Source organism: Narcine bancroftii, chromosome 1 (assembly GCF_036971445.1).
Source record: "Narcine bancroftii isolate sNarBan1 chromosome 1, sNarBan1.hap1, whole genome shotgun sequence".
Lineage (NCBI taxonomy): Eukaryota > Metazoa > Chordata > Chondrichthyes > Torpediniformes > Narcinidae > Narcine > Narcine bancroftii.
In genome coordinates this window covers 459,758,494-459,830,582 of record NC_091469.1, presented here as the reverse complement: position 1 = coordinate 459,830,582, position 72,089 = coordinate 459,758,494, and the positions used below count along the sequence as shown (strand labels likewise).

At 43.1% G+C, this 72,089-nt stretch overlaps 1 long non-coding RNA gene across 1 annotated transcript; it reads right to left on the bottom strand.

Moving 5' to 3' along the window:
- Window positions 1-48,954: 48,954 nt before the first annotated feature.
- LOC138751834 (uncharacterized) lies at window positions 48,955-68,346 on the bottom strand. The gene is made up of 3 exons (XR_011350222.1): window positions 68,231-68,346; window positions 53,529-54,033; window positions 48,955-49,452 (listed from the first exon to the last, which is right to left on the bottom strand). It is a non-coding gene; the product is annotated as an uncharacterized lncRNA (long non-coding RNA).
- Window positions 68,347-72,089: the final 3,743 nt, after the last annotated feature.

Genomic DNA, 72,089 nt, shown 5'->3' with positions numbered 1-72,089 from the left:
GCACATAACTTTGACTGTCTGCTGTTGCCTTCCACGGATGCTGCCCGACCTATTGAGTTCCTCCTACGGTTTAGACATTGGGCCTGCTCACACACTGTACGACTCGGAGATCAAGTTGGAAAAAGCAGTCAGTGAACGTTTGAGCCAAAGTAAGACTGGACTCAAATGTCATCTGCTCTGCAGTCAAGCATCCTGTCATTATGTATTGTCTGGACCCACTCGGGTATTTGGGTGAGGTGCCAGATGACTACAGGCACCTTGGAAGCAGTCCACAGCAGCCATTGACACCTTCAGGGGTGAGAGGGAAAAGAAGGGGAGGCATTCGGCAAAACAATAATTGAGGAAAAAAAAACAAAGCATTTCTCATCTCTCTGAGAATGTGTCTGGAAAACCTAGTGTTCGGGAAGAGAAGAAAACCAAAGAAATTAAATGCTGTCACAAAAGCAGCAGGTATGTTTAGAAAAAGGAGCTCCAAACCTGCTGATCAAATCCCCGTGGAACACCACCAATACCTATCACAAACTAACCAGAATCCAGCCTGTATTGGCTGCCTGACAACCTCTCCCAGCTGTTGTTCAGACCCAAGTGACAAGATGTGCTTTGCTATGATTTATGCTGGATGTTTTGCGAGGAAATTGAGCAAGTGCAGCACAACAATCCGATTTTATTTGCAGAAAGCTGGTGCCTTTTAATTCAGCGCCTCCTGAATTTTGATCTCGAACATTACAAAGGTCCTCAAAGGGTTACAGAAAGGCAGCAGATGGAACATCCTGTGGCTGTGTTCTGCTCTGCATCTGTTTCATTCTATCATCACCAGTCATTAACAGTAATCCGGTAGGCTATTACTTTATTCTAAATCTTTTCCTATAACTCCAGGTCCCAAAGCAACAATTTCCTCTTGGAACTGGGGTTCAGATCATTGTCTGTCAAGCATATCCTTTAGCCATCAATGTTCGTTGACACAAACCTCTGGTGGAAAATGATTAACAAAACAAAAAGGTTTGAACATTCATTCCTAGGGCTTTATTTTTAGTGATACCATTTGGTGCTGCAGCCTGAAGTGACCAAAAAAGTTTTTGGCTGGTTGCTTGAGTTACACTCTTAATGCATTTACCTGAATGTCTTATACAACATGCATTTAGAGGCCTCTCTTCCATAGTCTGCTCCCACCATATTGATAAATGTTTCTGCATAGCTAGGAGTAAAGCATGAAAGTCTGTAGACACAGTGATTGAAGTAAAACACAATGCTGGAGAAGCTCAGCAGGTCAAACAGTGTACATAGCAAGGATAAAGATACAAAACCAACATCTCAGGCTTGAGCCTTTCATCAATGCATGACACAATATAGGAAGGTGCCCATACACAAAGTGTGTGTGGGGGGGGTGGGGTGAGGGGCAAGGGGGGGGGAGGAGCACCATCCGACAGGCAGGAGGTGATAGGTGATAAGGGAGGGAGGGCACACCACCAAACAAAGGGTGTTCAAGGTATGAGCAAAATGTAGGCCGGTGCCCGAACTCAATGGTGGGGGAGAGGCAGGGGAGAAGCCAAATACAGTGGAGGGAGGGGCAGGGGAGGGGCAGGGGAGGAGCACAGTCCCACAGGCTGGAGGTGATAGGTGGATAAGGGAGGGAGGGTACGTCAACAAATAAGGAGAGGTGGGATGGCTCTGTGAATGGAAAGGGGTGGAGAGCTGGAGTAAAGAATTCTAGGGATGGGTAAAGAGGGAGAATTGGGTGTAGGCTAGCAGAATCTGGAGAAGACGATATTAATGAAATCTGGCTGGAGAGTGGCAAGATGGAAAATCAGGTGTTGCTCCTCCAATTTACGAGTGGTCTTGGTTTGTCAGTACATAAGGGCATAGTCAGACACGCCATTATGGAATGGGGCGTAGAATTGAAATAGTTGGCCACTGGGAGATACCTGTCAATGATGCAGGCAAGACGAAGGTTCTCCATGAAGTGATCTCCCAGTCTGCGCCCAGTCCTTCCGATGTAGATGACTCCTGCAGATACAAAACTGAAGTATTCCTTTACCTTAAAGGACTGTTTGGGTTCCTGAATGATGGTGAAGGAGGAGATATTGGCCCTAGCGTAGCACTTTCCCATGACCAACGGGGAAAATGCCAAGGGGGTGATTAATGGGAAAGGATGAGTGGAGCAGGGAGTCACAGAGGGAGCGGCCCCTACGGAAGCTGAAGAAGGGAGGAGAGGGAAGATGTTTTTAGCGATTGGATCGCATTGTAGTTGGTAGAAAGCTATCTGCACAGGTATCCAGATCTCAGCTGGAACATGTGTAAAGAATTCTTAGATATTCTAGCTTCCTGTAAGGTGAATATATATATTTTTAAATTTAGACATACAGCATATTAACAGGCCATTTAGGCCCATGAGCTTGTGGTGCCCAATTACACACAAATGACCTTAAATCCTGGTACATATTTGAATGGTAGGAGAAAAACTGAACACCTGGAGGAAGCACACATAGACATAGGGAGAACATCCAACCTTCTTACAGACAGCATAGAATTTGTACCCCAACCTCGATTGCTGGCGCTGTAACAGTGTCGTGCTCACCGCTATGCTGACTGTTCCACCCTCTACTCCGACTGTGCTGCCTTCTACATGAACCATGCCACCCTTTTAACCTTACTTGTTCAGGTTATGATAGAATGTGAACAAGTACAGTTCAGTTTCTTTCCCACTATTATCAGCCAACGAAACAATCCTCACAGCTAATAAAATATCATTGCCCTTACTCCATCCACTGTAATGCTACTCTCTGCACTGTGTTTTAGTCTGCTGTGCTTGTGTAGATAGTCTTGCTGGATAGCGCAGAAAACAAACCATTGCACTGCACCTTGGCACACTGAAAACTGACAAACTTGAAACTGAAACTTGAGCATTTCTCTATCCCCAACCACTGGACATAATTGAATTGGATTGTTTATTATCATGTACTGCGATAGAGTGAAAAACCATTGTTTTGCCTGCTATCCAGGTCAGTCATCCCATACATACTACACCAGGTTGCGTAAACTAAAAACAGAAGTCCAAGGTGTCGTGTTGCGTCAAAGAGTGTAGAGGAAGTGCCATGTCTGGAAAAAAGTACACATGAAACCACGCAAGGTCCTTATCTTTCATCAAGGTACAGTCAATTTAAAAGTCTGATAACGGCAGGAAATGAACTGCCATTGCAGCTGGCGGTTTGTGTCTTCAAGATTAGCACATGATTGAGATATGGGGCAGATTTGATAGGCTGTATAGCCTAGTTCTGATCTTAATTCTCATGGTCAATGGACACTCCTTGGATGTATTTCGTTATGTCACTATGCCCTTGAGATTTTTTTTTTCTTAATCATGTAACTCACCTGTCACAAGTAAATTTCTCAAAGATATGATCTTCTGCATTCATGATAAAATATTCTGAAGATTTTGCTGTGCAGTAATTCCAAGGTATTCAATCATTTTTGCAGGGTGGTGAAGATTTCACATTGTCACATTATGATGTTACAGGAAAACTCAGCTCAAGCATCACCTCATAAAAATAGGGTTGGCAAACAATAAAATATTTCTGCTAGTAAATCTATCTTCCGTCTTTGCACTACAAATGCAGTGCCCATCTTTCATTTTTTAAATGTCTGTCAATTCGTTTCCTGGTTGCCTCGACGTGTATCAACTGCTGAATGCAGAATGGATGGGGGAACATAGTGGCTGGCCTTACTTATGGGGACATTACCTTACTCAGAGTGGAAGGAGTATGATGATAAGGGATATGAATCCATCAGGGCCAGTCAGCACATCAATAATATGGTAGAGTCAATAATTCTTACTCAACTTGCCCCTTTCCAGTAATAGCCCTGACTTCATCAGCCCATACATCAACAGGGAAATGCTTCTGCTGGGTACTCAACATCATGCCACTATTACAGAAAAAGATTTGGAGATGACTTAGTGAATGAAAAGAAGAGGGCCTGGATAGTTCAGTCATCAGACCTTTGACACAAAGATTGGAGTCATTGTGGGCAATGAAGATGGCTTTCCAAGCTGGCAGAGGGATCAGGATCAGCTGGAAAAATGATGGATGGAATCTAATTGTGGATAAGTGTGAGGTGTTCCATTTTTGGAAGGGCAAACCAACAAAGGACATACATGATAAATGGTAAGGCACTGAGGAGTGCAGTGGACAGAAGGATCTGGGAATACAGATAGATAATTCCTGGAAAGTGGCACCGCAGGTAGTTAGGGCAATAGCAGCTCCTATGGAATGTTGACATAATGGTGGCCGGTAGCCTTGGCTGCTTCAGAAAGTGCAGTCGCTGTTGTGTGCCTTCCTGACAAGTGAGGAGATAGGTCACGAATTAAGTGAACTTCAAGGAACTTGGTGGTCTCCAGTCTCCCCACCTCACAGTTGTTGATGTGCAGTGGAGGGTGGCCGCTCCTGTCCTCCTGAAATCCACGATCACCTGCTATATTAATTATCTAGATCAGGAATGGCCAAACCAACTGCAGCCCCATTGCCCATTTTTAAGTGGCCCGTGAGAAAAAAAGAAAGAATGGAGGCAGTGCCAGAGCTGCTGTAATGGCAGCGCTGCCACTAGAGGGGACCCACAGAGGGCAGGGAGCAGAGTCTCTGTTTTCCCTTCGGGGTCCAACCACCCAGTATGACTGGCAGGCTTTAAATGGCCTGATAAAGGAGGCACCAGTGGTTGAAAATTGACAGGTTTAATATTGTTTGTCCCGTGACTCCTTATATTTTTCTATATGTGGCTCACCACCAAAAGAATTTGGCCACCCTGATCTAGATGAAAAGTGATAAATTGGATCAGCAATTTTTCAGATAAAACAGAGATTGGAGGTGAAGTGGATAATGAGAAAGGATTTCGAATCTTGCAGAGGGATCTGGACCAGCTGGAAAAGTGACCTGCACAAGTGGCAGATGGAAATCAATGCAGACAAGTGTGAGGTGTTGCATTTTGGAAGGAAAAACATAATAAAGGTCATATACGGTAAATGATAGACTGAGGAGTACAGAAGAACAGAGGGGTCTGGGAATACAGATACATAATTCCCTGAAAGTAGCATCACAGGTAGATAGGGTAATGAGAGCTTTTGGCAAATTTGTCCTTCATAAATCAAAGTATTGAGGACTGGAGTTGGGATGCTAAAGTTGACTAAGAGCAAATTTGGAGTATTGTGTGCAGTTTTGTTCACAAAACTACAGGAGAGATATCAATAAGATGAAAAGAATGCAGAGAAGATTTGTAGGATGTTGCCCAGACATCAGGAACTGAGTTACAGGGAAGGATTAAACTGGTTAGAATATTATTCCCTCGAGTGTAGAAGTATGAGGGGAGATTTGAAAGATTATACAAAATTAAGGCAGGTATAGATAGAGTAAATGCAAGTAGGCTTTTTTTCCCACTGAGGTTAGGTGAGATCAAACCAGAGACATGGGTTAAGGGTGAAAGGGGTAAAGCTTAGGGAGAACATTCGTGGGAACTTCTTCTTGGGAGTGTGGAACAAATTGCTGACTGAAGTAGTAAATGTGGGCTCAATTTTCACATTTAAGAAAAATTTGGATGGGTACATGGATGAGAGGGGTATGGAGGACTCCGGAATGGATGCAGGTCAGTGGGACTTTGCACAGATTAAAGGGACGAAAGACCCTGTTGCTGTGCTGTAAATGTTCTATGGTTCTATGGCTCTAAGATTTGACGGGCATTGTTAACAACAATAATTTGTATCACTGCTAACAGTAGAATATACAAAACTAACAAGACTTTCTAGCGAAACTATCTCCGATCAATTATGTGTTGCCGGTGCAGAAGGTTACACATGTTTGAAAACAAATTTCCATTTGAGAAAGACAACATAAAAGTAATGCAAATCTGTAGTTTGGATATAATCCATTAACATTAACATGAGGTTTTGCCAGCATTTGTAGTTTTACATCAAAAATGTCCAAAGTAAATATTCAAAGTAAAACCTGCAAGGGCCTTTTTTTTTAATTGGATTGAGTGCATGGCATTTGACCACCTGCATCAGGCCAACTGCACTTAATTACCATTTCAACAATGACTTGTCCAGATCTCCATTTGAGAGTCTCAAGGATGAATAATGAAGTGCAGAGTGAGACCGAGAGCAACCCATCCAGAAATGGTCATGTTCAGGTGACACCTGACTACGACACCATGAAATATACCTGATATGATCAAAGCCATTGCCCAGTCTAGGACACACCTCAGTTTTAAGAGTTCTGTGATGTCATTCATGTCCAACTAAATTACTTCTGCTCATTGTTATGAATACATAAGATGATCGCTGCAAGAAAAATCAGTAATAAGAAAGCCAAACAGCAGATGCTGGAAATTAAAACCAAAGAACATTAGAGCACAGAAACAGGCCCTTCAGCCTATCAAGTCTGTTCGAAATGTTTTTTTTTGCCAAGCGAAGGCATTGGTAATGATCTTTCAGGAATCAATAAATTTAGGTATGGTCCCAGAGGACTGGAAAATCACAAATGTCACCCACTATTCAAGAAGGGGGTGAGGCAGCAGAAAATAAATTATAAGATGGATAGCCTGACATCAGTGTTTGGGAAGATGTTGGAGTTGGATTTTAAAGCATGAGGTTACAAAGTACCTGTAGGCACGAGATGATAGGCAAAAGCCAACATGGTTTCTTTGAGGGAAAATCTTGGTTGACAAACCTATTGGATGAAGGGAGATGTCATGGATGTTGTATATTTGGATTTCAGAAGGCATTTGATAAGAGGCTACTTAACAAGATAAGAGCCCATGGCATAATAGGAAACATACTAGCAAGCTGAATGGCAGGAAGCAGAGAGTCTGATCATATTCTGATTGGCTGCCAGTTGTTAGTGGTGTTCCACAAGGATCAGTTTTGGGGCTGCTTCTCTTTATTTTGTATGTTAATGATTTGGATTATGGATTGAATGTCTTCTTGGCCAAAGGTGGATAGAGGAGCAGTTAATGTGGAGGAAACATGGAGGCTGCAGAAAGATTTAGAAAGAAGATGAAAATGGCCAGAGAAGTGGTTGGAAACACAAGACAAGTCACCTTTAGTTATCATTTATACAATTCTCACATAGTAAAGATGAGATGGTGTTTCTCCAGGGCCAAGGAGCATGTTTATATAATTATAAGTTAGAAAAGAAGTTAAACACATTGAAATATTAAAATATTAAGATGTGTATATAGTAAAAGTCCATGGTGTACTATCCACATAGGTTCTGGGAATTCAGAAGCCAGACGGCTTGGGAGAAAAAACTATTGCCCAATTTGGACATACAGGCTTGAGTGCTATGGTGTATCTCCTATCAGATGGCAGAAGGGAGAACAATTTAAATGAGGGATGTGTGGAGTCCTTCACAATGTTTATTGCCTTTCGCCTGCATTGAGTGTTGTAAATGTCCCTCATGGTAGGAAGAGAACCCCCCCATGATCTTTTCCACTGACTACAAAATCCTCTGCAGGGCCTTGTATTCCGAGGTGGTACAACTTCCAAAACAGGCAGTGAAGCAGTTGAACAGGATACTCTCAATACATCCTCTGTAGAATGAGGTGAGGATGGAGGGTGGGAGAATAATTTCTTCATCCTTTGCAGGAACTAGAGGTGCTGCTGGGCTTTCTTGGCTATGGAGCTTGTGTTAAGGAACCAAGTGAAATTCTCCACCAAGTGCACGCCAAGGAACTTGATATTCTTTCAATGGTCAAGCAGTCAATGGTCAGCAGAGTATAGTTTCCCCAGGCCCTACTGAAAGTCAACAATCATTTATTTTGTTTTATTAATGTTCAGATACAGGTTGTTAGCTCTGTACTAGTCTGTTAGCAACTGCACCTCATCTGTGTACGCTGCCTCCTCATTCTTACCAATAAAGCCCACTTCGGTCACGTTGTCAGTGAACCTGATGATGTGGTTCGAGTTGTGTTTAGCTGCACAGTCATGGGTCAACAGAGGGAGCTGCAGTGGATTAAGCACACAGCCAGGGGGTGGGGGTGGTGTGCTCACTGTGATAGTCTTGGAGGTGCTGTTACTAATCCAGATTGCCTGACAGGAAGTCAAGAATCCAATTGCGGCAGGAATTGTTTTGACCCAGAAGCCTCAATGTCCTTATCAGATACTGTGGTATGATTGTGTTGAATTATGATCTAAACAGCATTCGAACATATGAGTCCTTGTTTTCCAGGTGGGTGAGGGCAGCGATGATGGCATACATCTGTAGAGTCTGTATGCAAACCGCAGGGGGTCTAATGATGGAGGTAGCAGGAGCTTCATGATGATGGACATGAATGCGACAGGCTGGTGGTCATTGAGGCAGGAGACAGATGACTTCTTTGGCACAGGACAATGGTGGTGGCTAGGAACCACATTGGGACCATAGCACTTCTCAGGGAGAGGTTAAAGATGTCTGTGAGAATATCTGCTAGCTGAGCAGCACATCCCCTGAGCACTCTGTCGGGAATGTTATCCGGTCCAGCAGATTTCCTTGGGTTGACTTTGCCTAGCTCTCACTTCACGTCAGCAAGACACAGCACCCGGACATTAGGAGCAGAGGTGATCTTCTTCACTGCAATATTGGTTTTTAACCTCAAAACATGCGTAGAAGTTGTTCAGTTCGTCTGAGAGGGAGGCATCTCCGACACAGGCAGATGGTGTAGTCTTGTGGTTGCTGATGTCCTGGATACTTTTCCACATGCAGTGCATGTCCTTGCTGCCCAGGAAGTGACTGTGAATAAAACTGGCATGTGCACACTTTGGTTCCCTGATGGTCTTAGACAGTTTGGCTCTTGCAATAGCTAGGGCTACCTTGTCGTTGGCTCTGAGGGCAGCTTCTCGGTTCTTGAGCAGCATGTGCACCTCTGCTGTCATCTATGCCTTCTGATTGGAGCAAGTTATGATGGTCTTGGGCACAGTTACACCATAGGAGCACTTACTGATGTAGCTGGTCACTGATACCATGTAATCCTCCAGATTGATGCAGTCAGCGCTGGATGCTGCTTCCTTTTGGATGTGTAAAGTTCATTATAAAATCTAAAAAAAATCCCTCATTAATTTCCTGAGGTTTAGAAGTAATCTCTGAATATTTCCTAATTGCATTAATTGTTCTTTTTTAAAAAAAATATTTTTAACACTATGAACCATACTGACCAAAATACACACAAACATTTCCCTCTTGAATATACACAGTGTCATTTTCTCCCCTTTTTCCCCTCCCTTCTTCCCTCCAAACCCATTAAACGTTCAACATATACAATAAACCCATTAAACAATGTCATCACACAATGAAAATAAACAAGAAAATTGTGTCATCTATTTTTACACACTGGGTCAGTTCATTTCGTCTTCTTCTCATTCTATCATTTTAGGGGGTGGAGGTCCGCGGTATAGGCCCTCTCTGTTGTGTTCCATGTATGGTTCCAAATTTGTTCAAATAGTGTGATTTTATTTTTTAAATTATGTGTTATTTTTTCCAATGGAATACATTTATTCATTTCCATGTACCATTGCTGTACTCTCAGGCTCTCTTCTGATTTCCAAGTTGACATTATACATGTTTTTGCTACAGCTAAGACTATCATAATAAATCTTTTTTGCGCTTCGTCCAGTTTGAGGCCTAATTCTTTACTTCTTATATTACTTAAAAGAAAGATCTCTGGATTTTTTGGTATGTTGCTTTTTGTGATTTTATTTAATACCTGATTTAGATCTTCCCAAGATTCTTTCACTTTCTCACATGCCCAAATTGCATGTACTGTTGTTCCCATTTCCTTCTTACAGCGAAAACATCTATCTGATACTGTTGGATCCCATTTATTTAACTTTAGGGGCATTGTGTATAGCCTGTGTAACCAATTATATTGCATCATGTGTAACCTCGTGTTTATTGTATTTCTGAAAGTTCCAGAGCATAGCTTTTCCCATATTTCATTTTTTTATCTTTATATTTAGATTTTGTTCCCACTTTTGTTTGGGTTTACAGATTATTTCATCATTTTTTTTCTCTTATAGTTTGATGTACATGTTTGTTATAAATCTTTTAATTATCATTGTGTCTCTAATCACATATTCAAAGCTGCTTCCTCTGGTAACCTCAGTCTGCTTCCCAATTTGTCCTTTAAGTAGGTTTTCAGTTGGTGGTATGCAAACATGGTTATTCCATATATGTACTTCATTTGTTCAAATGATAATAAATTATTTCCCAAAAAACAATTTTCTATTCTTTTAATCGCTTTTCTCTCCCATTCTCTAAAGGAAAGGTTATCTATTGTGAAAGGGATAAGTTAATTTTGCGTCAATAATAAATTTGGTAGTTAGTAATTTGTGTTTTTTTCCTTTCTACATGAATCTTCTTCCATATGTTGAGTAAATGGTGCAGTACTGGTGAACTATATTGCACAAGTTTTTCATCCCACTTATAAAGTACCTTCTCCCCTATTTTATCTAGCTCTATCTTGGTCCAATATTGGAGGTAAGGTGCTGACATGGATAGGAAATTGGTTAAGAGATAGGAAACAAAGGGTTGGAGTAAATGGGTCTTTTTCAGAATGGCAGGATGTGACGAGTGGAGTGCCTCAATTGTTTGTAATTTATGTTAATGATTTGAATGAGGGGATTATAAATAACATGAGCAAATTTGCAGATGACACTAAACTGGGTGGCGGTGTGGGGTGTGAGGAGGATGTAAGGAAAATGCAGAGGGACTTGGACAGGCTGGAGGAGTGGGCGGCTAAATGGAAGATGAATTTCAATGTGAACAAATGTGAGGTTATTCATTTTGGGGGAAGTAATAGGAAAGCTGAGTATTATTTAAATGGAGACAAGCTAGGGAGTGGGGAAGTGCAAATGGATCTGGGTGTACTTGTTCACTGGTCACTGAAGGCTAGCATGCAGGTTCAGAAAGCTGTGAAGAAGGCAAATGGAATGTTGGCTTTCATAAAGAGGGGATTGGAGTATAGGAACAGAGACGCCCTTCTGCAGTTATACAGGGCCCTGGTGAGACCCCACCTGGAGTATTGCGTCCAGTTCTGGTCTCCAAACTTGAGAAAGGACATACTAGCTATAGAGGGTGTGCAGCGCAGATTTACAAGGTTAGTTCCAGGGATGGCAGGGTTGTCATATGCAGCAAGGCTAGAAAAACTGGACTTGTATCCATTGGAGTTTAGAAGGATGAGGGGGGACATGATTGAGGTATACAAAATCATCAGGGGGATAGACAAGGTGAAGTCTGATTACTTGTTCCCAATGATGGGGGAGACGAGGACTAGAGGGCATAGTTTAAGAATACAGGGTAGGCCCTTTAGGACGGAGATGAGAAAGCATTTTTTTACCCAGAGAAGTGTGAATCTGTGGAATGCTCTGCCACAGAGGGTGGTAGAGGTGGATTCGCTGACTATGTTCAAAAGAGAGTTAGATAAGACTCTTGTGGGTAACGGAGTTAAGGGTTATGGGGATAAGGCTGGAAAGGGGTACTGATGGTAATGATCAGCCATGATCTAAAATGGTGGTGCTGGCCCGACGGGCCAAATGGCCTACTCCAGCTCCTATTGTCTATTGTCTATTGTCTATCTGGTTTTTCCCTTGTTTGATAAAAATCTGATAGATATCTTAATTGTGCTGCTCTATAATAATTCTTGAAGTTTGGTAGCTGCAAATGACCTTGTTTGTAGCATTCTGTTAATTTATCTAGCGCTATCTTCAGTTTCCCCCCTTTGCATAAGAATTTCCTTATTATTTTCTTTAGCTCATTGAAGAATTTATCTGTTAAGGGAATTGGTAACGATTGAAATAGGTATTGTATCCTTGGGAAGATATTCATTTTAATGCAATTTACCCTTCCTATCAGTGTTAGTGGTAAATATTTCCAATGCTCTAAGTCATCTTGTAATTTCTTCATTAATGGCTGATAATTTAATTTGTATAGATAGTCTAGATTATTATCTAGTCAAATACCTAGGTATCAGATTGCTTGTGTTTGCCATTTAAATGGTGATTCTTTTTTAAACTTCGTGAAATCTGCATTATTTATTGGCATTGCTTCACTTTTATTTGCATTTATCTTATACCCCAATATTTCTCCATATTCCTTCAATTTCTTATGTAATTCTTTTATTGATAATTCTGGTTCTGCTAAGTATACTATGATGTCATCTGCAAATAGACTGATTTTATATTCCCTCTCTTTTATTTTTATCCCTCTTATTTTATTTTCTGTTTTTTATCAGTTCTGCCAATGGTTCTATTGCTAAAGCGAACAGTGAGGGAGATAGTGAACATCCCTGCCTAGTTGACCTACTTAATTTAAATTGGTTCAATATATATCCTTTTACTGTCATCTTCGACATTGGTCCTTTATATAATGCATTAATCCAATTAATATATTTCTCTGGTAGTTTGAACTTCTGTAATACTTCAAATAAATAATTCCATTCTACCCTGTCAAAGACTTTCTCTGCATCTAATGCAACAGCCACTGTTGGCTTCTTATTTCCTTGTACTGCATGGATTAAGTTAATGAACTTACAAACATTGTCCATTGTTCATCTTTTCTTAATAAATCCAGTTTTGTTACACAGTCGGCCAATCTGTTTGCTAATAATTTTGCTATTATCTTATAATCTGAGTTAAGTAGAGATATTGGTCTATGTGATGCTGGTGTTAGTGGATTTTTCCCCGTCTTTGGTATTACTGTAATTATTGCTGTTTTACATGAATCTGGCAAGTTTTGTATTTCTTCTGTCTGGTTCATTACTTCCAGGAGAGGAGGAATTAGTAACTCTTTAAATGATTTATAGAATTATATTGGGAGTCCGTCCTTCCTAGGCATTTTATTGTTCGGTAACTTTTTTAATACATCTTGTATTTCCTCTATTTCAAATGGTTTTATCAATTTGTTTCACTCCTCTTGGAATTTCGGTAGTTCAATTTTAGCTAGAAACTCATCCATTTTGTCTTCTTTCCCTTCGTTCGGTTGCTGCTTCCTTGAACACGTTCCAGTCAGTGCATTGAAAGCAGTCTTGGAGCTCATGAATAGCCCCCGCTGGCCATGTTTTAGCCTGCTTCTGAAATGGGCTGGAGCATTTAGCGAGCAGTCTGTATGCTAGGATTAGCATTACAGAGATGTGGTCTGAGTATCCGATGGGGCAGGGCGTCGCAAATATGCATCAGAGGTGTTCGTGTACACAAGGTCCAACATGTTTGTCCCTCTTGTAGCAAAGTCAACATATTAGTGGAATTTAGATAGCCCTGACTTGAAGTTCACCTTGTTGAAATCCCCAGTAATAATGATCAGTCTGTCAGGGTGTGTGGTCTGCAGTTCGATTGTAGCCTGGTACAGTTCCCAGGTCACCTCCTTAGAGTTAGCACCAGGGGAATGTACACTACAACCATGAGCAATGTGGTGATGCAGTTTGGTAGAAAAAAATATATGGTCAGACTATTTTTTAAATGGAGAGAACATTGAAAATACCCAGATGCAAAATGATGTGGGAGTCCTCATGCAGGATATTAACTTGTCTGTTGAGGTGGTGGTGAAGAAGACAAATGCAAAGCTGGCATTTATTTCAAGAGGAATAGAAAATAAGAGCAGTGATCTGATACTGAGCATTTATAGGGCACTGGTGAGACCTTGCCTGGAGTATTGTGAGTAGTTTTGTGCTCCACCTAAGAAAGGATGTGTTGATGTTGGCAGGGTTCCAGGGAAGTTCACTTAGAAACATAGATCCATAAAACATTACAGCACAGAAACAGGCCACTTTGGTCCTTCTAGTCCATGCCAAACTATTTTTCTGCAAGTCCCACTGACCTGCACCCAGACCATTGTCCTCATACCCCTCCCAGCCTTGTACCTTTAAATGTTAAAATTGAGCCCACATTCACCACTTCAGCTGGCAATTTGTTTCACGTACCCACCATTCTCTGTGTGAAGAAGTTCCCCCTAAACTTTTCCCCTTTCACTCTTAACCTGTGTCCTCTGGTTTGTACCTCACCAACCCTCAGTGGAAAAAGTCTACCTACATTTTAAATGCATCAATGTTTTTAAATCATCACTGAAATATTCCATCATTCTTCTAGGCTCTGGGGAATAAAGTCCTAATCTATTTAAAGAATTGTAATATATGGCAATATTTTCATCTGTAATGCACAATACTTCCGCCGCAAAGCAAGTTTTGTGACACATGTTCATGACAATAAACTTGATTCGGATTCTAATGGAAGTTACTTCCTTAAGATTATGCAGCCTATATGTTCAGACTGAACTGGGCAAGGCATTAAATAAATTTGTTCATTTTTACTTGTCCCTTGAAAAAATGTTAATGAAATAAATTTCTTTTTAACTTTAAAGCAGACATTTGTGAATATATCAATATTCATATACATCACACCTAACCTATTTAACCTTTCCTTTGTAACTCAGTTCCTGAAGTTCTGGCAACATCCAAGTAAATCTTCTCTGCACTCTTTCTATCTTATTGATATCTTTCCTGTAATTAGGTGAGCAAAACTGCATACAATACTCCAAAATTTGGCATCATCAATGTCTTATATAACTTGAACACAACATTCCAACTCCTACACTCAATACTTTGATTTATTAAGGCCAATATGCCGAAAGCTCACTTTCAAGGAACTATGATTCCTTCTGTTCTATCGCACTACTCAGTGCCCTCCCATTTAACTTTTATGTCCTTTCTTGATTTGTCTTTCAAAAATGCAACACCTCACACTAATCTGTATTAAATTCCATCTTCCATTTTTTCACCCATTTTTACAGCTGGTCCAGATCCCTCTGCAAACTTTGAACACTTTCATCGCAGACCAGAGCACATCCAAACTTTGTGTCATCTGCAAACTTGCTGACCCAATTGACCACATTATCATCCAGATTATCAGTATAGATGGCAAACAATGATCACAACACCATTAAGTCACAGGCCTCCAGTCTGAAAAGCAATTATCTGGCACCATTCTCTGGCTTCTGCCACATAACCAATGACGAATCCAATTTATTTCCTCACCGTGAACACCAAGCATCTGAACCTTCCTGCCTAACCTCCCATGTCAGACCTTGTCAAAGGCCTTACTAAAGTCCATTTCCTTTTCTTCAAAAAAACATTCTTGGTAACCTCCTTGAAAAACTCTTAGCAGATTGATTATACATGATCTACCATGCACAAGGTCATGTTGACTATTCCTAATCAGTTCCTGGTAATCCAAATATTTGTATAACAGATCTCTCAGAACAGCTTCCAATAATTTACCAACTACTGTCATAAGGCTCACCAGCCTATGATTTTCATGGTTACTTTTGGAGTCTTTTTTTTTAAATAATGGAACAGCATGAGTTACCCTCCAATCCTCTGGCACCACCCCCGTGGCTCAGAAGATTTTCAATATTTCTGCCAGAGCCCCTGCAATTTCTACACTTACCTGCCTCAAGGTCCAAGGGGATAACTTTATAGGTCCTAGGGATTTATTCACCATAATTTGTATTAAGATAGCTGGCATCTCCTTCTCTTTAATCTGTATAGGTTACATGACTTCACTGCTTGTTTTCCTTACTTCTCTTGTCTCAAATATCCAGTTTAGAATCTCAACCTGAGGCCCAGACCTATTCATAATTAACTTGGAACTAATGGCATAGATCTCTGGACTTAATTTATTTTGTGTGCCAGAAGTCCATTCCAACCATTTCAAAATTTTCCAACCATTTTCAACCACCTCTAAAATGAGGAAGCCCTTATCTGACAGCAGAAATATTGGGACTGTTGTGTGAGTATTGTGGCCAGTGAGAGAAAACCTGAGTCTCAATGTGGACAAGATGAAGGAGATATTGTGGACTTCAGGAGGACCAGAAAACCTCACCCTCCACTTGACCTCAACAATTCTGTACGGGAGAGAGTGGCATACCATGAAGTTCCTTGGAGGTCACTTATCAAGTGATCTATCGTAGGCACAAGCATCTCATCATAAATCAGGAAGACACAACAGTGACTGCAAACAAGGCTATCAGCCCACCATCATGTAAATCTTCTATAAGAACTCCATCAAGAGCCTCTTGACCAGCTGCATCACAGTGTTGTCCAGTTGCTGCAGAGAAATGAATGGGAGCTCAATCCTAAGGATTGTAGGAGTGGCAGAGAGGATCACTGGAGTCTCCTCCCCCCCCATTGATGTGATCTAATGGGATCATTTTCTGAAGAAGGTGCACAAAATTGTTGAAGTCCCCCTACCACCCCACACATGGCATCATTTAGCTACTCCCATTGGAAAGGAGATTCAAGAGTATGAGAGCCAGAACCACCAGGCTGAGAAACAGCTTCTTCCCACGGGCAGTGAAAATGATGAACGACCAAAGGAACTGCTCACACTAACCACCCGAGACTCTCATTTTAACAAAATAATCATTATTTATTTATTTCTATATATGAATATTTGTCCAGCATGGACGAGAAGGGCTCAACTGGCCTGTTTCTGTGCTGTAATTGTTATATGCTTTTATGCATTATTTGTCTGTATGCGTGTGATACCTAATTGTGTGTCTGCCTGTTTTGCACTGAGGACCAGAGAACACTGTTTCCTCAGGTTGTACTTGTGCAATCAGATGATAATAAATTAGACTTGAAATATCATTTAGCTAGTGACTCATCTTCTGGCATTCCAAAATCCTCTCCCAATTGTTGTTCATCGCGCGTAACATGCAGCACTAGACAATCTCTCAGTGTTTAACTTTAAAACACTAATTTTATTTCTTACTCTTAAACTATAGTCTTAACTTTTAAATTACTCTTAACAGAATCCAGGCCAAAATCTAGAAAGTTACTTCGAACTTCAGTCTTTCAAATTCAGTGTTGAAGTGAAGGTCTTTGAAATTTGACGCCCAGATTAATGTTGAACTGATGGGAAGACTGGAGTTGTGGCTGCCACAGACTCATGAATTCTTCTTGCGTTGCCTTTGAAGAGATGTCCATCCACACGAGCAGTTGGTCTTTTTGTAGACAAGACTCGAGCTGGGCTGCCTCCACAAAGCTTCTAAGACCCTGGCATCGGTTTCTCCAAATAACCTCGCTGCTATTCACACTTAAAATGAAGCGGTCCTCTCCAAGTGGCCTCCACTTGTTAGTCACAATCAAAATGAAGCACTTTGCTTCCCAAAAAGACCCTCCTGGCACAGGTCACTCCACCAAAAAGGCCCAGTCACTCACATAGCATGCTTTGCCTTGAACTTCACAAAAAAAAATGGCTGGCCTCAAGAGCTGCTTTCAAAGAGCTGTTTTCTCTCCAGCAGTCAGCATGGGTCTCCTTTGCAAAATCACAATGTCTTTGCAAATGTATTGAATTCTGGAACAGACTGTGACAAGCCTTCGGTCAGTTCTTCCAATTATTGCTGCACTGTGACTTTAGTGGTGTTTGGTGCTTGTGTGAAATGTTAAATATTAACTGTGACCATTCAATCCCTCCTGTCTATACTATCCCTTATGGTGATAATCCCATTTTACTAAAACAGGAGGTCTTATTACTATCAACAAGACATGTCAGGAATATGATGAAATACTCTTCTGAGTGTTTGCAGGTTCATAAAACACAAGGCTATCAAAAACACCCAGGACAAAGCAGTCTTTGCACCATATCCTCCAGGCTCAACATTCATTTGCTTCACTACAGGAGTGTTGTCATGGTCCCATTCCTGCCGCGATTCACCCAGAGTTCCTTGACATGACCTTCCCACCTATAATTTCTACAATGTGGAAGATGAAGGGAAGCAGGCACATCAGAACACAGCTGTCCGCCCAAGGTGCTCACACCCCTGACTTGGAAATAAAACACTTGCATGGATGAGAAGTATGGAACTCCAATCCTGCAAAATGTCTTTAGGCTTTAGCCTCTGATGCAGATTGACAAACTTTTGACAAAGTTACACCAACACAAAAAAACAATTAAAAAGATAGCAGGTGAGGTACTTGGAGGGGATTGACAGAGATGTTGTGTTCAGGCTTGTTTATTATTGGGTACCCAGGACATGGCGTTAGGTCACGCAGGGTTACAATGATTCAGGAAGACACCTCATCACCACCTCCTCAAGGGCGTTTAGGAATGCGCCATTTCATACTGGCCCACATCCCGTGAATAAAGAATAAAAAAGCAGACACAAGGTCCTGAATAGGAACAAGCACAGAGGATGCCAGTTCAGGTTGATGTTGTGATAGAGTGAGAGTGATCCTCCTGACCACCAGAGGGAGTCGGAAACTAGTTTGTTGCAGCTCGGTTGGATTCAAGATGGATGCCTCCACACAATCTTGAGTGAGTTCTTTAGCTAATAAAGCATAGTTGTTTTAAAAGAATTGAAGTTTCTTTATAACAATAAAAAGAAATATCACATTTGACATGTTGGATAATTTGGTCTGGTTAACAGTAAACAGCTGAAATGTAGACTATTAATGATTATCAGATGGCATACTTTTACAGTCTGTCTTCATATTCTTCTTCAACTGAGGTACTTCAGTCAGGGGACTTTATCAGTCATTTCCACTCCTACCCAGGGCATCATACCTCAGCACTAAGTTAGAAACTCACAAGGTAACAGATGAAAAACATCGAACAGAAATTAATTTTCATAAGATGGATTTAGACACAGATCAGATTGCAGGAAGGGTGACAATTCCAGTTCTTTGTGTTAATTATTTTTCAGTATTAAGTTAGGATTGCCAATGTTAAACCAAACAAACTAATACTGGCTCATCACCCTGACAACTGGAAATCATTTACCAGACTTTAGTAACCACTACAGCCTAAACTAATGAATAATTTAAAGTGATAAAGAATGGCCATGATACCGAGAGTAAGAATCACAAATATTTGTGCAATGATTTGTCAAGTAATTATTTCATAAGCGTTGTTTCAGTTTTAAAACCTGCTAATGACTAAACTTGGATAAATACAAGTGATCTATGGATGCTACAGTGTTGTTTAATTTTTTTTTAAATTGAGATAGCACAGTAACAGGCCCTTCCAGGTTCTGGCCCACAAGCCCGTGCTGCCCATTTACACCTAATTAGCCTATATTTTGAAGGGTGGGATGAAATTCAAGCACCCAGAGAAAACCCATGTAGACACAAGGAGAATGCACCAACTCCTTACAGACAGAGCCGGATTCAAATCCGCGTCGCTGGTGCTTTAACAGTGTCACACTTACTGCCAATGCTAACTGTGTCACCATGATTGGTCCATTGTAGCTGTGCCAATGTCTCAAGAGCTACCCTTCCTACTTCCATCTGCCAGCAGTAGATTTGTTCACCTGAATACAGAAGTTCAAATAGTTATTCATACTGTGTTAGATGAACAAGAAAATCTGTGGTTGAAGTAAAAACATAATTATGGAGAAACTCAGCAGATCAGAATGTTCTTTATATAGCAAAGGTAAAAATACATTACCGACATTTTGGGCTTGAGCCCTTCACCAAGGTATGGAAAAATGGCGTCAGACGTTCAAGAAAGAGAGTAGGGGAGAGGTATAGTCGCAAAGGCTGGAGGAGATAGGTGGAGAAGGGAGGGAGGGGGCAGCAGCAAGCAGAGGGAAAAGGGATGACTGGGTGAAGGGAGGGGGAAGGGAGGGAGCAGAATTGGATAGTAGAAGGGAAGGGCAGGGTGAAGCAGGTTAGCAGAAACTGGAAAAGTCAATGCCATCTGGCTGGGAAAATGCCTAGACAGAAAATCGGGTGTTGTTGCTCCAATTTTTGTGTGGTCTTTGTGGGATAGTACATAGGGGGGCGGGTGAGGTCTGGGCCTGATATCCCGCTCACCCAGGGAAAGTGCACGCGTAATTCATTGCCTCTCCTTTCTCAGTGTAGTGATCACCTCAAGGCCACTTTTTGGCTTGCCAGGCAGGAGGTCACTGCAAATGGCCTCTCCTACATTACTGAGCCTTCTCACCAGTGTCCCCCATTTTCACTGAGCTTGCTATGTCATGGCGCGACTGAGTGTCCAGCGCTATAATTGGATGGGTAGGCTGGGTTCATTAGCTTTGGTTGGCAGGCAGTCTTAGAGAAGGAAAACTGAATTCAAACCTGGGCAGAACGGACTAATTGGCTATGTCAGGCCATCCATCTAGGAGGACACTCCGATGTAACACCTACGACCCGATGATCTGGCTGTCACTATCCCAGCTTCCTAGGCCATGGCAGATAAACCTTGGATGTAAAGGGTGGGGGGACAGTACTGCACTGCACCTAAAAAATCCATTCCTCAAGCTCGAAGGACGTGATCATGTCTACGATCCATCATAAATCTCTGTTTGTGAAGCCAAGCCATTAACAGACATGTAAGTATGGGAGTGTGATGCAGAACTAAAATGGTTTGCTCCTGGGAGGTCTCTGCCACTGGTGAGGACAGAGTGAAGGTGCTCAGCAAAGCGATCTCCCAGTCAGCGCCCCGTCTATCCGACATGGAGAAAGGTGAATGTGCTAAGCAAAGGAGGAATTTGACATTTTATTCCATTTACCACGCTTCCCTATTATGCTATTATAAATTCTTATTTGTATATGATCTGCATATATTGGTGCTGGGTGATTATCAACCCAATTAAGTATGAAGTGTAATGGCAGTATTTAAAACCCATCCTAATGGTATAAAGAATGAAGATGAGCTCACTTGTATGAAAGGCCAAAGAAAAAAGTGAAAGTTTAACTACTGTCGTGTAACACTAAAGTTAGAAAGGAGCATGCATGAAATTCTTTAACTTTGTCTACTGTAAGGAAGACTAGAGAGTCACCACTTTGTCAAGCGCCTCTCACAGAAATAAGGCCGTAATGAGTAACAAACTCATGATTTACAAGACCAGTGCTCTAACCACGGAGCTATCTGAGCCTCTTGTTGGCCTTGCTCTCCTTCGAGAAGCGAAGGGTAGCAGAGGATATGTGTTTAGGTGAGGGGGAGAAAGTTCAAGGTAAATCGAGGGACCTGTTGACTTTGTGAGTGGTGGGTGCCTGGAAGGTGCTGTGGGGTAGTGGTGAAAGCAGATACAGATTTAGTTTAATTTGGCATCCTGTTTGATGCAGATCTCATTGGCCAAAGATCTCTTCCTGCACTGCAGTGTTCTATGTTCTATAAGGGAAGGTTTAATTGTGACATTCAAAATCACAAGTGAACTCATTGAAGTGTACAGGGAAACAATTAATCCATCTCAGGGGTAAACTTAAGCAGAGGATGTAGATTTAATTTGTAAAAGTTCCAGTTTTGAAATGAGGAAACAACCATGGTGCAGTGAACTGGAATTCACTGTCTATGTATTATTCAGATGGCTGGCTCCTCCCTTGGCCTTTTTTCTCCAGGGCAAGTTTGACAGCCTTCCAGATTATGGTGTTCTATTTTTCAACCTGCTCATTCCCCCGGGGGTTGTAACTGGTAGTCTTGTTGGATGCAATGCCCCTCACCAACAAATACTGATGCAGGTCGTTCCTCATGAAGGCTGAACCCCGGTCACTATGAATACAGCCAGAATTCACGAACAGGGTGAAAATAAAGTCAAGGGCCTTCATAACAGATGAGACGCATGTGTCTGGGGATGAAATGGTGAACAGGAAGTGGAAGTACTCATCGATGACCAAGAGAAAGTAAATGTTCCTGTTCGTAGGGGGGAGAGGTCCCTTAAAATCGATGCTAAGTCATTCCAAGGACCTGGATGATTTAATCAGGTGCCCTTTCGTTGGGCAACAAAAGTGCAGCTTGTACTCCACGCAGACCTTGCATGACCTGGTCATCTCCTTTTCATCTTCTATTGAGTAGGGCAAATTGAGGGACTTGGAAAAATGAGCCATGCGGGTGACCCCTGGATGACAGAGCTTATTGTGTATAGTCTGCAGTTGACAGGTGTGTGCAGAGGCACAACACCCCCTGGATAAGGCATCTGGAGGGTCATCAAGGGATCCTGGCTGGTAGGCGATGTCAAAACTGTAGATGGAAAGTTCAATCCTCCACCTAGCAATTTTGTCATTCTTGATTTTGTCCCTCTTGGCGTTGCTGAACATGAATGCGACAGACCACTGGTCCATGAGGAGCGTAAATCTTCTACCAGCCATGTAGTATCTCCAGTACCTTATGGTTTCTACAATGGCCTGAGCCTCCGTTTTCACAGATGGGTTCCGGAGCTTGTGGCCTTGAAGCGTCCATGAGAAAAAGGTAACCAGCCTGTCCACCTGGTTGAGGGTAGTGGCCAGGGCCACATCCGAAACATCACTTTCCACTTGGAAAGTATATTCTCGTCCACTGTGTGTGTGTTGGCTTTCACAAAGTAACTTCAGAGGTAATTAAAAGCTGTCTGGACTTCGGCCAAAAGGGGGAAAGTGGTGGCCTTTAAGAGGGAACGAACCTTGTCGGCGTATTGAGGGACACACTGGGTGTAATATGAGAAAAAAAAGAGGCATCTCTTCAAAGCCTTTGTGGTCCCAGGAAGGGGAAGCTCTAACAGTAGGCATATCCTATCGGGGTCGGGGCCAATGACACCATTCTCTACCACGTAGCCAAGAATAGGCAATCGTGTAGTCCTGAATACACACTTTCAGAATTGTAAGTGAGATTCAAAGCTCTCACACATGGAGAAAGCTCTGGAAATTGGCATCATAGCTACAGATGGTGACATTGTTGAGATAGGGGAAGGTAGCCTTCAACATGTATTCGTTCACCATCCTGTCCATCTGCCGCTGAAAAATAGTCATCCCATTGGTAATACCGAAAGGAGCTTCTGACAGCTGGCGTACGCCAAGTCTTTGGCCAGGCAGCAGGCTCAGGGGTGCTGTCACTTAATCATATAACCATATAACCATTTACGGTGCCACAGGAAAAGCACTCCTGGGCTCGGGAAGCAGCAGCCATTATAACAGGGCCACCGTAGTGGGAGCAGTTGGTCATTGGAGGTGCTCACCCGAGGCAGCATGTTCGCTGGCCTCCAGATCATCGTTCTCGAGACTGGCCTGTTCTAGTGATTTGGCCAGCTCGACATGGCTAACGAGGTCCTTCCTTCCCGACTTGAGCAGTCGCTGCCTCACTTGCCTCGACTGGACTCCTGCGACCAGGGTGTCCCAGATCTGTTCACCTTCCCGGATGTGGCCTGAAGTGGCCTCATACCTACACTTCTTAGTCAGCATCTGCAGATTGAGCTGGTAGTCGTTGGCAGTGTAGGGCAAGCTGGTGCGTTGCTAGGACCTCATTTGGAGCCTCGATGGCAGCCTCATACATCGAGCAGGCTCAGATGACTGCCTACGCCTTCGTCCCTACCCTTGAGATGAGCACCGACCTCCTGAGCTCGTCTTTATGGAAGATGTCCCTGGTCGCGTTCAGGAAGGACTGGAAGCAGTCTTGCCAATATGAAAACTCCATATCGACAGGGGACTGGGGGTCTATCAACAGCATACTAGGCTTGAGCAACACCTCAAACTTTGTTTGTAAGCTAATAAAATTGTGGCGTAGATAATAGCTTATATGACTGGAGGGAAACAAACGCTTTTATTAGCTTACATCACAGGTAGGGTTCATGAATAGACTTCAGAGGGGTCCTGGGTTTAGGCGGGAAACCAGGTTTATATACGGGACTTAGGGGGAGGAGCCGAGAGATGGGGCCAGTTGTCAGTACAGCACACCTATTGAATCCCAGTTCACTACATGACCATTGATTGTAAGCTATTAAAAGTGTGTTAGTATTCCTCACTTGTCTCTGAGTGTAATCAATCATGTTACAATTTTAATAGCTTAACTTTGAAGTTGGGCATGCTCCAGGTTGACCCTCTGTCCCCTGAGGTCACAGAGGAATTCACCTACTGGCTGGAGTGCTTCCAATCCTACCAGATGGCTACACAAGACATCTTCAACTCCGATAGTCTCTGGAGATCTGCTCTTCTCTCTCGAGTCGGCCCCAAGAGGTGCTATTTACAATTTGGCCATAGAAGGATTGAAGGCCCCCTACCTGAGGCCCCAGAATGACATGCTGACAAAGCACTGGCTCTCTCAACATTGGCAGCATCCAGGTGAATCACTGGATGATTATGTCCTTGAACTGTAAGCTCTGACTTGAAAATGCTACTATGAAACAAGCACAGCCTGGATGAGAGAAGAGGAACAAATTCGGGACATCCTCGTGGCATGAGTGAGGCCGAGGTGCGTGAGGCAGCAAATGCTAGAGTTGGGGAGGAAAGACTTGGCTAGCAGCCTGAAGCTGGTGAAAACGCACAAGCAGGCCCAACTAGGAGATGATGACCTCACAGGTGAAAACAGCACCTTTTCAGAAGACCAGGTCATTGGGTTGTGCGGTGGCCACACGTGACTGGGGATGCTACTTCTGTGGACAGGCACAGCATCCCCATGCTTGTTGCCCCATGAAGGACTCCATGTGCTCAGGATGCAGTAAGAGAGGGAACTGGGCGAAGGTCTGCCAGGCTAAAGGGAACCTAAAGAGGGCGACCAAGTGTGCAACTCCTGAATCATTGTTCGACCCATGCCCAAGTTCCAAAGTTCTGGCCTCAACCTCTCTTTGCTGCTCACCTCCAGCACCGTGCTGCACCTCATGGCAATAACCACCACTGGAAGTAAAGTATTACGGGAAGCAAAAGCGGCCATCTTGCAATGCTTTGTGGTCGACCCCATCTTGTCTGCCCAAGGGCCAAGAGGAGAGAGTCGACATTGGCATGGGGAGCAACGGGGTTCCTGGTGCCCTGGCATCAGCCGTCCTGGATCAGGCAATATCTCACCAATTGAATAACTCGACGATGGCGGTGAGGGTAAATGGACATTTGACTGATTGCTTGGTAGACAATGGCTCCACTGAGAACTTTATAAACTCTGCAATGGCTCAGTGGTACAATTTAAAAGTGTACCCAATGGACGACTGTATTTTCCTAGCTTCGCACACACACTCTGAGATGATCCAGGGGTATTGTATAGTAGATCTAACTGTAAAAGGGGGGGGGGGGGAGTTTTGCAAGTTCTGACTATATGTACTTAAGGATTTGTGTCCTCCTGTGTTTCTGGGCCTGGACTTCCTGTGGCACCTTAAAAGCATGACCATGGAGTACTCTGGCCCACTCCCGCCAATAACAGTGCGGAATGGAAGGCCCCAAAATCCAGTCTCTCCACCCACTGTTTACGAACCTGACTCCGGATTGCAGACCAATAGCCACAAAGAGCATGTGATACAGTGCGAGGGATCGGGAATTTATTAGAGCCGAGATACAGCAGCTGCTCAAATAAAATATTACTGAGCCCAGCAACGGCCCATGGAGACCCCACGTGGTAGTCGCGAAAGGGGAAGAGAAGTCCAGGCTACTGATTGACTACAGTGTTTCACACTCCTGGATGCGTACCCCCTCCCTCAAATTTCAGACATGATAAATGAAATTGTGCAGTATCGGTTCTATTCGACCATCGACCTGAAAGCTGCATACTTTCAGTTACTGATCCATTCTGAGGACTGCCCCTACACAGCATTTTAAGTATGCAGACAGCTCTATAGTTCAAGAGAGTCACTTTTGTCATCACTAATGGGGTCTCGGTCTTCCAGAGACAGGTGGACAAAATGGTTGACGAATACTGGTTGAGGTCACCTTCCCTTATCTCGACAACCTCACCATTTGTGGACACTCTCTGAAAGACAATGCCATCAATCTCCAGAAGTTTCTCCACATGGCCAAAGCCCTAAATCTCATGTACAACTCCAGTAAGTGCGTGCTCCGATTGAAACGTCTGGCGATTCATGGCTATGTGGTGGAGAATGGCATCATCGGCCTTGACCCTGATCGACTGCGTCCCCTGTTAGACCTCTCGATCCTGAAGATCATGAAGGCCTTAAGGAGGTGCCTGGGCTTCTCCTACTACACCCAATGGGTCTCTCACAATGTGGATAAAGTCCGCCTACTCTTAAAATCCACCTCCTTCCTATTATCGGCCGAAGCCCAGGCAGCTTTTGATTACATTTGGATCTACATCACAAAGGCCACCATGCATGTGGTGGACAAGAATTCACCCTTCCAGGTGGAAAACAATGCCTCCGACATAGCTCTGGCTGCTACCCTTAACCAGGTGGGCAGGCCGGTTGCCCTTTTCTCCCTCACCCTACAAGGCTATGAGCTTCGGAACCCATCAGTGGAAAAAGAGGCTCAAGCCATCGTAAATGCCATCAGGCACTGGAGGCATTACCTGGCTGGCAGAAAATTTACACTGCATTTATGTTTAATAATGCAAAAAGGGGAAAAATAAAGAATAACAAGATTGCTGGAACTGAGGATCCAATGCCTCAAGCGAACTAGGAACTATCGAGTACCCCACTCAGCGTTCCAGAGGACATTGCTCGAGAAGTGATCCAATCCAGTCTGTGACCAGAGCCAGAGCCCTCAAGACCCAGCAACTCTGTACCACAGGGGGTCCAGGAAGTTTAGGAAGCCTCCAGGACTGAGGCACTCAGCCAGAATTACCAGACCCCCCTGACAGATTTAATTTGTAAATATTTGTAAACTATTAATTTTTTTTTAATGAATGGTCTCTGTTTTCACCCACAGGCTCAATTCTGAAGGAAGGGGTGAATGCAGTGAAATGGAATTCACAGTCTGTGTATTGTTCAGATGGCTGGCTCCTCCCCTGGCTCCACCCTCATCTACCCCAATTCAAGCCCTAGTTTTCCCGCCTTACCTCAGATTCACCTGAGGACTACTGTATCTACCAGCCATTGATTGTAAGCTATTAAAAGCATGTTTGTACTCCCCCCTTGTCTCTGAGTGCAATCAGTCGTGTTACACGTGGTCCAAAGTTAAAAAGAGCCACGGAGGTCACAATCCCAGGATTCTTCTTCAAAAGTAACATCTGAGGATTTGTGGGTTTTGTGGGTATTGAGGTGGCTAATAAGGCCAATTATTTCCTAGACGACATGCACTTTGGCAACGATATAGAATATCAGAGATATGAATGGATTGGTGTGTAAATAAATTATTTTCCATCAGGGGCCATTGGCAGTGGCTCTGGTTCTGAGGGAAGAGGCAGGAAGTGGTTCCAGTTCATCAGAAGGACCATTTTTCCTTGCAAATAAAGCAACTAACGGACACATAAGGCTTTAAAGTAAATAGTTAGAAAAAGAGGGTTCTGTGTAAGGGAAATGAAATGAAAGATTAGATAAAATTGTAGCACACTCTTGCAAAACAAGTAAAGCGAACTTGTGTCTGTGAAGAAAGAACAGAGCACACAAAAAGATTATATCTCTAGTGGGTAAAATGAAAAAAAAAATGAGAAAACTGACTGTACACCACATTTTTAATAAGGTTGGACACTAAATGGCACAAAAAGAAATAACTGTGTCCAATTATGCAGCCAACATGCTTGAAAAATTGCCCCAGTTAGGAATTAAATATACCAAATGACTCATGTTTTCCAAGAGATGGGCAAAGTGGAAAAGGAGGCAGAGTAGTCCTGGTATGACATTCGTGGAGAACGGGTCTCAGGTCAGAAGTTCCAGGTTCAGATTAGGGGCGGAGGCCAAAGAGCAGAAACAATTTGTGAGTGATACATTTTGGCCCTCAGCTAGCAGAGATAAGGTAGGGCAGAGTACAAGTAAGGATTGCAATATAATAGAGCAAGGATAAATTTTGAAGTCTTTATCTACATAGAGATTGGGAAAACCAAATAAATAGTAACTAGTATGGGGAGAGAGCATAAGTAATGATTTTCTGGATCAATACTTTGAACTAAAATGCAATTATGGAGAAAATGAGCAGACAAAACAGTGTTCTTTATATAGCAAAGATAAAGGTACACAACTAAGGTATCAAGGTATGAGAAAAATGTAGGCAGGTGCCTGAATAAAATGGGGGAAGGGGAGGAGCCAGAGGTAAGAGGTGGATAAGGAAGGGAGGGCACAACGGAAAAGAGGGGGAGGGTGGACAGCTCTATGAATGGAGAGGAAAAGAGGTGGAGAGCTGGAGTAAAGGAAACAAAGGGATAGGGAAGAGAGGGAGAATGGGGAGGGGTCTAGCAGAAAATGAAGATGTTGATGTTAATGCCATCCCATTGAAAAGTGCCCAGATGAAATATGAGCTGTGGCTCCTCCGATTTATTGGTGGCACTGGTTTGGCAGTGCACGAGGCCATGTGCATGCATGTTGGCGGGGGACTGGGGCATAGAATCAAAATGGATGGCCAGAGGAACATCCCTGCCATTGATGCAGACAGAGCGTAGGTGATCTCCTTCAATGTAGAGGCGATAACAGGAGCAGCAGATGCAGTACATAACCTCCATAAGTCAAGTGATGCTTCACTTAGTAGGACGGTTTGGGGCCCAAATGGTGGTGCGGGAGGAGGTGCGAATCCAAATATGGCACTTTGTGTCATCACAGGGGAACGTGCCAAGGAAGGATGACCGGATGAGGGAGTCATGGAAGGAATGGTCCCTCTGGAAGGTGGGGAGGGGAGGAATGGAGAAGATGTGTCTTTATCTGGGAGGTCTGGAACTGGAGCTGTCAGTTAAATATATTTTACTCAATATGTTGAACACTGAGGGTGAGAACAGACTATTTTTGACATAGATTTGTGCAGAGAAATTGATGATCTGATAGTTGAGAAGCCTTTTGGCTTTTGGAAAAAGTAAACATAAAATGGTAAATATAAAATTAAAATTGAAACTAACTAATAAAGTATTATGACAGCAAACAAGCAAAGATAAACATTTATAGAATTAATACATTGGTAGTAACAGAACAATACAGTACAGGAACAAGTCCTTAACCCCATGGAGTGTGCGCTGAAACATTATGCCAAATTAAACAAAATCTATTCTGCCTGCACATGATCTCTACTTCCAGCATGTTCATATGTCTATCTGGAAGCTTCATGAACCCTGTTATTGTATTTGCTTCCACCTTTATCCACCTTTTTGTATTTTTTTCCAGGCACCCACCATGGTGTGTAAATAAAACCCTCTTTCTCCTACATCTCCTTTAATTTCATCCCTCCTGCACTTTAAACACAGGCCCTCTTATATTTGACAACTTTTACCCTGGGAAAAAGATTCTGACTGCGTACCTATCTATGCTTCTCATAATCTGATAAAGTACCAAAACGTCTCCCCTCAGCTCCAGAAAAAACAACTCAAGTTTGTCCATCCTCTCCTTGTACCTCATACCCTCTAATCTGGACAGCATCCCAGTAAATTTTGTCTGACCCTTTCCAACACCTCAACATCCTTCCCATAAGGGACAACCAGAACTGTATAGAATCATCCAAGTGCAGCCTAACCAATATCTAGAATCTACAGGGATTGCAGATGCCTCCGAATTTTCCAGTTGTCTAAGGCACATATAGGGAGAGTCACCCCAGCGGCCAGTGACATCATCCGTCTCTTCATCCTGGGTGCTGCTATTTTATTCAAACACAACTTTATTCAAACTTTTTTCAAATAGCTGCTGCGGACTGGGGCACTCCACTGGCCGAATATTTATTCCCGTCTTGATCACGAGTTTGTGTGTTGCTTCTTACAATACTCAACTTTTATTTATTTTGTTTTAATTTTATTTATATCCTCATTTTTTTTTATTAGTTGCTTGGGGATACCAGTTGCTTGAATTCTGGATACTGCTGTAACACGATCAATAACCACAAAGCAAATGATTAAAGGTTTTAATATCCTGAAATATCTGGCACGTCTTTACATGTTGCTGGCTCAGATCCAAGGTGGTATGGAGGGAGGAGACTAGGGCTATCAGCCTTTAATGAGAATTTTATGGAGAGGAGTTCACGGGTTGGAGGCGGACCAACCTGTACAGTCAAGTGGGGTCACATCCGCACTACTGTGTTCCACCACACTGTATCAACAACATGACTTCCATACTCATATACTCCTCTCAGTCAGACCAAGCATGTCATATGCCTTTTTACCACCCTATCTACTTGCATGGTCATTCTCAATATATTTCTCATCACACTAATGAAGCAGGAAAATTCTTCCAAATCAAAATGAAAAAACAAAGAAAACAGCTGAAACTTTAAAAAAAATTAAATGTAGATATACATTTAATATACACAGTAACAGGCCATTTTGGCCCACAAGTCTGTGCCACCCATTGACACCCCATTAACCTACAACCTCCCCCCCCCCCACCGCTGTATATTTCAAATGGTGGGAGGAAACCGGTGCCCCCGGGAAAAATCCATACAGACACAGGTGCAAGGGTCCGGGATGTGGCTACATGAGTCCAGAACATCCTAAAGGGGGAAGGGAAAGAGCCTGAGGTCGTAGTCCCCGTCGGTACCAATGACATTGGTAGGAAGGAAGAAGTGATCCTGCAAAATGAATATAGGGAGTTAGGCAGGGAACTCAGAAGGACCACTAAGGGGGTAATCTCTGGATTACTTCCTGTGCCACGCGATAGTGAGGTCAAAAATAGAGTCAGGTGGAGAGTGAATGTGTGGCTGAAAAGATGGAGTAAAAGACAGGGTTTCAAGTTTATGGACTACTGGGACCATTTCTGGGGGAGATGGGACCTATACTGTAAGGATGGGTTACATCTAAATCCCAGAGGCACCAGTCTCCTGGCAGGGGTGTTTGCTTGGGCTTTAAACGAGTAAGGATGGGGACAAGGGTTCATGTCAGGGAGGAGAGCAAGAACAGAAACTTTAGGCAAAGAAAAAAGGCTTTTTCACACAATCTGGAGGTGGAACAGCAGCAGGTAATAAATAGTGGCCATAGTAACAATTGTAGAGTGGGTGAGAGGCAAAAAATTAAAGGTGGAAGATCTCTAAGATGCATTTATTTCAATGCAAGGAGTGTGGTTAAAAAATAGGTGGATGAACTAATGGTGTGGATTGACTCATGGCGTTATGATGTGATAGCAATTAATGAGACTTGGTTGAAGGAAGGTTGTAACTGGCAACTAAATATTCAGGGATTTTGCTGCTTTAGACATGACAGAATTGGCGGGGTACGAGGGGGAGGTATGGCGTTGCTTGTCAGGGAAGATATTACAGCTGTGCTGAGGCAAGATAGACTGGAGGACACATCACACGAGGCTCTGTGGGTTGAACTAAAATATAAGAAAGGTGAGGCTAAAAATATAGGGGTATATTATAGGCCGCCCAAAGAGGATAGGGAACTGGAAGAGCAAACGTGCAGGGAAATAGCTGAGGTGTGTAGTAGAAGTAGGGTTGTGATAGTTGGGGATTTTAATTTTCCTAACATTGATTGGGAAACACGATAAGTGAGAGGGCAGGATGACTTAGTCTTTGTACAATGTGTGCAGGATTACTTTTTACTTTTTACAGCAGTATGTTGAAGTGCCTACCAGAGGGGAGGCAGTGTGAGATCTATTGTAAGGGAATGGAATAGGTCTGGTGACGGAAGTGTGGGTTGGTGAGAACTTTGGATCCAATGATCATGGGTCCATTAACTTCAACTTAAATATGGAAAAGGATAGGTCAGGTCCGAGGTTGAAGGTCTTCGAGTGGGGGAAGGCCAAATTTGAAGAAATGAGAAGGGATTTGCAGAAAATTATATGGGCTGATCTTTTTTTCTGGAAAGGATGTAGAGGAGATTTAAAGGATATTTAAAGAAGAGATATTGAGAGTACAGGATCTTTACGTGCCAGTCAGATCGAAAGGCAAGGCCAAAAGCTTAAGGGAACCATGGTTTTCTGGAAAAATTAGGAAGTTGGTTGGGATAAGAGGGGGGCACTTACTAAATTTAAGAAGCAAAAAATGGATAAGATGTATGAATATTACATAGATTGCAGAAAAAACCTGAAGGAGGGAATTAGAAAGGCAAAAAGAAGGTATGAGGTGTCAATAGCTGATAAGGTAAAAGTGAATCCTTAGGGTTTTTACAGATATGTGAATAGCAGAAAGAGGGTTAAGGATAGAATAGGACCGCTGGAAAATGGGATTGGTGAACTGTGCCAGGAACCGTATTAGATGGGAGAGATATTAAACGATTTTTTTCTCATCTGTGTTTTCAAAGGAAAAGGACATTGGACTATGTGGGATAAGAGAGGCAAATGGCTTAGTTATGGAAAATATAGGAATTAGTAAAGAAAGGGTTTTGGAGCTTCTAGGGTCAGTAAAAGTGGATGTCTCCTGGTCCTGATGGGATTTTCCCCAAGATGTTAAGGGAGGTCAGGAAGCAAATAACGGAGGCACTGTCGGTAGTTTTTCAACGATCACTGAAAGAGGGTGCCGTGGGATTGGAGGGTTGCTAATGTAGTTCCATTGTTTAAAAAAGGCACAAGGTGTCGGCCAAGTAATTATAGGCCTGTAAGCTTGACTTCAATGGTAGGGAAAGTTATGGAGGGTATTCTTAGAGTTGGTGTGTCTGAATATCTAGATAAGCAGGGATTGATCAGGAGCACCCAGCATGGGTTTGTGAAGGGGAAGTCATGTTTGACGAACCTTGTTGAGTTTTTCAAAGAAGTGACAAGAAAGGTAGATGAAGGTAGGGCAGTTGATGTAGTCTATCTGTATTTTAGCAAAGCTTTTGATAAGGTTCCACATGAAAGGTTAGTAAGGAAGGTTCAGTCACTAGGGATTAATAGAGAAATAGTAAGATGGGTCCAGAGGTGGCTGGAGGAGAGACAACAGAGGGTCATGGTGGACAACTGTCTGTCAAGATGGAAGCCTGTGATGAGTGGAGTACCTCAAGGATTGGTGCTCGGTCCCCTGTTGTTCATAATTTATATTAATGATTTGGATGATGGGGTGGTTAACTGGGTAAGTAAAAATGCAGATGATATAAAAATAGGGGGTGTGATGGATAGCGAGGATGGTTTTCAAGGATTATAGAGGGATTTGGTTTGTCTGGAGAGTTGGGCTGAAAGATGGCAGATGGAATTTAATGTAGAAAAGTGTGAGGTGCTTCATTTTATAAAAATACTTGAATTGGACATATGTAGTAAAGGGGAGGACATTGGGGAATGCACAAGTACAAAGAGATCTTGGAGTTAATGCAGGGTTCCTTCAAGGTAGATTCTCATGTTGACAGAGTGGTTAAGAAGGTATTTGGTATGCTGGCCTTTATAAATCATAGCATAGAGTATAGGAGCTGGGAAGTGATGTGGCGACTGTTTAAGGTGTTGGTGAGGCCAGGTTTGGAGTATTGTGTTCAGTTCTGGTCTCCAAATGATAGGAAGGATATAGATAAGGTGGAAAGGGTGCAGAGAAGATTTACAAGGATGTTGCATGGCTTAAAATACCTAGAATACAGAGAAAGATTGAAGAGGTTAGGACTTTATTCCTTGGAATGTAGACGGTTGAGACGGGATTTGATAGAGGTGTTTAAAATTATGATGGGAATAGATAGACTAGATGCAAGTAGACTCTTCCCCAAAGGTTGAAACAAAAGGACACAAGTTGAGGGCAAGGGGGCAAAATTTTAGGAGAAACATTAGAGGATGCTTCTTCACTCAGAGAGTGGTGGCTGAATGGAATAATCTTCCGGTGGAAATAGTTGAGGCAGAGTCAATTCTTTCATTTAAGAGGAGGCTGAATATATACATGGATAAGAGTGGGTTAGAGGGTTATGGGCGGAGAATAAGCAGGGGAAGCTAGCGGAGTTGTTTGAGTAAACTGGCGTGGACTTGTAGGGCCGAGATGGGCTGTTTCCATGCCATAAACTGTTATATGGTTATGTGGTAATGTACAATCTCCTTAAAGATAGCACATGATCGAACCCTGGTCCTGATCACTGGTCCTGTAATGGCATGGCACTAACCACTATATCAACCATGCCACCCCTCTTGAAACTATTGATAAGGTCGATTTTCACAATCAACGTAGGAAAGATGAACAATTTCTGCTCGCTACTATCATAGGACTGAAAGAGCTTTTTCTGGAAAAGTCTAATGAAATTGATTAGCTAAAAATAAAGTAGATTCTTTACAGATGGAGACAAATTCAAGTTTATTTATCATTCAATTGTACCAGTACATGGTGACAAAATAACACGCTGGAAAAACAGTGCTAAAAAGTGCAAACACACAAAGAGACAAACAATGCACATAAACATCACATATATTCATATATTAAAATATATAATATTAATAAATTGTAGAGTCTGGGAGAGTTGGTTTAGCAGTTCAACAGTCGTTGAGCATTCTTGCTGCCCGTGGGAAGAAGCTGTTCCTCAGCCTGGTGGTTATGGCTCTAAGACTTCTGCATCTTTTTCCCAATGGAAGTAGCTGGAAGGTACTGCATGACAGGTGGAAGGGGTCCTCCCTGATTTATCTAGACCTCTTTAAACTGCAATCCCTGTAAATCACATTGATAGGAGGGGGGTGTCATGGAAAGAGGTAGGGGAGAATGCTCCAGTGATCCTCTCTGCCTCTTTTTATAGTCCTGTGGATTATCCTCCAATCAGATGCTCTACAGCAACCGTACCACACTATGATGCAGCCGTCCAGGATGTTCTCAATAGAGCTCCTGTAGAAAGTTGATAGAATGGTGTCTGGAAGACTATCCCACCTTAACCTTCTAAATAAGTGCAGTAACTATACCTCTAGATGAGGAAACCTTAAGTCTCCAGGACTGACCACTTCTTAGGTGGACTCTAAGGAACTTGGTGTTTTCACTGTCTCCATAACAGAGCTATAGTGGAGGGTGGTCAGCCCTGGTCCTCCTGAAGTCCACAATCATCTCCTTTGTCTTGTCCATTTTTGAGACTCAGGCTGTTATTTTCAAACCATTTCACCAGATTTTACAACTTCTTTTTGTATTTTGACTCATCATTATTGCTGATGGAGCCAACTACTGTCATGCCATCTGCAAACTTGACTTTTTGCTCCAGATGCAGCATTGTAATGGAGGTCAGTAGCATGAACAGGTGTGCGCTGAGCACACAATAAATTAATGACAGAGAAATAAAGTTCAAAGTCCAGGTTTATTGTCAATTACATACATGACATCACGCATAACTGGGCAGAGTAGAATTCCTACTTATTGACAGTGCAAGAATAAACTATACTCAGGAAAAGACACTTAGACAAAGAGAGGAATGTTAACAAGAAGGAAGTGCAAACAAATGGTGCAATGTATATTCTATCATATGTTTGTTCAGGTGCCTTGCCATTCAGCAGGAGAGATCATGTCTCTCCATCATCACAGTCTCTGATGCTCTGAACTAGTTTGTTTTGAGATGGTGCTGTGAGGGGTGCAGCAGCCTCTCCAGGACACCGGTAGTTTTTCTTTTAATTACAGTTCAATATTTTAGTTAAAGTGTTATATAGTTTTAGTTTATATAGACTATCCGTTGTAACAGTTTAAAATACTTAAAGTTCATTAGAAACATTAATGCTGTTAAAAGGAATTCTATAGAAATTTAAAGACATTTATGGAGGGGTGAAGTCGGCAAGTGAAATCCATTCTCTACTGGAATATTTTGTGAATAACAGTTTTTATAACAGTTATACCTAAGAAAGATAGGGATCCATAAAAAACAGAATCTTAAAGACCAATATCATTATTAAATGTTGATTATAAGATAATAGCTAAAGGTTTAGCAAATAGATTGGCTAATTATTTATCTGGTTTAATTCATATAGATCAGTCTGGGCTTGTTAAAGGAAGACATTCTGCAGATAATACTGTTAGATTGATTAGTTTAATACATTCATCTCAAAAAAAGGGGAATTGACAGTGGCATTAGCTTTAGATGTCGAGAAGTATTTCGATACATTAGAATGGAATTATGTATTTAAGGTATTAGAAAATAAGGCTTTGGATCCTTATTTATTAATTGGATTAAAATTTTATTTAAAATCCTTCTGCCAAGGTTGTAACGAATGGCCAAATTTCTTCGGCTTTTTCACTATCTAGATCAACTCAACAAGGATTCCCTTTATCTCCGGCTTTGTTTGTTTTAGCAATTGAACCATTAGCAGAATTAATAAGGCAGGATATTAATATTAAAGGTGTTAACATTAGTGCAGAGGAACATAAGATTAATTTATTTGCTTATGATGTTTTGATTTATATGACATATCCTATAAATTCATTGTGTTTTTGTATACAAAATTGAAAGAAGATTGTGCAATATCAGGTTATAAAATTAATTAGGATAAAAGTGAAATTATGCCCTTGGTAAAAGGAGATTATATTCAGTGTAAACAATTTATCCAATTTAACTGGTCAGAAAAGGGAATTAAATATTTGGAGGTCAGAATTCATAATTATTTTAAAAATATATATAAATTAAATTATTTACCCTTATTTAGTAAAATTAAGGATGCTTTAAATAAATAAATAGATTGATTTCCCCATAACTTTAATGGATAGAGTAAATTGTATTAAAATAAATATTTTTCCAAGAGTTCAGGATCTTTTTCAGTTAATCCCTGTGCTATTCCTCAATTTTTTTATGGATTCAAATTCAAATAATAGAAAGTTATTTTTTTATGAAAAGGAAAGATGTCTAGACTTTGTTTAGAGAGATTAACTTGGAAGTTTGAATTAGGAGGTTTACAACTTCTTCATTTTAAGAATTATTATAAATCAGGAAAATTGAAATTTATTAATGGAATGTTGATTTAGAGAAAACTTTAATTTGGGCTTAAATAGAATTGAGTAAAATAGGTGAAGATTATATGCACGGATGCTTTATTTGCCCATTCAGAGCCAGCTCTTCAGCGCTTGACTGGAAGTCAATCTGAAGAAAACTGAGTCCTCCATCAGCCAGCTCCCCACCATGACTACCAGCCCCCCCACATCTCCATCGGGCACACAAAACTCAAAATGGTCAACCAGTTTACCTATCTCGGCTGCACCATTTCATCGGATGCAAGGATCGACAACGAGATAGACAACAGACTCGCCAAGGCAAATAGCGCCTTTGGAAGGCTACACAAAAGAGTCTGGAAAAACAACCAACTGAAAAACCTCAGAAAGATTAGTGTATACAGAGCCGTTGTCATACCCACACTCCTGTTCGGCTCCGAATCATGGGTCCTCTACCAGCATCGCCTACGGTTCCTAGAACGCTTCCACCAGCGTTGTCTCCGCTCCATCCTCAACATTCATTGGAGTGACTTCATCACCAATATTGAAGTACTCGAGATTGCAGAGGCCGACAGCATCGAATCCACGCTGCTAAAGATCCAACTGCGCTGGGTAGGTCACGTCTCCAGAATGGAGGACCATCGCCTTCCCACGATCGTGTTCTATGGTGAGCTCTCCACTGGCCACCGTGACAGAGGTGCACCAAAGAAGAGGTACAAGGACTGCCTAAAGAAATCTCTTGGTGCCTTCCACATTGACCACCGCCAGTGGGCTGATATCACCTCAAACTGTGCATCTTGGCGCCTCACAGTTCGGCGGGCAGCAACCTCCTTTGAAGAAGACCGCAGAGCCCACTTCACTGACAAAAGGCAAAGGAGGAAAAACCCAACACCCAACCCTAACCTCAACAAACCAATTTTCCTTTGCAACCGCTGGAACCATGACTGCCTGTCCCACATCGGACTTGTCAGCCACAAACGAGCTTGCAGCTGACGTGGACATTACCCCTCCATAAATCTTCGTCCGCGAAGCCAAGCCAAAGAATATGTAGGATTTCATTTATAAATGGAATTCTAAATTATTAATAGAAATTAAAGATACACCTATTTTGAGACATTTGAAATAAAATAGATTATGAAAGAAGAGGAAAGAGTTTAATTTCTCATAGAACACCTTTATATCAAAATAGACTTTCCTTTTTTATGAATAATCAATTTTTAAGGACTTGGTCAAATGGGAATAAAAAGAATAGAAGATTCTTTTAAAGCAGGTGAATTTATTACTTTTCAATGAATGAAGGAAAAATTTAATGTCCCAAATAACACCTTTTTTTGTATTTATCATGTTAAAGCTTTTTTGATTGATAAAATAGGCTGTAATTTGAGATTACCCAGACAAAATGCATTAGAATTATTAATAACTAAGGGTGGCATGAATAAATTTATTTCAAAGATGTACAAGTTACTTCAGAAAACAGCTCCTAGCATAGGAATTGATAAATCAAGATTAAATGGGACATTGATTTAGGTAGATAAATAGATGAAAATGATTGGAAGCAACTTTGTAAGGATAGTATGATGAAAATTATTAATGTAAGATATAGATTAGCTCAAAATTTCTTGCATCAGTTATATTTAACTCCCCAAAAATTAAAGAAGCTGAATTTAGTAGTAACAGATTTATGTTTTAGATGTGATCAAGAAATTGATTCATTATTTTATTCTACTTGGGAATGCTCTAGAGTAAAACCTTTTAAGTTAGAGGTAAAAAAAAATTGGAGAAAATATTAAAGGTAAATCTCCCACCAGATCCGATGTTATTTTTGTTGGGTGATATTAAAATGATTAGTCTTAGATTAAAATTAACTATGTATCAAATTGAATTTTTATGATTACCTTTAGCAATTTCTAGAACGTGCATAGCCATTACTTGGAAATCAAATATAGATTTAGGGATGGAGAGGTGGCATGCTGAATTGTGTTCTTGTATTCCACTTGAATGGACAGAATGGATGCAGATGGGATGTTTCCAATGATGGGAAAATCCAAAACCTGGGGCCACGGTTTGAGGATAATAGGTAAACCATTTAGAACCGAGATGATGAGAAATTTCTATACCCAGAGGGTGGTGAATCTGTGGAATTCATTGCCACAGAGGGCAGTGGAGGCAGGTTCATTAAATATATTTAAGAGGGAATTAGATATATTTCTTCAGTATAAGGGTATTAAAGGTTACGGAGAGAAGGCATGGACGGGATACTGAACTTTAAGATCAGCCATGATCTCGTTGAATGGTGGAAATGACCTACTCCTTCTCCTATCTTCTATGTTTCTATGTTTGAGAAAATCACCTATAATTTATGTAATAAATATCATTTCTTTTTGAAAACATGGAGCCCATACTTATAATATTTAGGTTTGAAAGTATGAAAGACTCTCAAAAAGCTCGTCACACTGATATCCCTTAACTGCAATATGATGTGTAATGAGATCTTTTGTTTTCTTTGTTTTGGCATTCTCTCTATTTTCTTTTTCATTTTTTTGTATAGGGTTGGTGAGTGGGGAGGAAGGGAGGGATTACCACATTTGTAATTTTTTCAATATACCAATTAATAATAATTAAAGATGTTTTAAAGTTCTTAAGTAAAATTGTAAAAAAAAGTTAGTTAGAAATGTAGCCACTCACCTCTAGACCAAACATGGGGTATTGCAGGGACTAGGCCATAGAGCCTCGGGATCGCGGAGTAGAAAGAAGCGAGGTGGAGAGAGTGCGGTAAAGGAGCAGGTGTTTGTGCTAGGCTGAGAACAAACCCCCTGCCGCTTAGCTCTCCCGTCCATCCTGCTCAATAACGTCTGCTATCTGATGAATACAATGGACAACATCCCTGAAACATGGCCCAGCAACAGGTTCCCAGACATTGCCATTCAACTGGACAGGTTCACCTTATTTCAGGCTGAGAGAGCTGCGGCTCTCTGTGGAAGAAAACCCGTAGTGGTAGCCTGTGCATTTACATCAACACAGAATGGTGTAAAGATTCGGTATGAGTCTCTTGTCGCTGCTCAACCCTGGTGGAATTTGTGATGGTCAGATGTAGACTGTGACAGAGCATATAGAAATGTTTTTGGGAGATAAATTGGAAAAGGTTTGTTAGAGTAGGTCACATGCAAACACTTAAAAACAGATCTTATTTGAAATACTGGAGACATAGTGGCTTCTCACACTTTTTTGCAAGAGCTTTGAAGAGTGCTCAAGAGACATCACTAATGGATTCTTGTTTACCCAAAAGCAACAGATGTGTGTGTGTGTGTGTGTGTGTGTGTGTGTGTGTGTGTGTGTGTGTGTGTGTGTGTGTGTGTGTGTGAGAGAGAGAGAGAGAGAGACACGCACGCACACACACACACACACACACACACACACACACACACACACACACACACACACACACACACACACACACACACACAGATCACTTTTACAGTGTTGAACTGGACAAGCTGGAAAAATGCCCATTTTGGAAGATGGCCAAGTCACAGCCCTTGTGGTTTACGCAAGAGGAGAGGAATGGCTGTCTAATGTTTCACTTGGAATAAGTGGAAACAAAAAGGAACTCTGTGGTGTCCTGAAAGATAACGGTTATCATCTGGAGAACCCTGATGGGGCAAGTTTCGTCAGCAAGACACTGAGGTGACTGATGGAAGTACCTCAGTTGTGGATGTCCTGGAACAACACATCTCTCTCTGAAAACCAACAAGAACCTTCCTGAGCGGTAACTATTGACCTTTCAAGCACCGAAGCCTGGAGAACTTTATAAATGTTAAATTCTGTGCACAGTATAAGAATTACTTGCAACCAGTGAACTAGGAGGAATGAGAAGTGAGATTTGATGTGAACCAAGGAACGTTTCTGAACTTGCACATTCATTACATTCATGTGCACTTAGAATTAAAAGGGGGTTAAGTTAATAATAAATAATTTAAAGTTTGATTCTGTTTTCATGTTTCACTTTTGTTTAAGTAACCATTTGTCTCGGTGAATATACGGCTGCTGGGTTCGTGGGTCCTCTGGACTCGTAACAAGACCATTTTATCTACCATGGGAATTTACCATGGACCTCATCGTAGGTGTGTATATCTGCCCCCCTCCCCCACCACAGTGCAAATGCTAAGGATGCAGTCTAGGAACTGTATGAGGCATTAAATAAACTGCAGAACACATCATCATCGTCATCACTGGGGAATTTAACCAGACGAACATCATCAGGGCTACTTAAATTCCATCATTATGATGACTTTGCTACGAGAGGGGCCAAGATGTTGGACCTTGTGTACACGAACATCTCCAACACATATAGGGTGGAGCCCCACCCCCACCTAAGATACTCAGACCACATCTCTGTAATGCTAATCCCAGCATAAAGACTGCTCACTAGTCACTCAAGCCCATTTCAGAAGTAGGCTAAAGCCTGGCCAATGGGGGGCATCCATGCACTCCAAGACTGCTTTGAGTGTGTCTGGCACATGTTCAAGAAAGCAGCAACGGTTGGTGACTGCATCAGTGGTCAGCTACATTAGTGATTGTACTGACATCACTGTACCCAAGTCCCTCACTATTCACTATAATCAGAAGCCATGGATGACTGCGGAGATGCAGGTGCTGCTCAGGAACTGAGACAGTGCCTTCAGAGTGGGTGGCTTTTGCAATTTCAAGAGCCAAGCTGTCTAAAGTCATCAGAGAGGCAAGGTACATTCATAGTCATTTCATGAACTGCAAGGACATGCAACACATGTGCAAGGGGTTCCAAAATATCACTAACCACGAGACTACATGATCTGCATGTGCTGGTGATGCCCACCTTCCAGATGATCTGAACAACTTCTACGCATGGTTTGAGGCAAAAACCACTGTCGTTGTGGAGAAATCCACCCCTCCTCCAAATGATCAGGTGCTGTGTCTTACAGTGGCTGATGTTACCAGAGAACTAGGCAAAGTCAACCTGCGGAAAGCTGCTGAACCAGATAACATTCCCGACAGAGTGCTCAGAAGTTCTCACCGATATTTTTAACATCTCCCTGAGAAGCGCTGTGGCCCCAACATGCTTCAAAGCTGCCACAATTGTCCCTGTGACAAAGAAGATGTCTGCGTCCTGCCTCATCAATACCTGTGCCCTGTCGCACTCAAATCCATCATCATGAAGTGCTTTGAGAGGCTCATCATGGGGCACATCAAGCTCCTGCTGCCCCCCCCCCCCCACCCCCCTCACTGGACCTCCTGCAGTTTGCATATAGATCCAACCGCTCCATGGATGATGTTATGGCCACCGCCCTTCATCTAGCCCTCATCCAGCTGGAAAATAAAGACTCATATGTTCAAATGCTGTTTACTTACTTCAGTTTGATATTCAACACAATTATACCACAGTACCTGATAAGGAAGATGGGCCTGCTGGGTCTAAACACCTCCCTCTTCAATTGAATTCTTGACTTCCTGATGGGGAGACCACAAACCGTCCGGATCGGAAACAATACCTCCAGGACCATCACACTGAGCACGTGGATCCCACCCCCCCCCCCCCCCACCCCAATCCACTGCTGTTCATGCTGCTGAACCATGATTGTGCATCCAAACGCAGCTCAAACTAAATCAAATTCACTGACAACGTGACTGTGGTGGTCTTTATCAATAAGAGTGAGGAGGCAGCGTACAGAGATGAGGTGCAGTCGTTAATGGACTGGTGCAGAGCCTACAACCTGTAGCTGAACATTAATAAAACAAAAGAGATGGCTGTTGACTTCAGGAGGGCCCGGGGAGATTACACTCCCCTGACCATTGATGGCTCTACTGTGGAGGTCCTCAAGAGTATCAAGTTACTCGGAATGCACCTGGTGGAGAATCTCACCTGATCCCTGAACCCCAGCTCCATAGCCAAGAAAGCCCAGCAGCGTCTTTACTTCCTACGAAGGCTGAGGAAAGTCCATCTCCCACTTTCCATCCTCACTACATTTTACAGAGGATGTTTTGAGAGCATCCTGTGCAACTGTATCACCATCTGGTTTGGAAGCTGCACCACCTCGGATGGCAAGACCCTGCAGAGGATAATGACATCAGTGGAAAAGATCACTGGGGGCTCTCTTCCTAGCATGAATGGCATCTACAACACTTGATGCAGGTGAAAGGCAATAAATATTGTGAAAGATTCCACACATCCTGCATGCAAACTGTTCTCCTTTCTGCCATCTGGCAGAAGCTACTGTAGCACTCAGGCCCTTAAGTCCAGAGTGGGAAACAGCTTTTTCCCCCAAGCCATCAATCTCCTGAACTCCCGGTACAGATGTGCATAGGGCACTGTGGACCTTCAGTGTATAAGTCCTAATTACTTAATATTTTAATGTGTTAACTGCTTTCCTAACTTATATCTATGTAAATATGCTCCATGGTCTTGGAGAAACGTTATCTCGTCCTACTGTGATGAGAACGATAAATGAAGTCGACTTGAGTTGTTTCCTCATCTCATTCTAACCATGTCGTTAATCCATCTATCATTTTCATTCTCTATCTACCTCTGCTTATTTTTCCTTCCAACTTTCCATTTAAACAAAATGTCTCTTCGTATGATGTGTCCAAAGAATTTTGATCACAGTTTTCTGAGTCTTTCAAGTAAAGTATGTTTTGTTTTCACTCTTTGTAGAACATCTTTGTTTGTCCATACAGGATATGCATTGCATTCTTCTGAGAAACCACATCTCTGCTGCAATGATTTTTTTTCCCATTGCTCTTCTTGCTTTGATGTCTATTTCGCGTTTGCCATCAGACATTCTGTAATAAATAATGCATAAGGTAAGAGTCCTGAAATGAGTCTCTGATTTAGATTGTTGTTTAAGAGTCTGATAGTAGAGGGGTAGCAACTGTTCGTGAGTCTTGTGATGAGAGTCCTGTGGCACCTGTACCTTTTTTCCCTGATGGCAGCGGTGAAAACAGAGCATGTCCTGGGGGGGTGTGGATCCTTGATGATTGCTGGTGCAGCATTCCCTATAGGTTTTCTCGATGATCTGGAGAGTTTTGCCTGTTAAGTACTGGGCTGTGTCCATTATATTTTGCAGTGCTTTCAGCTCAGAATTATTGGTTCCCCTACACCTGACTTTGATGCAGCCATTCAGTGCACTTTCCACTGCACATCTGCAGAGGTTTGCCACGTTATTTCAATGTCAGGTCGAGTCTCTGCAAATTCCTGAGAAATTAGAATGTTTTCTTCACGATGACATCCGTGTGCTGGGTCCAGGAAAGGTCCTCCAAAATACTGACTCCTAGGATGTTAAATTTGCTCACCCTCTTCATCTCCTATTCCCCAATGATTACTCGATAGCGCACCTCTGGTTTTCCCCTCCTGAAGTCCACAATAGATAAAGAGTAAGGGAGTGGGTTGCACTCTAAGGAGCTGCCAGAATAGAACAATTGGTGAGAGTTTGGGAAGGGGAAATTACCCTGAACCTCCTGGTCTCAAGAGAGTTCTGATTTGGGAATAACAAGAATAATCTTATGGATCAGTGAGCCTCACATCAATAGTGGGTATGTTATTGGAAGGTGTTTGAAGAGTATGGATCCATATGTACTTGGATAGGTAGGCACTGATTAGGGTAGTCAACAGGGTTTGGTGTCTGGTAGGTCACGTTTAACTGATAGGACAAAGACACATTTTTCCACTTTATTTCCCCTTGTGCTCCACAGTTTTAAATATATTATCAAACAATTCATATCAGATTAAAGTGCATATTCCAGATTTTATTCAAGGTTGTTTGTATACATTTTGGTTTGACCATGTAGAAATTACAGCCCTTTTAATACATAGTCCCCCCCCCCCCTTTCAGGGCACCATAATGCTTGGCTTTACAGGTGTTTGTGAATACTCGGGTAGGTTTAATTGCTTCATTGGTGCAGGTATACAAGAGTTTGGCTTGCTTCTAAGCTTCTGATCACCTTTGGAGTCTGTAGTTGCCATTTATTTCAATATGAGGACCAGAGTTGGGCGAATGAAAGTCAAAGACGCCATTATGAGGCTGTAAAACAAGAATAAAACAATAAGAGACATCATCCAAGCCTGTAGATTACCAGAATCAACTGTTTGGAACATCATTAAGAAGAAAGAATGTACTTATGAGCTCAGTAATCTCAATGGGATAGGTAGACCAAGGAAGACCTCCACTACTGATGACAGAATAATTCTCAATATATTGAAGAAATATCCCAAATTCCTGTCTGACAGATCAGAAACAATCTTCAGGAGGCAGGTGTGGATGTGTCAATGACTAGTGTCTGCAGAAGTCTTCACGAAGAGTAATGCAGAGGCTATGCTGTAAGATGCAAAACACTAGTTAGCCACAGAAACAGAATGGCCAGATTACAGTTTGCTAAGAAGTATTTGAAAGAGCCTGCAGAATTCTGAAAAAAAAGGACTTGTGGACAGATGAGACCAAGATTAACTTGCATCCAAATGATGGTGCAAAGAAACTGCCCAAGATCAAAGAAAACCACCTAATCTGTGAAACATGGTGGCGGGGTTGTTACGGCTTGGGCCATGAATGGCTGCCACAGGTACTGGCACACTTGGCTTCATTAATGATGTAACTGCTGATAGCAGTAGGAAAATGAATTCAAAGGTGTATAGAATTTTTTTATCTGCTCAAGTTTGAGCCAATGCTTACAAACTCAATGGATGGCACCATCCTACAGCAAGACAATGATCCCAAACAAACTACAAAAGCAATAAAGCCATTTTGGAAACTAAAATCTGGAAAATTCTTGAATGGCCAAGTCAGTTGCCCAATCTAAATCCAATTAAGCATGACATCCATATAATTAAGAGAACCTTAAGGTAACAAACCCCTGAAACAAGCAGGAGATGAAGATTGCTGCAGTAGAGTCCTAGCAGAGCATGACCAGAGAAGATATTCAGCACTTGGTGATGTCTATTAATTACTGACTTCAAGCAGTCATTGCATGAAAGGGATGTGCAACAAAGCACTAAACTTTAATATTGTAACAGTACTCATTTACCACAACTTACAAGTAAATAAAGAATACACTCATTCATTTCTTTCAGCATACCATGAAGTCGACTTTCATTTTACTATTCACTCGACACAACATTACCTTCTTCAACTCCCCGAACACCACCCAGTCAGACTCCTCTGACCTTCTCATTAACCTTCCCACTGCCACATTCTCCTCCTCCTGCAACTGAGATTCATCACCTGTCACTTAACAAATCCCCGCATGCACGCTATTACCCCCGTGCATTGCGTCGCTAATGTCATCAGTGCAGCTGGCAACACTCCTGATGAAGGTAAGTACATGACCGCGACAATATAAATACCATTGCTATATCCCAACTATTATGGTCCCCTGAAATGAGGGGACTATGTATAAAAAGTGCTGTAATTTCTACATGGTCAAACCAAAATGTATACATATAACCTTGAATAAAATCTGAAATGTGCACTTTAATCACAAATGAATTGTTTGATAATAAATTTTAAAATGGGAAGCACAGGGGCAAGAAAACAAACAAAAGGTTATTTGTCTCAAACATCATGGACAACACTGTATATAGATTTTTGACAAGATTACTGGCAAGGCTGATGATGAGTACAGATCCAGCTGCCAGCGGAAGTGGAATTTAAAAGAAAATTGGATAGGTATGTAGATGGGAGAGATATGGAAACCTCTTGTTTGGGTACAGGTTGATGGGACAAGGTGAAAAAATTGTTTGGCATAGAACTAGATGGGCTGAAGGGCTTGTTTCTGTGCTACAGTGTTTTATGGTTCTCTGGATCCCTTGGAGAATTGAAAACTCCTGTCACGGCCTGACTGTGAGATTGGGACCACATTTACAATGAATTTCATGGCAGTACCAAAAATGTTACCAGGCATATTCAATATATGCAACAGGACTCCTTTTGTATTTTGACTTAACAATACATCTCATCGCCCATTAAATTTTAAATGCTTAAGACCAAGTCAACGTTAATGGAAAGAAAATGCCTAGTTTTAGGTTCTTCTTTTGAAATGGATCCCTACTTTCCCATTCCTTTATATCCTGAAGATTGTGATATTCAGAGCCAGTTCTGCTGTTCACTGTGTGATTTCTTACTCTTGCGATGAGATCAGGAATCAAATGCACATTGATTCTCATGTATAGCCATTGGGGATCAATCAAGAACAGAAGTCAGTCATGAATCAAAGATCAAATATCAAGTTTGATTTTGTGATTTGGTCTTTTCGTCCATTAATTTTCATTAATCCAGACCTGTTGCTTTGTAAATGCCAATACAAGAGTCACTTAATCATTATTTCCTATTCTATCAGTTTCTGACTTTCTCATTTCAGTTTGTATGATGTGTTGCATTTACAAGTTTTGGATTTTACCTGGAGCGGCCAATAAAAATAATTCTTAAAGCCGTACGGATGAGATGACATTGTCCTAAGGCTTTTCATAAAAACTTGTAGTACAGAAGGAGGTTCTACAGACCAATGGCAGCTCATTCGAGTGCAACCAATTGGTCCCATACCCTTACTCTTTATCGATTGTCCTGTAATTTGCTTAGCTTTAAGTATTTCAGAATCAGAATTTATTGTCATGTACAAGTCACAAAATTTGTTTTGCAGCAGCGTCACAGAGAAGCAAATCTTTATATTGTGAACTTTCTTCCAAAAATAATATTTAAAAAAATTAAAATAGCAGTGCACGAAAAGTAAGGCAGTATCTTTGGTTCATTGATCATTCAGGAATCTGACGGCAGCAGGGAAGAAGCTGTCCTTGTGCCTTGAGTGCTTGTCTTTAGGCTCCTGTACCTTTTTCCCCCAGATGGTAGCAGAGTGAAGAGGGCGTGGCCTGGGTGGGTGGGCGTCTTTGAGGATAGAGGCTGCTTTTTTAAGACACCATCTCATGTAGATGTCCTCGATGGAGTGAAGTCTGGTGCCTGTCGCAGGCCAAGTTAACAACCCTCTGGAGTTTCATTCTGTCTCATTCTGCTTTGAAAGCTAAGGTTAAGGGTGGATGTGAAGAGGATGATTCCTCTTGTGGGAGAATAGAGAATCAGGGATCCATCTTTAAAAATGAGAGATAACATGCATTATTTTTTTCTTAAGGCATTATGAATCTTTACAAATCTCTCCATTTAAGAGTGGTGGAAGCAGAATTTTGGAATATTTTGATTAAATAGAAACTCAATAAGTAAAGAGTTTAATTTCTCTGTCATTAACTTATTATGTTCAACATGCTTCTGTTCAAGCTACTGATCCATGTCTGCATCGACAGATACAGCTTCAACAATCATCAAATTTGCAGATAGTCATTGGCCTCATCAGCAACAACGTTGAGTCACACTGCAGAGAAGAGGTGGAAAACCTCAGGGAATGGTGTAAGAATAACAACCTGAAGCTCAACATGGACAGGAAAAAGGAACTGATATCTTTCCTGTGCCAGGTTTGGCTTCCAATGCTCTTCAACTGAACCGTTCTGCAGCTTTTGGCCCTCCCAGCTATCTGGCCTTGCCATCTCCTATTAGAATGAACAAGATTCCAGCTTTCTGTCCTTACTGAGGTTTTTTTTTCTCTCACTACTAAATTCTCCTCACATCCTCACTCCTTTCCCTTAAATTCAAAGCATTTGCAGTTTGTTTTCTCCTTCCTTATCAAATACAATTGTTGGCAGCTACTACAGTCGAATTTATTGGAGCCTGTTTCCAAACCTATCAAGTCCCCTGATGTATTAAGCATCATTTCTATGTAATGAAGCAGATAGGAAGAATAATAATTTGTGTCCTTATTTGTCAGCATATGGATTTCAGATGTGTCGGAATATATAGCGTTCTTCAACTCCAAAGATGCTCCGATGTTTAGCTGAATGGGAAAATATGCACAGAATATTCAATTTTATGACAATACTGAAGCTACTGTACCATGATAACTCAAAATGATCTAGCCTGAATATCTCTGTGCTCCATTATTAATTGAATGTTTAAACAATCACTCTGCCCTATGGGGGATTATCTTTCTGGTATCAGATTCCTCTGTGTTGTCAGCGCCGAGAACAAGTTAAGCTGAACTGAGCAGCATTTTAATAATCAGCCATCACCCCTGCATAAACTCCCGGCATCTTGCATTTGCATTTAAAGCCTAATTAGGAAAGCTGACCTGCTGATCAGTAAAGTTAGTTCCATTTAAATTAATCCTTTATACAGTTTAATCATGAGTAATGCATAATTAGTTTGTCACAAAGTGCTCTGCTTGAAGGAAACTTCACTGAATTGCATGGTTTGATCAGAAATGCACTTCATCGGGTCAATCATTTACAAAATGCTATGTCTAATACATAGGCCACCCTGTTCCAAGATTAAGACAGGTGTATTTATTCTTGATTATTTATTTAAAATATGTGTGATGGATAGCAATCATTGCAGTCTATAATAAACATCAGTGCTTTGATGGTGGCATCAGAGACATTAGAATGCCTTCCCCAGGATGACATAAATCCACTAATGAGGCACAAACGCGCACTGTACCGACCTGACAACTTGTTGATGATCAGCTGATGGCAACACAGAGCTTATTTTTCATTCAAGGCATACAATGCAGTCACCTTCAGAATATTCCATCCCTGAATCAGTCATTTCTTTGACACAGGAATAGCACTCACAATTAAAATGATGGAATACAAAATCCAGACCGAAGTTTGAAAAGTCTCACGCTTTTTTTTTCAATTTCAAATGCTCCACATAATTTCCATTTTTAACCAATGGCATCTTCCTCCTACATCTGCCCAGACATTTTTTACAAATTGGAGAAAGTGTAGGCCTCGTTTTAGCTTGACCCAGCCAACTGGGAAAACATGGTTTCAAAAGAAGTGCGAAGGAAAGTGTAGATCCAGCACGGAACCCAAACCTGCCAGATTCCAAAAGGGAAGATCGGATTAAAATTGAGGTTGAAAATATTTATTTTATCAAGTTGTTTATTGATACACTCAATTCCCAATTGAACAATGCATAATAAAAGGATCTATCACCAAATATAGAGCATACAGTTCATGTAAATGTAGCAGTTCAGCTCCAAAAGAGTACAAAGCATTCCAGTTATTTATCAGCAAATGATTCTTCGTCTTCTTCTTCTCCTACTTTCCTCCTCCTCCTCCTCCTCATTCTTTTCCTCCTTTTCTCCTCCTCCTTCTCCTACTTTCCTCCTCCTCCTCCTCATTCTTTTCCTCCCTTTCTCCTCCTCCTTCTCCTACTTTCCTCCTCCTCCTCCTCATTCTTTTCCTCCTTTTCTCCTCCTCCTTCTCCTACTTTCCTCCTCCTCCTCCTCATTTCCTCCTTTTCTCCTCCTCCTTCTCCTACTTTCCTCCTCCTCCTCCTCATTCTTTTCCTCCTTTCCTCCTCCTCCTCCTCATTCTTTTCCTCCTTTTCTCCTCCTCCTTCTCCTACTTTCCTCCTCATTCTTCTCCTCCTTTTCTCCTCCTCCTTCTCCTTCTTCTCCTCCCACTTCTTCTCCTAATTTTTTTCCCTTCTTCTCCTTCCCTTTAGACTTGAGGATTCTTTTTATTTAAAAAAAAAGACCATAAATAGATATTTCCTTGTGTTGTCTCAAGATTGTGCCCACTCTATCTCTAAAGAATCCACGCTGCATTTCCACTGTTTAGAGGTTAACTTGCTCTCACTAAATAATCAAAAATGGTTTGGCAGCAACTTTGTAAAGATGACATTCTCTATTTTATCTCCCTTTCCATGAGACTTTTTGGAAGTTCAAGCTACTATCACATTATATCTGGTTCAGTGAGAAGGGCTCTTGAACAAGCAGACTAGTAAGTCATCATGAGAAATGCATAGAGATGTAGAAAGTAGAGATGAAAGAGCATAATTGCAGAGTAGAGGCTTAAGATTAATTTGTACATTTCAAAGACAGCATGAGACCACTGTTGTGGATTTCAATTAGGATCCCAATGGTGTAGGAAATCCAATTTTTGCACAATTTCACAGTCTCAAACCTTCTCCCTGATGGGAGGAGGAAGAAGAGAGTGTGTCCAAGGTAGATGGGCCTTCCAGTTTGTTGGCTGCCCTGCAGAATGTAAATACTTTATGAGAGAAGCCAAAGTAGTGGATGTTTGCCTCTCTAGTTCGAGGCCTGTCACTAGTGGTGTGTCTCAAGGATTGGTGCTGGATCCATTGCTGTTTGTCATCTATATTAATTATCTTGATCAGGGTGGCCAAACTACGGTCCACGGGGCAACTGCAGCCCATTGCCCATTTTTAAGTGGCTGGTTAGAAGAAAAAAAAATGGTGGTCCTGCCAGAGCTGCTGTCACATCAGCTCTGTACATGCTTTGAGTGGCCAACAGTGGTTGAAAACTGTCTCGTTTGTTTGGCCCAGACTCCTTATATTTTTTTCTGTGTGCGGCCCACAACCCAAAAAACTTGGCCATTCCTGATCTAGATGATAATGTGGTAATTGAATCAGCAACTTTGTAGATGAGTTTGAGGTGTTGCATTTTGGAAGGACAAACCAAGGTTCAATAGTAGGGTACTGAGGAGTGCAGTAGAACAGGGGGATCTGGGAATACAGATACGTCATTCCCTGAAAGTCACTTCAAAGGTAAGGAGGGTCATGAAACCTTTTGACACATTGGCTTTCCCAAATCAAAGTCTTCAAAATAGGAGTTGGGATGTTATGGTGAAGTTGTATAAGACATTGTTGAGGCCAAATTTGCAGTATTGTGTGTACTTTTGGTCACCTAAAGATATCAATAAGTTTGAAAGAGTGCAGAGAAGATTCATTTGGATGTTGCCGAGACTTCAAGAACTGAGCTACAGGGAAAGATTAAATAGGTTAGGACTGTATTCCCTTTTGCGGACAAATCAAACAGTAATTCATTCACAGGAACAAATAACAGTGAAGCGGGCACAAGCAGAACAGCCATTGGTGAAACGGCCAGTGTGTGTGTAGCCCAAGGTAGGAATGGAGAGTTCTAGGCTTTAGCTTGAAAGGCTCAGAGAGCAGAGGCTGAGGATGTGCTGCAGATACAGGTAAGGTCAGGTACGATCTTTTTGTAGTAACCCAGAGCAGGTAGTGGAGTTGGCAGCTAGGGCAGGTTGTGTGCTCTAATTGCAGCATGTGGGAAATCTGAGACAGTACATTTGTCCCTAATGACTACACCTGCAAGAGGTGCATCCAGCTCCAGTTCTTGGAAGACCATGTTAAGGAACTGGAGCTGGAGCTGGATGATCTCTAGATCATTCAGGAGGCAGAAGAGGTGATGAACAGAGGCTATAATGAAACAGTCACACCCAAGAGGCAAGAGACAGGTAACTGGGTGACTGAAGAGGGAAGTGGAATGGCGAGTCAGTGTGGGGCACCCTGTGGCTGTTCCCCTCAAAATAAGTATATTATTTTGGATACTGTTGTGGGGGAGGGGAAGGTGTGATCTATCAGTGGTCAGGTCTCTGGGACAAAGTCTATCCCCTCAGCTCAAAAGGCAAAGGGAAGAGGAGAGCTCTAGTGATTGGGGATTTGATAGTTAGGGTTCTGTGAACAAGAGTGAGATTACTGAGTCATGGCTAAAGATTACCACAGATGAGAACTAATTAGTATTAGAAAGGCAGGAAGGTCAGTAGAGTGCTTGAGGTGGTTCTGCTAGTTAAAAATGAAATGCAATGTGGGGAGAGGGGAGACATTGGATATAGAAGATATAGACTGGTTGAGTGTGGCAGCCCGGGTAAAGTTGGACACATCCCTCTCCACCTGGAATGGGATGGATTCGTCCACAGCATGCATCACCACCTTGGCGATGTTGCCCTTGATGCAAGTGAATGCTGGGGAGCAAGGTAATTATTTTCACCAGGGGACAGCTATTGTCTGCATAGTTAGGGACCCACTGGGTGCAACAGGAAAAGAACCCAAGCACCTTTTCAGGACCTTGAGGCTATAGGGCAATTGGAATTGCAGCAGGGGGTGCAAACAGTCAGGGTTGGGCTGAATGACGCTATTCTCCACCACACAACCGGGAATAGCCAGGCGTGAAGTGCTGAACACACATTTCCTCTGGTTATACATGAGGTTGAGACTTTGGCCATCTAGAGAAAGTTTTGTAGGTTAGCATTATGGTCCTGCTGGTCATGCCCACAGATGGTCATGTTACCCAGATAGAGAAACATGGCCATTAGCCTGTAGTCATCCACTATCAGGTCCATCTCCCTCTGGAAGACAGAGACCCCACTGGTGAGCCTGAAGGAGACCTGGAGGAAGTGGTAGAGGTGACCATCTGCCTCAAACACAGTGTATTGGCTGTCCTTTGGGAGGATCAGGAGTTGGAGTTATGCCAACTTAAGATTGATGGCTGAGAAGACTTGGAACTGGGCGATCTCATTCACCATATCGGCGATGCAGGGGAGGGGGTAGGCATCCAACTGGGTAAATTGGTTTATGTCTGACTGTAGTCCATCACCATGTGGTGTTTGTCTTCAGTCTTTACCACTACCACCTGTGTCCTCCAGGGGTTGGTGCTGGATTCTATGATCCCTTCAGCCATAAGTCATTTAACTTCTGCTTTAATGAAGACTCTATTCCCAGGGCTGTATCACTTGCTCTTGTTGGTGGCAGGCTTGCACTTTGGGGTGAGGTTCTTGAACATGGGTGCTTGTGGACAGGCTGCAGGTCATGTTCAGAGGGGACAGCAGGTGGTTTAAAAATTGATAGTTGTGGACCTTGGGGGGCGGGAGGTGTCCCTTTGGACACTCTTGAGTTGGCACTGAAAGTCCATTCCCAGTATGACTGGTGCGTAGAGCTGTGGCATAATAAGGAGTTTAAAATTCTTGCACTTAGTGCCATGTACGGTCAATGTCACGGTGTAGCTGCCATGGATCTCAGCTGAGTGGGATTTAGAGAACAGAGCGATTTTGGACTTAGCCGGAATCACTGCAAGGGAGTAGCGCTCCCAGTATCAAACAGTCAGTTTGTTATGTGACCATTTACCTCGATGTCCATCGTGGCTCTGGGTAGCTGATGTGGGCTGTCCTGGTCCAGGGTGATCATGGCCAATGTCTGGTTGGTGTCTGATTCCTGTTGTAGTACTGATTTGGAGGCATACCCTCCAAGATCGCTGCCCCCATGCTGCGCATGCGTGCTGCTCCTTGCTGCTGGAATTAATGCCAGAAGTGGTCCCATCCCGTTTTGTCATCCCCATGGTCCTGTCAAGCCGTTCCCCCCAGATTGGGACTGACAACCCTTTCTGTAGTGTCTCTTCTTCCCATAGGCAAACACGTTACGTTTCGGGCCAGGCAGCTCCTCCGAGGATGTTTAGCATGGCCATGGAAGTAGCACTTTGGGTGCTCGATGGCAGTGACTTAGGATGCCACATCCCAAGATGGTCTCCACGTGGTGACTGCGTTTCCAGAAGAGAAGACCTCCGCATTTAGTTGCGTTGTCTCGAGCAATTAAGAATTCCTGCATGTTTCGATCCACTCTTTTCCAGGAATCTCTGCCAAATGCAAACAGACTTGTATTAGTTCTTCTAAGTGAATGGAAGTATAGACTGCAGCAGACTCGCCCCAGCTCCAACAGGACCTGCATGTATTTGTCCACCAACTCACCAGAAGGTACTTGACATAGATAATATTTGTCAAGGTCCGATACAGTCTCTGAAGGAGCTCTAGTGAACGAATATGTATAACAGTCTCTGATTTATTTGAAAAATGCAGTGGCAAACCTGTGCGAAGATTACCTTCCTCACTCTGCACATCATTGCGTTTCATGAATGCATTGAGGCAGTGCAGCCATTGATCAAATTTGATGGAGCCCTCTAGGAATTTAGGGTCGGTGTCCAGTTTATCTGCCCACATCGCCTTGTTCATGCCACAAAATTATGGTGATCAAATTGATGTACTATCAATTAACCACATTAGACTAGAAGTCGTGATAAATAGGCTTTAATTACCATAAACCATCAGCATGCCTCACAAGTTTCTGGCCCAATTTCAAGGCAGGTATTGAAAGAGGGGTTTGGGCATAACAGCCTTTATGGGGAGTCTGAGGGGAGGAGTTTGAGGTTCAGGGGAAGTTCATTCATATAGACAGTGGTTTCACCCTAAAGAGGGTGTTGAATTTCTGAAATTCCTGACTCCAGAGCATAACTGCAATGGAGGTAAATATATTTTTGAATGAGGTGGCACTGAGGAGGAATTTCAGTCTTGGGTTTACAGTGGACCATATTGAATGTGAGATGCCAAGTGGCAGATTCTTGCACTTATACTTATTTTTCAAGTGGGTCACATTAATACTGGTTCTTGGTTCTTGATCCTCCAAAATATTCCACATGGAATTTAAACTGGAGTTGGGGAGGGTGTGCTAAGATCCATTCAAAAATTTCCATGGTTGATCTCTTGGTGGATGTCAGCCATTACAGTGCATCACCTTCCCACAAAATCTGCATTTCTGTTCCATTCCTAATGTTGTTTTAATTACTCAATGTAAATATTCTGTGAAAATTAAATGGAGCACTCATTTTTCTCAACCCTTGGGGATTTTTTTTTTTCCCTGCTGATTTACTTGGAACAGTGCCGTAGCCACAATTAATTTTGTTATTTCTGAAGACTCTAAAATGAGATTCAAGGGATTGTAAGCAACAGCCTTGCAGTCAATGTCACCAAAACCAAGGAGATGATCGCTGACTTCAGGGAGTGAAAACCAGAGGTGAATGATCCAGTGATCATTAGGGGATCAGAGGTGGGGAGGGTGAACAGAATTAAGTTCTTGCGAGCCACACTCTTGGAGGATCTTTCCTGGCATCTCAAAGAAAGCATGTCAGCATCTTCACTTCCTCAGGAGTTTGCAGAGGTTTGGCATGATGTCAGAAACCCTGGTAAATTTCTACAGATGTGTGGTGGGAAGTGTGATGACCAGCTGCATCATGGTCTAGACTAGCATGTGGATACCAATACCCCTGAGCCCTGCAAAAGGCAATGGAGACTGCCCAGAACATTACCTCCCCACCATCGAGAAAATCCACAGGGAAAGTTGCAGCAATCACCAACCTTCATCGCTCGCAGACAGTCTGTTCTCGCTGCTGCTATCAGGGAAGAGGTACAGGTGCCCGAATCGTGCTGCTGTCTCTCTTCCCCCATCTGCCCGAGTCACGCTGCCATCTCTCTCCCCTCTCGCCCAACCTAGTCGCACTGCTGCCACTCTCTCTCTCTCTCCCTCCGCTGTACCAGCACCAGGATAAAAATGCTGGTTTTTGGAGCTTTCTGGAATTTAGATGTCTTGTAGTTACTTGAGATTCAGTCTGATATAAGCAATGCAAGGGGGCAACAGAGTTGGTGTAGCGGTTAGCGCAACGCCTTTACACCTCCAGGTTCAGGAACAGCTGCTCCCCCTCCACCATCAGAACCCTCAACAACAAACTCAATCGGAGACTCATTTAAAGACTCTGACTTTTGCACTTTATTGCTTGTTTGTCTCTGTATTTTCAGCCAGTTAGTTCACATTTCTTTATTTGTTTACATGTGTATGTTAAATTTTTGTTTTGAGTACCAATAAGTGGGGATTCGGCCTTCCCCACGGGGAATAAAAGAAACTTGGGATTGTATGTGATGTCATGTATGTACTCTGACAATTCTGAAATCTAAATCTAATCTACATCCAAATACTATTCCACCTGTGTGAAGTGTTATTTAAATGCATTGTAACAATGGAACCATGTTGCAGGGAATGCACTTGCTCCTTGTAGCACATGAATTGTGTCGAAGAAAATTGTTGAAGCTATTGTCATATCATGATGACCCCCAGTGACTTGGGGTACTACTGCTTCCAACAAAATCGTCAACTCATATTCCATACTGTAAGATATCCTGCAGGGAATTATAAATACAGGAAAATTTTGAAGTAATTCATAAAGAATGTGATGAATGATTGGTAAAAGGAAATGAGCTGTTGAATGGCAACCAGGGATCATGTTCAAGCAACTGAAGATCTATTGTTGAATCACTGTAATTCATTGCAGAAAATAACTGTTTTCCTGTGTTAAATTCACAGTGGGAATGACACAATAACTGCATTATATCACTGGGCAAATGTATATTATAGCCTGTTAGCCAAATTGATTTGTTAAGTACCTTTGTAGTACATTCTAAAAGCAATGAAAAGCTATTGAAATTTAATCCTTCCATTGGAATTTATTGGAATATAGAAGTATTTCAACACATTCAAATGCTTATGCTTCTGTCATTCGGAATTTAACTTATATAACTTGTTTAAATATGCCAGCTTCAATGGTTAAGAATTCCATGATTCTGAATTTGTCTTTCAAATGAGAGTGCAATGGGCTTGATTCCAAATGAATCAAATGTAATTTAATTTTAGGCGCACAGCACAGTAACAGGCCATTATGACCCACGAATCCGTGCCACCAAATTTACACCCAACTAACCTACGTCTCCATTACTTTTTGAATGGTGGGAGGAAACCGGAGCCCCTGGGGGAAACCCACACAGTAATGGGGAGAATGTACCAACACCCCGATCCCGATCGCTGATGCTGTAGAGGTGTTGCGCTAACCGCTACACCAACTCTGCTGCCCCCTTGCATTGTTTTGCATTGCTTATATCAGACTGAATTTCAAGTAACTCTAGGTACACAATCCATTATCTGGTCATCTAAATTCCGGAAAGCTCCAAAATCTGGCATTTCTTTCCTTGTGCTGGTACAGCGGAGGGAGAGAGAGAGAGAGAGAGAGTGACAGCAGTGCGACTAGGTTGGGTGAGAGGGGAGAGAGATGGCAGCGTGACTCGGGCGGATGGGGGGAGAGAGACAGCAGTGCAACTCGGGTGGGTGGGGGGAGAGAAATGGCAGCGTATCGGGCAGGCGAGGGGGGAGAGAGATGGCAGCATGACTCGGGCGGGTGGTGGTGAGAGTGACAGTAGCATGACTCGGGCAGGCGAGGGGGGAGAGAGAGACTGCAGCTCGACTCAGTGGGTGGTGAGAAGAGATACGGCAGCACGACTCGGGTGGACTTAAATCTGGGGCAGCTGGCTTTTATTCCGAAATCCGGAAAAATCCAAAATTCAGAACACACTGTCCCCCAAGGGTTCTGGATAAAGGATTGTGTACCTGTACTCTGCAAATTCGGATGCTGTTTCAAGAGCCAAGCATTAATGGTTTTGCTTTTGCACAAGTACCTGAGCTAAGATTCTTTTTAACTGGAAGAGAAGGGAACTATATCAGTGAAGGCAGTATGAAATAAAACATCTTTTCCCACATTGTGAGTTGGAGAAAGGTCAATATTGGCAAGATAAGACAGATTCCGATTAATTGCAGCAAAAGCTTACCCATTCAGAAACCCTTCTTATTTCCATAAACATTTGATTAGCTTTAAGTCATTAAGTCCACTCCTTCAGCAAATTCTGATAGAATATTTTCCACCAAAGTAGAAATGTTGAAAGGACAAATTAGGAATCAATTGATTTTTTTAAAAGAAAATTGGAATGTAAAGCTTGATCAAGAGGCAAGTGGAAAGGAATATCCTACAGGTGGAGAGCGAGGCTGAGAGGGTGGAGAAGGAATTCTTAATTTAAGGTTCTTTGTAGCTGAAGACATGTACGTCAATGGGAAATGAGAGCAAGATCAGGAAAGTTAAATTTGTCAGAGTTGAAGGAACGCAGGCCCAATTGCCCAATTGGAGTTGATAAATGTAGAGAAGGGGTAAAGCCATGGAAGGATTTAAAAATGAATGAGATTTTAAAATTATATTATACCTGCTAATGTAGATGAGCAACCACAGGCCAAGACTGAAGATTATTTTACTGTCATGTCATAAAACAGAAAATGTGATATTTCACAAAATTTCCTTTTGTCTTCCATAAAGCAGATGAAATTTCGATATCAGCAGAAATTGGCCAGAGCCCCTTACAGCCAAAGAAAAAGAAACAAAAGAGAGAATCCTGAGAGTTACTGAGTGCCCATGGATTCACCTCCAGTGGTCCTGCAGCCTCCACAGCCACAAAGCCTTCGTTTCCAAACATCAGCAACCCAAGCTCCAGATTCACACCTCTGACACAATCAGGAAGCCTCCAGCTTCATCAGCACCCTCTTGTATCTTGGTTCCAATACTTGGTACCCCTTTCAAACAGTCTCAAGCCGGTCTCCAGCAGTCTGGAGCATGGTGTGTGACCTCTGACCGCAGTCACCAGCAGACTCCAGCCTACATGGGTAGCTCGCCTTGAGTCACCAACAGCCCATCGCCTTTGTGTTCTTCAGCCTCACAGCCCCTCACTGGTCCGCCCCATGTGTCATCTCCTCTGCTTCTCATTTTTAAATGGGGTAATGTTTCCCATTGCCCTGCGCCTGTCCTCTGTTTCCCCAGAAACTGCAACCCCATGTGGTCATTGCCGATCATAGGCAATGCCAACTTGGGCCTAGACCCCACTGGCATGGGAATTTAAAATAAACTGCCATTGGCTCCTTTAACTGGTTGTTCAAAGCCCATTTGGAGCCAACTAGGCTCGGACTGGCCAATTGCACCCCTTGGGGGATCACTGTGTCTTCACTCCCTGTTCTCCATTGGTCCGCACCAGCAGCAGATCTGCCATTACATCAGCTTCGGCAGTGCCACCATTTTCTTTTATCAGGGGACAATCCAAATTTCTACTGAGGTAACAGAGTTTTTGATGATTGTAAAATTGCATAAGGTAGATTAAGGTAACCTGCCATGTCTGAATAAGAATAGTCAAGCTTGAAGATAACAAAGAATGGATCAGATGGTTTGAGACGGGTGGGAAGTGATGGTCTTTGCGACTTTGTGATGCAAAGCTGAAATTGATACTGAAGGTACAAGTGATCGAGTTCAGTCTCAGATTTGTTCCTCGGGAAGGGATGGGTCGGTGTCTGGGGCACTGAGAATGGAAGAGAAACCAAAGTTGATGACCTTGATTTGTCAATATTCAAACTGCAATAAAATCTTTTTCCTACTGCCCTGTCATCTGCTGCTTCATGTTCCCTGCTGAGCTGCAACTGTCTAAGAAAGTGGGAATTTACTGAACAAAGTTGAATTTCTATATTATGATGAGATGACTCCAGGAGGAAAATGAGGTTTCCTAAATAGATATCTCCCCAGATATCTGACTATAATCAGAGTGAAATCACATGCTGTCTGCAGTGACATTATCTTTGGCTTGGCTTCGCGGACGAAGATTTATGGAGGGGGTAAAAAGTCCACGTCAGCTGCAGGCTCGTTTGTGGCTGACAAGTCCGATGCGGGACAGGCAGACACGGTTGCAGCGGTTGCAGGGGAAAATTGGTTGGTTGGGGTTGGGTGTTGGGTTTTTCCTCCTTTGCCTTTTGTCAGTGAGGTGGGCTCTGCGGTCTTCTTCAAAGGAGGTTGCTGCCCACCAAACTGTGAGGCGCCAAGATGCACGGTTTGAGGCGTTATCAGCCCACTGGCGGTGGTCAATGTGGCAGGCACCAAGAGATTTCTTTAGGCAGTCCTTGTACCTTTTCTTTCGTGCACCTCTGTCACGGTGGCCAGTGGAGAGCTCGCCATATAACACGATCTTGGGAAGGCGATGGTCCGCCATTCTGGAGACGTGACCCATCCAGCGCAGCTGGATCTTCAGCAGCGTGGACTCAATGCTGTCGACCTCTGCCATCTCGAGTACTTCGACGTTAGGGATGAAAGCGCTCCAATGGATGTTGAGGATGGAGCGGAGACAACGCTGGTGGAAGCGTTCTAGGAGCCGTAGGTGGTGCCGGTAGAGGACCCATGATTTGGAGCCGAACAGGAGTGTGGGTATGACAACGGCTCTGTATACGCTTATCTTTGTGAGGTTTTTCAGTTGGTTGTTTTTCCAGACTCTTTTGTGTAGTCTTCCAAAGGCGCTATTTGCCTTGACATTATAATTAGTGTGTATAAATGCAATATTTTATAGAGATGATCTGAGTCCTATTACTCTTACCTGCGGAGAAGGTTATTGGATCATGTATCTGATGTTCTGGAAGTGAAGGAGATGTGATATTGTTGGTGATGGCTAATGGAAGAGCATTACATTTTGTTTACAACACAGAAGAAGCAGATTCTGGCCATTAAGACTCTGCCACCCAATTCCACCCAATCAATCTACAACCCGACACGTTTTGGAAGGTGGGTGAAACCGGAGCACCCAAGGAAAAGCTACACAGATCATGGAGAGAATGTATGTACCATGTAACTTCAAGTTCTACTCCTGGTCATGAGAATATAGTTTAGGTTGAAGGTTCAGGGATTTCTCCATTGCCCTAACCGCTGCCTTTCAATGAAGATATTAAAATGTAGCACATTGTCTTTAAACATGGATTCTTTGTTTTTGCTGTCTGGGTTATGAAGTGAAAACAATGGCATCATAAGGCAGTGTTATAAACACTCATGCATGCGCAAGTCTGACCAAAGAAATTTACTGCCCAATATGTTCTCTGTTCAATATGATGCATCCTTGCTTTGAATTGGTTTGAAGATGTAAAGACCACCTAATTAAATATGACTAGCTGGTTAATTTCATTCTCCTCCGACTGAATTATCACATAAAATAGTGTTTCTGAAATGGGTTTGTTGATAGTTGCACAATTTCACAATGTTCACAACAAACCCCCTGTGATTTGCTTTCATCACATACAGGATTACTTACAATAACATCGACATGTCAGATATTAATGGTTCTAGGAAGAGGAAATTCCTACTGACATAATGACATACTTACGCTAATCTGGATAAACACTGATAGTACTTCAAGTGTCACGACAAATCTTAAATCTACCCAAGAATTTAACGGGTTTGTTCTTCGTTGCCATAGAATATGTGAATTATTGAAGGTCATTCAGCTAATTTTAATTATAGAGTTTATATTGTGGTCACTTTGGGGTTGTAAGGTCACTGCAGACAAGGATAATAAAAGAAGCCATGAGTCGAATTCAAGTGAGGATCTTTGAGTTTTTTTTCAAGTGAATGACCAATGGTTTAACACCTATTACCTCTTCTCTGTTCAGCTGTGCTCCTCCCATTCCCCTTTCTGTCCCCCCTTTTAATCAGACATCTGCCTGATTTTCAGCACTCCTGATAAAGACTTCAGGCCTAAAACATTGACTGCATTTTATTTCCTATGGACACTGACTTTCTCCAGCACTTTTGTGCCCTACTTACAACCACAAACGTGTCAATGCAGAGGTACTGCCATGTGGAATGAACGTTCATTTCTGTACATTATTCCATAGAAACATAGAACACTATAGAATACAAAACATCCCCTTTGTCTAGTCTGTGCCAAACTACTATTCTGCCTAGTCCAACTGATCGACACCTAATCCATAGCCCTCCAAACCACACCCCCCGCCCCTTCCATGTACCAATTCAAACGTTCTTAAATGTGAAAATGAAGCCTGCATTCACCACTTCAGCTGGCAGCTCATCCCACACTCCTCCTGCTCTCTGTATGCAGTTCCCCCTAATGTTCCTCCTAAACTTTTCCCCTTTCATCACCACCTACCCTCAGATGGAAAATCCATCTTTCTGCTTTGTCAGTCCTCCCCAGTTACTCGAAATATTATTTAATGTTGTTAAGCTTTATTTATTTATGTGTGCAGTTTTGGTCAGATATCAATAAAATAGAGAGTGCAGAGGTGATTTGCTAGATGCTGCCTGGACTTCAGGAACTGGGTTACAGGGAAAGTTTAAACAGACTGCACTTTATTCCTTGTAGCATAGAAGAATGAGCGGAGATTTGACAGAGGTATTTTTTTTGAACATACAGCATTATGACAGGCTATTTTAGCGCACGAGTCCGTGTCACCCAATTTACACCCATTTCACCTGTACCCCTGATATGTTTCAAATGGTGGGAGGAAATCGGAGCCCCTTGAGGATACCCACACATACACAGGGAGAACGTACAAACTCCTTACAAACAGCGCGGGATTCAAACCCCGGTCCCGATCGCTGGTGCTGTAAAGGTGTTGCGCTAACCGCTACTCCAACCATAGCGTTTGGGCACTCTCCAAACAGATGACATTAACATCAACTTCTCCTGCTAACCTACCCTCCATTCTCCATCCCTTTCACATCCCTTTGTCTTCTTTCCTCCAGCTCTCGCCCTTCTCTCTCCATTCACAGCCAACCCCCCTCCCCCCCCCCCCCCCCCCCGCTTGCTGCTGTGCCCTCCCTCCAATATCTGCCTATTACCTCTGGCCTGTGAGACCATGCTCCTCCCCTTGCCCCTCCCTCTACCCTTTTATTAGGATGCCTGCTGACATTTTTCCAGGCCTTGATGAAGGGCTTAAGCCCAAAACTTTGGTTATGCATCTTTATTTGTTTTACATATAGTACACTGTTTGAACTCTTCAGTTTCTCCAGAATTGGGCTTTTACTAGCACTTAAATATATTTGAAAACGTTTATTCAATTTTTCTATGTTTATAATTCAACACTAAATGTGCAGTAAATAAAAAATGATCATACTCAGAGTCTAAATCAATAGCTCAATACTAGAGAGAGTAGAGAGCACCAAGTTTCTCAGAGAACAGTTATGAAGTGACCTATCCTGGTCACAAAATAACTCCTCACTTGTCAGGAAGGTATAAAACCGTGACTGCACTTCATTAGAAAGCTGAGGTGAGCAATACTTTTAACCTCCTCTCCTACACGTTCACTAACACTGCCATGCCAACACTCACTACACTTGACAGAGTAAATATAGGCTTTTTCTATTGAAGGGGTGTGGGGGTGGGGGGGGTGAGATATAAACCCGAGGACATGGTTTAAGAGTGAAAGGAGAAAGCTTAGGGGGAATTTCTTCGCATAGAGAGTGGTGGGAGTGTGGAATCATCTGCCAGCTAAGGTGATGAATGGAGGTTAAATTTTAACATTTAAAAAGAATATGGTCAGGTACCTGGATGGGAGATGTATGGAGGGCTGGGAGCAGGACTGGACCATAAAAAAATGGTTCAGCAGAGATCAGTTGTGCCAAAGTGGCCTGTTTGTTTTTTGTGCTGTAGTGTTCTATGGTTCCATAAGGGACATTGTGATTAATTGAATCACTTTTGGTACTTAACAGGTTGGTTTCCAAAAACACCTGCGCACGTCTGAATAATATATCAGTGTAGCGGGAGCTACTCTGCTCCTGCAATAACACACACAACCAGACGGGTTGAGCTCAGTGAGCAGACTAGTTTATTGCAGGCTGCTGAGCTGCACTGATACTTCCAGCCCGGACCTGCCTGAGAACTGCGCTGAGGGCGCTGACGTCATCCGGGCGTCATGTGGACCCCAAACACGGGTTTCTGAGCCCCGAGCTGGAAGGAAGGGAAACCCCCGATGGCACCATTTTGGCCGGCTGCCCTGCCGCCCGGCTTACAAGCAGGGCCAGTTCACCTGCCTTGTGGTGAGCCGCCACACAGCCCCCTCCAGAACCGGCACCAATGTCCTTTTTCACCAGGCGGCCTCACTTCTTGGGCTGGGCAATGACCACTGGCTTGGTGGGATCGAGGTGCACTGGCTTCATCCTGTCCATGGTAAACAGCTACCACCTGCCGCCAATGTCCAGTGTGAATGTCGAGCCGGAACGCTGTACAACCTTGTATGGCCCCTGGTATGGTCGCTGCAGAGGTGCCGCGGTCGGGCCCCGCCGAGCAAAAATATACTCCGTGAAAAGCAGTTCACCGGGAATGTGAGACGGGCGGGTGCCATGCCTGGGCGGTGATGGGGGTTCAAACAAGTCCAAGTGTGCCCTGAGGTGAGGAAGTAGTTCATGCGGTAACCGCTGGGGATTATGAGGTGCATTGACGAACTCACCAAGTAGTGCCAGCTTAGACCAGCTCAGCTGATGATGCCTGCAGATCTTCCTTGGGAGTGGAACGGATGCCCAGGAGCACCCAAGACAGTTCGTCCACCCAGTCCGGTCTGGTGAGGCTGGCCATGAGCGCCGACTTAAGGTGGCGGTGCAGATGTTCGACCAGTCCATTGGCCTGCTGGTGGTAGGACGTGGTGCGGTGTAGCTGGATCCCTAACCTGTTGACGAGCTTTGCCCAGAGTGCAGATGTGAACTGGGTGCCTCTATCGCTGATGAGTGACCCAGGACACCGAACCGAGCGACCCAACCATGCTACAGTGCTCGGGAGCAGGAGTTGGTGGAGGCATCTAGCTTCGGGATCACCTTAGGCCATCGAGTGGTGCGATCCACCACCGTAAACAGGTAAAGGTTTCCCTGGGAAATGGGTAAGGGCTCGACGATGTCCACGTGAATGTGGCTGAACCATTCCCGAACATGCTAGAACTCCTATACGTGCACCCTGGTATGCCTGTGCACCTTGGACATCTGGCAATGGGTGCATGTTCTGGCCCAGCCTGCGATCTGCTTCCATAGACCCTGCCATACAAATTGTTCTGCCACCATCCAGAGTGGACCTGATGGACGGATGTGAAAGGTCGTGGATGTGACGGAAGACTTATCTGCGCCACTGCTGGGGAACCACTGGCCGCGGGGTGCCCAAGAAGATATCGCACAGGATGGTGCCTTCGCCACTCTGAGTTGGGAGGTCTCGGAACCACAGGCCCTTGATGGCGGTCTTGAAGGCCCTTGTCTCCTCATCAGATTCTTGGTCCCGGATGAGCTGGTCAAAGTCGAGGCCAGGCGTCAGCGCACAAATGGCCGGAAGTGAGAGTGTATCGGCAACCACATTGTCCTTGTGCCAAAGGTTGGTGGTAAAATCCGACACGAAGGAGAGGTAATGCTGCTGGCAAGCCAACCAGTGATCCTTTGTCATCGCGAGTGCCTGGATGAGGGGTTTGTGGTCGGTGAAAATGGTAAAATACTCCAACCCTCTAAAAAATAGCGGAAATGCCGCACTGCCAAGTACATGCCCAGTAACTCACAGTCGAACTTGCGTTTCAGCGGGCAGAGCAGGCGGTTGAAGAATGCCAGTGGCTTCCAATTTCCATTCACCTGCTGCTTCAGGATGGCTCCGACGGCTGTGGCAGAGACATCGACAGAGAGTGCTATATGCAGGTCGGTGTGCGGGTGGACAAGCATGATGGCCATCGCGAGGGCGTCCTTGGTGGCCTTGAATGCTGTGCAGGCTTCTGGGTTCCAAGTGAGCGTCTTGTGCTTGGCTGCGATGAGGGCGAACAGCGGCTGCATGATGCACGCAGCTCCCGGGATGAAGCGGTTGTAAAAGTTGATCATACCCGCGAACTCCTGCAGCCCCTTGAGGCTATCCGGGCATGGGAACTCCCTGATAGTGGTGACCTTTGCAGCGGCAGGCATGGCACCTTCGGCTGTGATGGTATGGCCCAGGAACTGCATGGACTCTTTGTCGAACTGGCACTTGGCCGAGTTGATGGAAAGGCTGAAGTCGGCCAGCCGGGAGAAAAGGGCATGTAGGTGGGCCTTGTGTTGTGCCCGGTCCTTGCTGGCAATGAGGTGTCGTCCAAATAAATAAAGATGAAATCCAAGTCCCTGCCTACAGAGTCCTGAGGCTCTTAGTGTCATGGAAGATCTGAGTGGCATTCTTGAGCCCGAATGGCATGCGCAGGAATTCGAACAAGCCAAAGGGGGTGATAATGGCTGTCTTGGGTATGTCCTCAGGGTGCACCGGAATCTGGTGATATCCACGCACCAGGTCAACATTGGAGAAAACCCTCGCACCATGCAGGTTGGCCATAAAGTTTTAGATGTGAGGGATGGGGTAACGGTCAGGAATGGTTGCCTCGTTGAGCCGTCGATAGTTTCCGCAGGGACGCCAGCTGCCGGAAGCTTTCGGGACCAAGTGGAGCGGCAAGGCCCATGGGCTGTTGGACTGCCGAGTGATCCCCAGCTCCAACAGTTGCAAAAACTCCTCCTTCGCTACATGGAGCTTGTCAGACGGGAGCCAGCGTGCCTTGGCGTGAACTGGTGGGCTCTGGGTGGGGATGTGGTGGAAAACCCCATGGTGCGGCAAGGCAGCGAAGAACTGTGGCTTGAGGAGTGTCAGGAACTCGTCCAGGATTTGCTGGAACTCTTCTCTGGGCATGCTGATCATGACCACCTGCAGTTGCTCTGAGCGGGAGGCATCGAGGCGAATGGCCTGGAAGTTACGGGTGTCCACCAGGCGCCTACCTCGAATGTCCACCAGAAGATTGTGTGCGAGGAGCAAGTCTGCATCCAGGATGGCAGTCGGGAGAGACAAGAAAGTGAATCTCCTCGTGAAATTCTGTTGCCGACCTGGAAGTGGACTGTCTTGTCTCCATACATCTGGATTGCTGTTGCATTGGCCGCATGGAGGGGAGATCCATGAGGTCGGTTCCTGGACTCGACTCAATAGCCGTGGCTGGAATGATGCTGATTTGGGCTCCAGTGTCAATGAGGAACCGCCGGCCGCTGACTGAGTCCCGCAGGTAGAGGAAGCTGTGTCCTTGGCCAGCCATCGCAGACATTAATAGCGGTCGGCCTGGTCGCTTCCCTGGAACGAGCAGGGCTGACAACACTTCCGAGCCTTGGCTCCCTAGCCCTGGTAGTAGAAGCAGAGGCCTGGATCGGATGCTGTGGCCTTGGTTATGCTCTTGGGGGCCCCTGCAGGGGCCACGTGCTCTACCATAGCACTAGGGGTGGGCTTGGCGTGATCGTGCCCATGCCTCTTCACCTGCTGGACCACTGAGCCCTCTGGGAATCATGCGAGCCATAGCTCTTGGGCCTTCTAGGTGACCTTCCTTGGGTCGATGAAGCTTTCCTGGACCAGCAGCAGCCAGATGTCTCCAGGCCTATGGTCGAGGAAGATGCACTCGAAGAGTGGGCAGTTGGTGTGCTCACCCATGAGCATGAGCATCTCGTCCATCAACTCCATCGGGGACCAGTCCCCCAAAGGTGTTGAGGTGCAGCATCCGAGTGGCACGCTGGTGTCTGGATAGTCCAATGGACCTGGTAAGCAGTTGCTTGATGGTCTCTTATTTGTCCTCAGCAGGTGGGTGCTGAACAAGGTGCAGCATGCGTCTGCCAGTGGCCTGGTCCAGGGCAGTAACCACATGGTAAATTTGGTAGTTTCGGACGAAATATGGCAGAGGTGAAACTGGACCTTCGCATGGTCAAACCAAGTCTCCGGCTCCTGAACCCAGAATTCAGGCATTTTTACGGCTATAGCACTAATCCCACGCTCGCTCATGATGGGTTCAAAGACATTTGAACCATTCGGGATCACCAATTGTAGCGGCGGCTACACTGCTCCTACAATAACACACACAACCAGACAGGTTGAGCTCAGTGAGCAGACTAGTTTATTGCAGGCTGCTGGGCTGCATTTATACTCCCAGCCCGGACCTGGCTGGAGGCCGCTGACGTCACCCGGGCGTCACGTGCTCCTCAAGCGTGGGTTTCTGAGCCCCGTGCTGGAAGTAAAGGAAACCCCCCCCCCCCGATGGCGCCATTGTGGCCAGCAGCCCCGCCGCGTGGCTTACGAGCGGGGCCGGTTCGCCTGCCTAGTGGTGAGCTGCCACACCAGCATGTATGAGAAAATGCACCATCTCCTTAAAGGAAGCAGAATGTAGATAATGCATGATGTGGTATTGTTTCAGATATTTTTTTCATAGAGTGAATACTAAAGCATTTTATCATATTTTAAAAATGTGTACATATTTTTAAAAGTTCATTTGCAAGATGTGGATGTCAGTGACACTGCAGTTTTGTTACAACTCACAAATTGTCAAAGAGGTCTGGTAAACGACTGGAAGGCCACCACTTTGCTTTGGGTCTGGAAATCAAGTTAAAGCTCTGGAGTTCATTTGTCCATGGACTTTTTTGGACCAGATGGGATTTTACGATATTCCTGTGGGTACATTGACAACATTATTAACGGCAGGCCTTATTTAATTACCAGTAACTGAATATAAATTCTACAGCTGCTGTGGTCTGGGTCAAGCTTTTGTCTTAAGATCATTGGTCCAGCTCTCTGGACTACACTGGGCAATGAAGATTTAGCTTCCTGTAGACTTTTGAGCGCATTTTAGGGATTTTGGGCTGCCGATCACAAAAATCACCTCATCATGAACACTGTGAAAGGTTTCACCATGACATTGCGACCATTGAAATGTGGTATCAGGGCAATTGGAATCCATCAATTCTGGACGACTATTATTGGACACTGACATGAGAGGCATCAGATGCTGAGTACAAATGAAAATCAGCGGTAAAACACTCTTAGGTCAGTTGAACTGACGCAATGTATCAGTATCATGTGATTGAATATGTTAAATTCATTAAAAGTGAATTTAATGTTTCTCCAATTTCCTGCATGTAACTGCAAATCCGAAATTATCTTTGTGTTCAGCTTGAAGGAAACCTTTTAAATAAAAATGTTGTCCAGTGTTATTAGTCGAGCTTTAAGCTACTGTATCTGAGCACTGAGAACAAGCTGTTCTGAGCTTGTCATTGAATGAAGGTGCGTGAGGGACTAAGTAATAGTCTGCATATTAAAAAAGAATTTAAAATGTTAACAGTATCGAAGCAGTAAAAAAAAGACAGTAATTTTTTTTCTTCTGAAAGTGAAAAGATTGTATTTTTTCTGCCAGATGTATGTACTGAATAATGTACTCTAAACATTTCTCCCATTCTAATTCAAACATTTTTTTTTTACTTGAGAGCATAATTTAATGGAAAACTTAAAAATTGGTATCAATATTGAGAATATCACACCAGGATGAACGTGAACCTGCACCTGGATGGTTCAGGGAAGTCACCCCAAAGGGAATGGAAGAGGAAGAAAACATCTGCTGAATGATGTGCAATTAAATTTAAAAGAAATATTGGCAAAGATGTAAATACTGTGGAATTTGGGAATTAAATTGCATTTAACCATTGGAAAAGAGCCAAAAAATCCAGTATAAATCACACTTGCATAAAAGCACATTAAGTGAACAGAATTTCATTTCCTATGCAATATATTTGCCACAAGTACATTCACTTTCACTGAGGGATAAAGGATACAGCTTGTTTCTCCTGAAGAAATGAAACTATAGACAAAACTCCTGCCACCACAAAATGTATTTAGTGGAATACCTGTATTTATTATTGTCTTTCCTGTGCTTTTGAAGCTAATTTTGTCTTACTTGGTCTATTGGTTTATTCCTTCTCACAATAGAATATAGAACATTACAGTACAGTACAGGATCTTAGCCCATGGTGTTATGCTAACTTACTCCACAACAATTTAATTCTTCTCTACCTCAGACCCCTAGCCCACTATTTTCTTCCTTCCATATGCCTATCAAAAAGTCTTTTAAATGTCCCCATCGTATTAGTCTCCACCATCACTCTCGGCAATGCATTCCAGACACCCATCATTCTCTGTAATTAAAAAAAACCTTTCCTCCACTCCTTTAACAGCTATCCTCTGGATTTAGCTATTGCCACCATGGGTAAATGTTGCAGGCTACCCACCCCATTTAAGCTCCTCATAATCTTATAAACCATGATTGTTACCTTTCATCCTTTATTACTCCAATGAGAAAAGCCATAGCCTATTAGACTTGCTGCAGAATATAAGTTCTCCAATCCAGGCAAAATCCTTGCAAATCTTCTCTTCACCCTCCTTAAAGTTTCCACATCCTTCTTTCCTGTAATGAGGTGACCAAAACTGAACTCAAGTGACACTGCAGTTTTGTTACAACTCACAAGTTGTCAAAGAGGTCTGGTAAACGACTGGAAGGCCACCACTCAAGTGTGGTCTAAACAGAATTATATAAAGCTGCAACATTACCACAAGGCTCAATACCCCGACGCAAGAAAGCTAGCGCACCACACGCCTGTCGATATGTATGGAAACATTGAGAGATTTTTAGACCTTGAACCAAAGATCACTCTTTTCCTCCACAGTGTTAAGGAATGTCATTAACCATGAACTCTGCCTTCAAGTTCGACCTTCCAAATGCATTACTTCAGATTTATCCAGAACTCCATTTGCCACTTCTCCACCCAACTCTGTATCCCATCTCAAGTTTCAAGATTCCTTTAGTGTCATGTAATAACACAGGCATAACATTACACAAAAATCACTTAAGTTTGCCATAAGGCAGACAAAGATTCATCATCAGTAGAAATTGCCTGGCACCCCTTACAGTCAGAGAAAGAGAGGCAAAAGGGAGTCCACCCAGAGTCACTGAGTGTCCCTGGATTTGCCATCAGTGCTCCTGCAGCCTCTGCAGCCACACAGACCTCAGCCCAAAACACTGAAAACTTGAGGTCCAGATCCAAACCTGCAACACCATAAGGAGGCCTTCAGTGTCATCAGCACTCTCTCACATCCCGGTTCCAATACCTGGTACCCTTTCAGCCAGCCTCAAACCAGTCTCCAGCAGTCCACAGCCTGGTGTGAGTCCTTTGACCACAGTCCCCAGGAGCCCGCATAGGTTCCTCACCCCGAGTCACCAACAGCCCAACGCGTGTTTGTTCTTCAGCCTCAAAGCTCCTCATTGGTCTGCTGCTGTGATCACCATCTTGTAGGATCATTTCCTCTGTTTCTCCTTCTCAAGCGGGGAGTGGTCTCCCTGTTTCGTGCCCTGTGCCGGTCTTTGACTTTCTCGAGACTGACGTCCAGGGGTGCTGCGGTAATTTTTTAGGTGCCGGAGCTGACAAAATGTCTGCCATTTCCTATATCCTCTTTTTATATATGTATGTATATTGCGTATCATTTTGCGTATCTGCTCATTACATGAACGGGGAAAAGGAATAGGGTTTCTTTTAATGTCAAGCATGAAACCAAGATGAAAGAAATCTATGAATTCCAGAGTTCCACAGAAATATTGTGATAGTTTAGACATTAACAATATTATAGCTTATAACTGGTATAATAAAGCATATAATAATTTAATAATATAACAAAGTATTGCACAGTTGCAGTTAATGATTAATTATGAAATATAATTATCAACAAGAAAAGAAAAAGATGGCAATCAGGAATTTTACCAATTTAAAACTAATTACCTACTTACCAAATGCGACCAATGAAAAGTTTAACAAAAATTTCAACAAAGGGTCAGGTGTAATGTTTGTGGGAGTCTGAAGCAACTCTTGCCCTGGTTTCATCCACTGATCTAAAACACCGCAGCCATGACATGGCATATGGCTCAGGATTCCAGTGAACGAAAGGAGGTCCATGGAGTTTAACAAATGTACGTGCTGATGCATGATTTTTGAGAATTATTGAGCATGTTGTTGTTATTATCAAGTTCATGTGACTGGATCCTCTCACACTCAGCAGTACTAATAGGAATAACGTGAACAGTTCAGTAATGAGTGTAAATCTTGGGGATGCTGCATCCACGATCCTCCACATAACCTCTGATAGCATTTATTACAGAGGAACAAGAAAGCTTAAACCTCCTACAGAAAGATGATACTGCAGTTTCTCCATAATTAGGTAGTATTTCAGAAGGCCAGTGGTCTTTATCAAGGACATAATATTTCAATTAGCAGGGATATATACGTACTTCGAGGTTCAGAAGTTAGAGAACCTTTCAAGAATCCTGTCGTGAACATACAGTGCTGCAAATTGTTTCAAA